At 37.7% G+C, this 72,089-nt stretch overlaps 6 protein-coding genes and 1 pseudogene across 6 annotated transcripts in view; 5 read left to right on the forward strand and 2 right to left on the reverse strand.

The window, feature by feature from the left end:
• Positions 1 to 373: 373 nt before the first annotated feature.
• LOC135713386 (uncharacterized) lies at positions 374 to 1,061 on the forward strand. The gene is made up of 3 exons (XM_065236492.1): positions 374 to 503; positions 674 to 843; positions 911 to 1,061. The coding sequence occupies exons 1-3, from the start codon at positions 461 to 463 to the stop codon at positions 965 to 967; spliced, it is 270 nt and encodes an 89-aa protein (XP_065092564.1). The 5' UTR covers positions 374 to 460; the 3' UTR covers positions 968 to 1,061.
• A 14,287-nt stretch (positions 1,062 to 15,348) lies between these two features.
• Positions 15,349 to 16,369, forward strand: Polr3G (RNA polymerase III subunit G). The gene is made up of 3 exons (XM_065236486.1): positions 15,349 to 15,623; positions 15,699 to 15,827; positions 15,885 to 16,369. The coding sequence occupies exons 1-3, from the start codon at positions 15,471 to 15,473 to the stop codon at positions 16,269 to 16,271; spliced, it is 669 nt and encodes a 222-aa protein (XP_065092558.1). The 5' UTR covers positions 15,349 to 15,470; the 3' UTR covers positions 16,272 to 16,369.
• Positions 16,370 to 16,423: 54 nt separating this feature from the next.
• Positions 16,424 to 19,759, reverse strand: Sec3 (exocyst complex component Sec3). Its single transcript, XM_065236485.1, has 3 exons — positions 17,748 to 19,759; positions 17,176 to 17,686; positions 16,424 to 17,104 (listed from the first exon to the last, which is right to left on the reverse strand). The coding sequence occupies exons 1-3, from the start codon at positions 19,568 to 19,570 to the stop codon at positions 16,757 to 16,759; spliced, it is 2,682 nt and encodes an 893-aa protein (XP_065092557.1). The 5' UTR covers positions 19,571 to 19,759; the 3' UTR covers positions 16,424 to 16,756.
• Positions 19,760 to 30,665: 10,906 nt separating this feature from the next.
• Positions 30,666 to 42,094, forward strand: LOC135713392 (uncharacterized). The gene is made up of 4 exons (XM_065236496.1): positions 30,666 to 31,128; positions 31,191 to 31,795; positions 31,858 to 32,010; positions 42,038 to 42,094. Exons 1-4 carry the CDS (start codon positions 30,666 to 30,668, stop codon positions 42,092 to 42,094), a joined length of 1,278 nt encoding a protein of 425 aa, XP_065092568.1.
• A 542-nt stretch (positions 42,095 to 42,636) lies between these two features.
• LOC135713385 (glucose dehydrogenase [FAD, quinone]-like) lies at positions 42,637 to 54,332 on the forward strand (annotated as a pseudogene).
• A 9,790-nt stretch (positions 54,333 to 64,122) lies between these two features.
• Positions 64,123 to 66,551, forward strand: LOC135713393 (glucose dehydrogenase [FAD, quinone]-like). Its single transcript, XM_065236497.1, has 3 exons — positions 64,123 to 64,855; positions 65,563 to 66,293; positions 66,354 to 66,551. The coding sequence occupies exons 1-3, from the start codon at positions 64,123 to 64,125 to the stop codon at positions 66,549 to 66,551; spliced, it is 1,662 nt and encodes a 553-aa protein (XP_065092569.1).
• A 2,106-nt stretch (positions 66,552 to 68,657) lies between these two features.
• The window catches only part of LOC135713394 (glucose dehydrogenase [FAD, quinone]-like), an 8,901-nt gene continuing 5,469 nt past the window's right edge, over positions 68,658 to 72,089 (reverse strand). The window contains exons 2-4 of the mRNA XM_065236498.1: positions 69,891 to 70,405; positions 68,922 to 69,650; positions 68,658 to 68,858 (exon numbers count right to left, since the gene is read on the reverse strand). Of these exons, the coding sequence (XP_065092570.1) occupies positions 68,658 to 68,858; positions 68,922 to 69,650; positions 69,891 to 70,405 (1,445 nt within the window). The remainder of the gene's footprint in view (positions 68,859 to 68,921; positions 69,651 to 69,890; positions 70,406 to 72,089) is intronic.

The following is a 72,089-nucleotide window of genomic DNA, read 5'->3' on the forward strand; positions in this document are numbered from 1 at the left end:
CGATTTCACAAAACTGGACAAACTAATTTATATTTTTTTATTCTCGTGGTTCTACAAGAAAAAATCTCAAAATAATGTTTTATTTCAAAGTTCGAGTGGTAGTAAACGTAATTTTAAACTGCTCGAATGAAATGGTTAATTCAATACAATAGGGTTAATGATCAACAAAATAATGTATCGTATTTTATTGATGTTTTATTATTATTTCAGGGATATTTTTAAGCACGGGTTTTAATTTATCTCTAATCCTCCTTTTTACTCCGCCTCTGCATAAAATAATCTGATTCGAGCTCTTTTCGAGCAGTCTACTCGATCTGTCATCCAGTTCGCAGCAACCGCTGTCAAATTTTGGTGCAATCTGTCAGAAGTTTTTTTTTATCCCATCTGTGCGACTCGTTTTGTCTCCGCAGGATAACTCGTTGTTCTTTGGTGCTTTTCCCGAATTTCCTCCAAATAGAAAATGCAAGCCATCCGCCCATTGTCCAGCGTGGCTGTCCGCAACGGTAAGTAACCGCAGCGTATCGGAATGCCGTCGCTTGTATGCACGGAAACACCGGAGGATTCGGTTTTTCATGTCACCATTACATAACCCTTGGCGAATGCGATCAATGGCTGCAAGTAGCCACCCATCAGGTGATTGTCCCACAATAACTTTTGTTTCTATTTATTTTAGCGGCCTTCTTCGCCCGCGGCTACCATGGCCCGAGCAACTTCCGTGTGTTCACCATGAACGACTTGCCCGTGCCGGAGGGTGACTTCTTCGAGGAACACCGCCGCAAGAACCGCACCTACAACGCCGTGCTTGCAACTGGAATCGTTGTCTTCGGCATCGTCGTGACGATCGTAAGTCGACATCCTTTGGTGATCCTCAGCTGGCCAGTGGCGTTGATTGTTTCTTTCTTATTTTCAGGCCAAGGAATCCGGACTGATCTACTTCAACTTCAACCCCCCAAAGAGCTTTGACTAAGCTCTGGTTAGGGACGTATTGGAGTGATAGATTTGCCAGCAGCAAGCAAGTATAATTCAACATGTATGTGTAAAATAAATTAAATCTAAAAGAATTAATGTCGTTCAAAGTTTCATTTGTTTCAAGAGGAAATCCAAAGTGTCCACAATAAGGTGTGCTAAGTTTGTATGGTAGGGCACGACCCCTCAAGATTCAAACAAATAATTGAACTGGATTTCGTTGCTATATTGATTCGCAGCTAAAATTTAGTATGTTTGGGAAACGGAATGAAATTATTCTTTTGCTTATTAAAAATTCAGAGGTTTGGATTTGGCAAACCATGCCGACAGATTTTCATGAATGAGAACGACCCAAATTTGAGTTTAGTTCACTCATAATCGCCAAAAGTGCAGGAACTCAGCGATGAGTTAATTTGCCACGTTTTCCCAGGTTTTTCCAGGGAAAAATTCCCGAATTTGAGAAAAGTAAAGATTGGATTCACTCAGTCTATTGGTACTACTCCGAGACTGAATAAAATTTTCGTCAATTTCCTCATTTTCCGGCAGATTTTTTTAGGTTTTCCACAGGAAACCATGAGACAAATTTTACTCATCGCTGAGTTCTTGCACTTTTGGCGATTATGAGTGAACTAAACTCAAATTTGGGTCGTTCTCATTCGCCGTGTACACGGTATGGGAAAGTAGGGTAAGATGGCCCTATGGAGCATCGTCTCTAAACCACAACTTTTGACTGTCTAGTAGGTAAAAATGTGTGTAAACCACTTCGCTAGTAACTAATAAATATTTTTTTTTATTCCTTCGTTGGTTACCTAGACAATAGCATAATGTTATTGAAAATTGCTTTAATAAATTAATTTATGATGATTAAAAAATCTCAATTAATAAATAGAATGGGGCAAGATGAGCACCATAAATTTATAAGGGTAGCAATGCCTACACGGCGAATGAGAACGACTCAAATTTGAGTTTAGTTCACTCATAATCGCCAAAAGTGCAGGAACTCAGCGATGAGTTAATTTACCTCATGTTTTCCCAGGTTTTTCCAGGATTTTCCAGGGAAAAATTCCCGAATTTGAGAAAAGTAAAGATTGGATTCACTCAGTCTATTGGTACTACTCCGAGACTGAATAAAATTTTCGTCAATTTCCCCATTTTCCGGCAAATTTTTTAGGTTTTCCACAGAAAACCATGGGACAAATTTTACTCATCGCTGAGTTCCTGCACTTTTGGCGATTATGAGTGAACTAAACTCAAATTTGAATCGTTCTCATTCGCCGTGTATAATTTGTTCCATACCATCAACGAAATTGATCAAGTTGGTCATGATAGTTTTAACATAAAGTACAGTTAATCCTAATAAACGCACACCATACACAAATCATATCATAGATGATGCAACCATACCGCCTAGCGTTGGGATGATATCACTAATTGGTGGTTAGGCGCTTTTTATGGTTATTGTTTATGCACAGACAAAAATAATGTGTGATAAAAGTTAACTATCTACATTCTAGCTGTAAGTAAATTTAATGAGCCTTGAAAAAAGTAAATCTACCAATAGGGTAAGTTTGCCAGTAGTTGGTCCAAGTGGTTCTCTAATTGGCCCTATCTTAAATTTCACATTTTTTTGAACAAATTTATTTCCATGCAAGGTTTGAACATATATGTTGCTAAAAGGCTATTAATGCCTACGATTATACTGGTGCTCTATTTGCTCTATAAAACATTTTACCCAATAAATAGACAATAGACGAGTGCACGGATGGATTTGAGTTCACTCACTCGACAAAAAGTGACACAACAGCGGGGCCCTGTTTACTAAAAATGAACACATATGTGTTCATTTTTAGTAAACAGGGCCCCGCTGTTGTGTCACTTTTTGTCGAGTGAGTGAACTCAAATCCATCCGTGCACTCGTCAATGGTGCCTGTAAAATCAAAATCTTCTGTTATACTTTTATCAAATTTAAAGCCGAACAATGGAATCACAACTTGTACCGACAAAACTAGCTGATGCAGCTCTAAATTGGATTAAATTCGACAGTGAGCATACAAAAGGGCGCAAACGCGATGATCTATTCTCTTCGTCGATTTTCTCTTGATTCGCTAGATTTAACGTTTCTCGATGCATTTGCTGTTGCTTTTGATAGCCAATACAACCTGTTACAACTCTGTATTGAACAAATTCTAGAAAATTGTTTCAATTAGCTGTAGCAATGCAAAGAGAAAATCGATGATTGATGCACACAAAAAATAATCGTTAATAGAATTGAAAAAACCATTGGTAGAATTAAAAGTTTGCATTGGTTCTTTTTGGTAGAAAGTCTTGAGCTTTCAATATAAAAATGTGTTACCTTTCAAATCAAATGTTTCCCTTCTTGTTAATTTTAAAGGCCGGTGCACAATAGATACGTTTTCAGGTTTTTTGACAGTTAGCCCATGCATTATCTGTCAAAAAACCCGAAAACGTATATATTGTGCGCCGGCCTTAAAAGTTGCAAAATTGAAATCAAATTGTAGAACTGTCAAAATAAAAACCAAGGTTTTTAAACTGACGTATGAATTGTTGCACACCAAAAGATGCTGGTTTCAAAGAACGGCTTCGGTCCCAAGCTAATCGATTCACCCCTCGAAACATAGGAAAATCCACTAACCCCTCATTTTATCTGTCAATGATTATAGCAAAAACAATAAAATTTCTGACCAAAGCACACTAATGACATCTGGCTCCGGGTTCACGGGAAATATTTAGCTAAGCCATGAGCCCGCATGCAAAAGTTATGAATTGGTTCGTGTCTGATCTATTCTGGACAAATTATTTTTATCTAGATCAAAAAATCCTATAGTTTAAACAATTCGGATCACTGCACATTTAAATCGACCGTTTACGATTTTCGGGCATAAGTCAGAATTAAGTGTCATGTTGGTTTGTCGGTGATTAAAGTACATTAATTACACTTTCAATACTTTTAATTACATAAAGTAAGGATAGTTAATTTTAAATAAAGTCAGTACTACTTCAAAACGCATTAAGTACTTTTGATTGCATTTTAACTTCAACGCACCGGTTCTTTATATTGCGTGCCCCTCGTTTTAAATCAAGATTATTATTTTTTAAATAATTATTTTTTAGTAGGTATATACTATAAAATAACCTCAACGTCACAATTTTCCCTCACTTATCACAGTTGCGTAAAATCAGTTTACTCACACAGTGCGTTCCTGCACTTTTGCAAAATCTGAGTGAATGAAACTCAAATTCGGGTTACTGTCATTGGCCGTGTAACACAAATTTATTAGTTTGACAGTGAGCATGCATAAGGGCCTATACGCGATGATCGATTCTCTTCGTCGATTTTCTCTTTTGTTAATAACTCGCTAGATTAAACGTTTCTCGGAGCGTTTGCTGTTGCTTTTGATAGCCAATACAACCTGTTACTACTCTGCATTGAACAAATTCTTGAAAATTGTTTCGCTTAGCTGTAGCAATGCAAAGAGAAAATCGATGAAGAGAATCGATCATCGCGTATTCGCCCTTACCCAGAAGGAAAAATGTTAGCGTTAGACCAACGTTAGACGTTACCATGATGATCGATCTGCATGACTCGGGTCGAAATTATGCTCGGGCTGCATGACTCGAGTCGGCTTAAGCTCGACTCGAGTGTGTTCGCAGCTCTGTAACTCTTTACTAGAAATCCATCTGGATATTTTTCTACTCTTTACTCCTATGGTTTAATCCCATAAGAAAACGTCTGTGCGAAATCGCGGACATCGTACTATCCTTGTACTCAAGCGAAAATTCTCATAAGAATCTGTCAATCTCTGACGGTATAAGATGATTTTCTACGGTGCCGTCAACACCAATTCGCTTACTGTTTAGTTCGCTTCGTAGTTTCCCGTGAGTGCATCCTTTTTCCCTCGGTTGTTTTCCGTAGAATTTAAACTTTAAATGTTAGGGTGAGACAATGTCACTGAGATATGGTTAGTTGGGTATTCAGATGAAACTATTACATTAAAAAACTAATCCTGGTTGTATCTCTTTTCCGTTTGCATGTAGCACTATTTGATATTACGAACCGCACCGAGCGTTCATTCCGGGTGGTAAGCGATCCTGAAGAAGAAAAAGATGACTATACAGGATGAGTGGTACCATGAGCCCCTTCTCGGAACGAGTGTATTGTTAATGGAGCTGGTCTACGATTCAAGGTTGGATTCTGTGATGATAGGTATCACATAAAAGGTAAAATAGGTAGCATCATCTTTCTCGAAATGTAAGTATTATTGGCAATAATAACAACTATATGATATGCAAATTTGTACGATAGGTACCTGGATCAACGTTATTTAAACATGCGTATTCAATCTCGACGACATCTAATTCTTCATTTCAACACCTTTGCCTTTTCTTTCCCTCATCCTTCACCTATGCATCTACGCTTCTATGTTAAGGATCAACCTAACCCTTATTTAATATTTGGCTGATTTCAATCGACTCGCATAAGTCATTATCTAAGAGCCATCTCATCTTTATCTGTTTGATTGCTGCATGGAAGGTGTATAATTGGTCGTCAACATTACACTGACGAGCAGGCTCAATGCCCCCTCCAAAAAACATAATTAACAATAAAAATAACAATTATTTCGGCAGCCTTTTTCTCTGGCTGAAGACATAAGATCATACTAGCTGAGCGAGAAGCGCTTCATTCTACATGATGGAGTTTTAGTGAACAAATAGCAGCTGTTCAGTCTTGGGATTATTCTGGATTCGCAAAATGAAGATCCCATTTGTAAATGATTAATTAAGATGCTTAAGGTTCCAGATGGAATTAAGAAGAAAATTACTGGTTAGACAAATAAAATGCATTTCAGTTAGTGAATGCAGCTGCTATGTGTAAACATTAATCTGTTACCGAACGTCGAGTGTACTTTATGAACCACTATTAATCGATGATGAAGCACTTATTTATTTATCAAGAGAGTCGAGGTAGACATTATGCTTGGTCATAAGTACCGTAAAACTATATCTTTGATAATGCGGGTTACTTTGATAGTAGAATATAATGATTAAATTTACGTTCTGCACTATTTACGAATTGGAAACATTGGTTCCATTTTGTAGCACAGGGTATTACTTTTGATACCGTATAGAGTTTTTTATAGTATGTTCTATATATTTTCCAAATACCTGCAAAACAATTTTTTCTTGTATTTCCCCGGGCACTCAAAAAATCACTTATTATTTGTATTTTCTATAAAGTCATGACAAATTTAATATTGTTTTTTTTTTTTATTGCTTATGATGTTTCTGATTATATATGATTATTTGAGATTCTCGCATGGTTTTCTACATTCATCGAGTAATAATACGATAATAATAAGTAACCCCAAAACAAAACAAAAACTGATGTTCAGTCACAAGACAATAACAATGGTGCAAATTCAATAATTCCTGGTAAACATGTTACCAAAGAATTGAATCTAGGATCCCTTGCCTTAAAAAATAAAATTTGAAAAATATTCATTGTTGTTAAAATTATTTAGAATGAACTCCAAAAAACTATCAAAGGTACCCCGTTTTACGGTACCACTAATAAAAAATACCATGCACGAATGATAACCCGAATGATTGAACTATTCCACACATGGTTTGGATGACACCCCGAATAAGTTTTTTTTTTTTCCTTTGGTTTGTTTTTTTTTTTGTCGATCTTGTTTTCCGTGCTGAGCACCAATTGAATGCTACCGACGTGCCAGGAAAGCAGCTCCCACACCTGGACCCTACCTATCGACCCATCAACTCATGAACCGGGGACCAACGGCTTTACTTCCCATCCGAAGGAAGGCGTGATCAGAGAATGTTATGCCTCAGAACATCCCGGCGGCACCGACTGGTATTGAACCCAGGCCTGCTGGGGTGAGAGGTAATCACGCTTACCACTACACCACAGGCGCCGTTACCCCGAACAAGTCGTTAAGCAAAATAACCATTCAAATTTTATTAGGGACACGATGCTGCTAAAGGCGTTCAAACGGTCAGTTAGTGGTAGGTCGGGGAAAATTGGGAACTCTTAATACGCCGATTGCGCTATGAGATTACTCAGATTGGACGTTAAGCGAAAAAAGTGAAATATGAGTAAATATTAAACCCAGTTTTTTGAATATGAACCATATACCAATATTTTGGTTTTTTCTGCGTTACGTCCAATCTGGGTAAACTTAATTTATATATGCACGCAAACCAAAAATGTATTACATTGAATGTTAGTTGCATTTCCTATCAATCTGGCATCCAATATCATCGTCATCCTCACGCCACACGTCTTCAGCATGATATTTGTTGTATGATGCCATACCATACCACCGCCACACCAGTACACCGTTCGAAAATTTCATGTAAATTTCTACGAGTTATAGCACACATAAAATTAACGCTAGATTTGGCATACATTTACGCGATATTTCGTGTAAATTTAAGCGCAATATCGCATAAATAAGAAATATTGTATGCAAGCTAGTAAACGATTCCGCTGTTTATGCCAAGTATAGCTCAAAATTAACCGAAGGGAGAGTTTACGCGATAATTAAAATTCAGAATTTTTTGCTGTGTAATGGGTGCATGGTCTTGAGGGAAAAACTATCTAGATTAAAGTACTATACATTTTCTAAATTTGTTCAGGGAATCCTTAAAATATGGGCTTTGGACTTTCACATGTAGGTGGTCTACCGGGTTATCATTACTAATCTGGACATTAAACGTTTTGCATAATTAACACTACCGACAAAGTTTTGAAATTAAAAGGTTATGCAGAATTAAAGATGGGGTCAGCCCCGACTTGTTGGTTAACCCTTTCCTTCCCAGAATGTTTTTCGTTGTTTAGAGATATGCAAATGTGCTAAAACAAAAGATATTCCATTCAATTTGAAATGATTGAATCTGTCAAACAATTTTTTGCTTAAAATAAATAGTAATTTAATTGTTCCCTCCCTCTAAACATTGGTGTAATAAAACCAAAATAATAAAACCATGGCATGATAAATAAATAATAATAAAACCAATAGATGGCATGATGACATGTCTTACTTGTAACTTACAAGAAGAGGTTACACAGTATGCGTTTGAAACATAAAACCTGTAAATTTTGCTTTCTATTAGGCAAAATCAGCGATTTGCTGATCGCTGAGTGAGTGAGTGAGTGAGTGTGTGAAAAATCGCTGATGGTGACTCTCATGAAGTGAAATAAACAGGTTTAATATGTCTAACACATTCTTTGCAACCTCTTCTTGTATCTTACCAATTCAAAATATGATCATAGTATCTAATTATGTCATAATTTAAAAAAAAAAACATTGTTTTAGCTGAAATGAGTATGTGCAACCTTTATTATAGGTTTTATAATATTTTCTTCAATACATATTATAATCATCCTTAGTGGAACACCTGTACAATATTCAGTAAGCCTCAAACGATTAATTCTTGGTTTTTAACTCCGAACCCGATGCCTCCGGTAAAATGTGTAACGGAAAACTTGCAATGTTTGAAAAATCATAACTCATTTATTGACGTATTTCAAATATATAAGCGTCATTTGAAACTACATAATTTAAAAATTTTCATTCAAATATATTTCAATAACCATTATTTTATTGATACTGTTTTTCTTTTTCAACATTTTGTAGCGGATTGTTTCATTATTTAATTATTTCATTCTAAAGCTCCTGCTAATAAAAAAGACTATTAATTGATCAACTTATTATATTTGATGATTTAATAATTAAAATTGTTGTTAAAATAAACGCAATTTCTACTAAAAAAACAATTAGGAAAATCGAAATGAAAAAGGTCATCGAGAGAAATTTATTGTGTCAAAGCGGCACGATGATTTTTCTCAATCAGTAATAGTTTTATTTTATAAAATTGTGGCTAGTATTATATATTTTCATAATAAAAATAATGCATCTTATAGTTAATAATATAATAATTTTTTATGCTAAAATTATTTAGTCCTTGTGATTGGTAGTCACATATACAAGTATATACTTTATAAATTAACTACCTAATCAGTAAATTGAAATATATAAGAATAATCAAAATACATTAGCAAAATGTCAATTTCTAGACTACTTGAAAAATTGTAATTTAGATGTTGTAGGCCAATAATAAAAATTAAGTTCCAATTAAAACATGAAGTCCGTGGAATGCAGCTGCTACAAATAATGTTGACCATAAATAATTATAAATGTGAAGCTCCATAGCTTCATATGCTTGTAAGATAGAATAGAATAGTAAAAGATAAACTTTGTATAGTTTGAGTATGATTATTTTCTATTAAACTAAGATGAGTTCAAGGTTACTCCCAAGTCTAATGAAATAGCTGTATAGCTCACCGCTCCGAAAAAATAATTACGTTTTGATTTTTATAAAAAATATTGGATAAAGGTATCAATGTAATTTTTGACAAAAATCTAAGGAAGAAACTGATTTTCTTGGATTTTTGATAATTGTTCCAAAACCGTACCGATTTTTTTTTTAATTTTCGGGCCGGTAACTCTTCCCTTAATAGAGGAATTCGAAAAGGATTGAAAGTAAAAATTCCTACTGGTGGTTAAATTATTCCGAATTCAATTGTTGGTAAAAAAAAACTTCTATGGAAAAAAGTAAAAAAAAAAAATCTTCTGAAATAGTATGAAGTCCTTGAAATGTTCCTTCTCGAGAAATATCTCGTCATCATTGATATATTGTCAGTATAGTAATAGAAGCACCGACAAACCGACATGACACTTAATTCTGACTTATGCCCGAAAATCGTAAACAGCTGATTTAAATGTGCAGTGATCCGAACTTTCAAAACCATAGGATTTTTTTTTATCTAGATAAAAATAATTTGCCCAGAATAGAACAGACACGAACCAATTCATAACTTTTGCATGCGGAGTCATGGCTTAGCTAAATATTTCCCGCGAACACGGAGCAAGATGTCAGTAGTGTGCTTTGGTCAGAAATTTTATTGTTTTTACTATGGTCATTCATGTCGGTTTGTCGGTGATAGAAGATCCAATTAAAATAAAGAAATATCATACTGATGGAATCAAGTTCCAATAGCTCCTGTTAAAGTTCATGGGCTGTAATCTACTAAATGAAATGGGTGATTTACATGTGTTGACATGAATTAATTTACTTCACCAGAATATATAGTACTATTTGTTTTTTTTCCTTGATTTGTTTTCCGTCGATCTTGTTTTCCGTGCTGAGCACCAATGCTACCGACGCCAGGAAGGCAGCTCCCACACCTGGACCCTACATATCGACCCATCAACTTATGAACCGGGGACCAACGCTTAAGGCGTGATCAGAGATGTTATGCCTCAGAACATTCCAGCGGCGCCGACTGGGATTGAACCCAGGCCTGCTGGGGTGAGAGGTAATCACGCTTACCACTACACCACCGGCGCCGCTATATATAGTACTTGATACAGCAATTAAATATGATTGAATAATAGCAACTGCAGATTATAATACCGTGGATCCTGGTAATCTGACAGTCCTTAATTTGAACACTTTTAAACTCCACTCATCTGCACGCCGTACAAACTAAAAATTGCTCAAACGTCATTTAGCCCATAGTGAAATCGAACTATGCGAAACGGAACGCAGCATCAAAACAAAACAGCAAATAAGGCTACAAGAAACTTGTTTTTCTGCTGGAAATAGGGTTGCTAGAAGTTCAAATGAAAAATGAACCCCGTTTATTTGCACGAAGCGTGGTTCAGATTAACGGGGGTCTACGGTACTAATAAAACAATTTAAGTAATAAAAAATAATAATAAAATAATATATGAAGTGATATACTGCCCATAATCGCATATCAGTCCCATATGGATAAGAAATCAAGCAAAGATAGGACTGCTATGCGATTATGGGTAGTATAGATCCTGTCGTGTAGGGTATTACCACAAACGAAGTTACAGACGACTAACTGGCGAAGAAATCCATTAAAATAATGTGGTTCACTGTAATAGAATTTTCTTGGAAGCTTGTGCCATCATCCACCAGATGGGTTAGTTTTTTTTGTTTTGATTTGAACAAAGTTGATTTTGTGTACAATGATTCTTTGACAGTGTGCAAAGAGTGCGTATCATTTTGTAATTTTTTAATGTATTTCAGTTTTGAGTAGAGTGAATGAGATAGAACCAAAACATTCTAGTACATTTGGTGAAAATGCTAGTTCAATCTAATAGTAGTGTTGCCATGTGGTACAATCCAGTAGTAGTGGTGTTGCCATGTGGTACACTGAAAAATTGCAATAGCAGGTTAGTCACCAAAGTTTTCGAGCCGCTCCGTCTGTCACTTCGTTTGTGGTATTACTAACAATCAATACGAAACTAACGATTTTAAATTAGCTCACTACTTGACTAGCCAATTGGTCCCAAGCAAACGATTAACGTACCCCAATCTAGTCGAAATTCTAGTACTGCACTATGTTTGTTTTGATTCGCAATGAAAGTTTGGCAGATAAAATGAGGGGTTAGTGGATTTTCCTATGTTTCGAGGGTTGAATCGATTAGCTTGGGACCGAAGAGAGTACCAGAGCTGAGCCAAAAAGTTGAGCACGTTATTTCGAGACCTTCTAGTCTTAGAGTTACCTCTATGGTATTACGATGTCGATTTATTTTGTCCATTTTATTATCACCATCAGATGAAAGTTTATACACGGATAGAAATCTTCTTATACCTTTTGGCAAATTTGTATTGCTGATTATTCATAAAATGTATAAGTCAACTAATAAGCAGACGCCTTGCAAAAAGTTAATGAAGATCATGCGTCAAATGAAATGTACACATACCATTTTTGCATTATTATAGGACCTATGTGGTTTGTCTTATGGAATGTATAAGGCTGATGTTTTGGCAAAAATGTATAAGTGAAACACATGAATAAAATAATTGATTTTCGTTTCATGTACCGTGTTCAAAGTAGCCCGTCTATTCACATTTCCGACTGTTGTGATGATTATACATGATGAACATTTTCTGCATTAAATTTTGGTCGTTCATATTCTTCTCATTATACACCATAAAGGTATCCCCATTGAATGTACACCAAATCCTATTATCAACTACTTTATTGATTTCATACGAACATGTTTAAGTTCAGTTTAAGTCAGCACAACAAAAATTGCAAGTAAAAATTTAATTTTTCATTGTATTCGTATTGTTTTTTTTTTGGACATATTTAAATTATGGTCAAAACAAAGTTATGCGATTCCTTAAATTAATGATAATCAAACGCATAACTTCAGAAATAACAATCAAAGCAAGGCTTTCAAAAAAATTGATTTACAAAATTGGCAAATCAAAGTTGGCACTTGTGGAGAATAGAAGAACTATGAAAGTGATGATGGTTTCAAAAATTTCCTCGGGGAGGTATACGAGTGCAATCTTAAAATGCTTTTATTTTGCAAATGGAGCATTTTATTTAAATCTGGTTTCTGCTACAGTGGTAGAAAAGCTGAAATCTATGTCTACACATAAAAATCTGAAAAGAAATTATTTTTTCTATATTATATGCATTTTGAGTAGTCCTTAAGTTTTCTACTAACGTAACATTAACCAGATTTAAATAAAATGCTCAATTTGCAAAATAATAGCATTTTAAGATTGCACTCGTATACCTCACCGTGTAAAATTTAGAAACCATCATCACTCTCATAGTTCTTCTATTCTCCACGAGTGCCAACTTTGATTTGCCAATACGCTAAAACTATATTTTGTTGTTCCATCTTTTCGTTTTCCGCGTAAATAAAAAAGTTTTTTTCTTCAATGTATAGGATCCTCTTTATACACTTACGTAGAACACTTTAGATAAAAAAAATATCATCATTTACACTTGTCATATCACTTAATAAGAACACACTGTGATAAAAAGTGGATTGACAGAGTTAATAGTCAGAACTAAATTTTACTTGAAGTGTTTCAACTGTGCAAATTCATTTAAAATTTAAATAAAACTGTCACTGAATAGCTTATATTTACAGCATTAGAAAATATTAGAATGTTTGAGACATTATTGTTAATTTTCTGAAGTTGTAAACGTTGAAAAAAAAATGACACTGAAAATTGAGCAAAATCGTACATACACTACAAAATACTTATTTGTTCAAATGAGTGTTTACCATCTTTTAGAAGAGATGAAATAAAAAAATAATTGGGTTGAGACAATTGCAAAATTCATCTTGGTGGTCAAGTTATTTTAAAACGAGTATAAAAAATGCATTTTAGATTACATGTGATATAAATTTTCGTAAAAATTATATGCTGCCTCAAGTACATAGCTTATTATCTTTTTTTGTTGCTTATAATTAGAGCTTAAAACTTGCCGAAGAAAGTATTAAGCTAAGTTTTCAAATAATAATGCTATGACTGAAAGTTTGTGTGTCCGTTTTATAAACTGAATAGTCCTTACATCAGAAAAGTGTCCAAAGAAGCCCACCACCACGGTACAGATCTGTATAAAAAGCATGCAGACTTTGTAATGATTCACCGCATCAATAAATCATGTAATGTGATCCATTATGAGAATTGGCATTACATTTGTTGTAAGAAAACATGCAGAGGATGTAATAAACCCACCCTTACATTTGAAGTACATGCCATTAATTTTTCGGAAATCCTAACCGATTAGTTCAATCGCCTTAGAGTCTAAAGTAGCGTTTCCAAAATATTTTAAACTTTGACTGGGAAACGGAGTTCTTTGATGCATATAGGTATTTCAAAAATCCTCCCAAAAAGTGTATTAAATAAATTACGGTGTAGATACCTGCGCAGTAATTTCACTGTCGCGGCAAACGCGATTTATTCACTACCGCTGCCGCCACGAATAAATAGCGCCAGTGTGAGTGACCCTTAAAGCTCGCCTTTGAAACCCTTATCGTTATGGTGTGTAACTTAAATATTGCTAATTGTATCTGAAATTGGACTGCCCAAAAAATAAAAAAAAAAGTGATAAAAGTGCACGTTTCCATCAAATCGTTTTAGTGTCTTCGGCGCACTTATTGCTTGCATTATAAGGAATAATTGCACCGAAGACACCCGGAAACTCGCCCTTTTTATCAAACTTTTAATAATGCTCAGTTTGGTGTATAATACGTAGTATGTTAGCTCGGAATATTTTAAACCTCTATGTGCTAATCTAATAGTCCTTAACTAACTATTATCGGTACAGCTCAAAACCGGAATAACCCACTAGCGACAATCGAATTTACTCTCGTTCTATTCATTATACATAGTATCGGAAGTTATAGCACATCATTATGCGATTACAGTGCCCTACTTCCGACACTTTGTAAAGTACAAAACTAGTTCCGGTTTTCAGCTGTACCGATAATATTGTAAATTTTCTTCACCGTCGTCTGTTACCCAGCAAAACAAACACGCCGGTTAAAAATCCTCAATAATATTAATACCGCATAACCGACAGATTCCCACTCCCAGGATCCACAAAATAGATACGCTAATCAGCAGTATCGCCACCACGATGCACCAGTATTGGTTATCAGTATTATCTGACACCGCAATCCGCCCTGGATAGCTAATGCCCTGGGAGGCCAACTCCATGAAAGAGGCTATAATTTCCTCTTAATACTTACCTTTCCCAACTCCGGTTACTGTGCCATACAATCCTCCGGTCCACTTCGCGATTCTCATGTTGATGTGGATGTGTTTTGATTATCGGGGAATTTACGTTTAAAGCCATTGTTTAAGTTTGCTTGTTCCGCCTATGTCAATTGTTGGTCTAGAAATGCTCGTTTGTATACACTCTGCGATCGGAGCGCGAAGTTTGACACTTGATGCTCTAGCAGAGTGTAAGCGAACAAGCATACAATTTTTATGCTTGTTCGCTTACTCTGCTAGAACCCGAGCGTCAAGTGTCAAACTTCGTGCTCCGATCGCAGAGTGTAAATAAACGAGCATAAATTCCACCACAGAGATGGTCTAACGACGTCTAACCAGCCATACAAAAAAATGTCTAACGTTAGTCTCACGTTAGACTAACATGTTAGATCGAAACGAGCTGTAACGTCTAACAGACTGTGTCATATCAGTCTAATATTAGACGAACATTAGACTAACGTTAGACCAAATGTTAGTCTAATGGTCTAACGTGTTAGACTAACGTTAGACTCATGTTAGACTAACCTTCCGTGCTGGGTATGAATGCTCACTGTCGAGTTGACGACTCGGTTGACGACTCGCTCCCATCGTTGAAAACGACCAGGTATAGATTGTTTACCCCCCACTCGAAGACGTAACAAACTGTCAAAATGTGCTGTCAGTTTGTGTTTATATTTACATCCCATTGCAATTTGGCTAATCGCTAGTATAGTTTTCTCACCAACGTTACTATCACGCATCCACTTGCAATGCGGTCAATTAGCTGACTTTTCGTAATTTTCCATACTTTAGCTCATTTTCTGAACTAACTGTGGTGAGACACATCAGTTTGCAAAATGGCAGGACGTGGTCGCGGAAAATCTACCGGTTCCCTAACCCAGGAGCAGCTGCAATCCATGGGTGTAACGAGAAATGAAATGCAAACAGTTTCTTCGGCTGCACCGCCTCCCCTCTATCCAATACTGCAGTCAAAACCGGTTCCGCTAGAGGTTTGTCTTCCTGTTTTCAGTACAATCAGATGAAGGTAAATTGAGTGACTACATATTTCGATTACTTGCTTAAAGGCGAATGCTGATCGCGACTATAAGATCCTTTGGAAGGAGGACTTCATTTCCTTCCTCCGGGAATCACCGTACTACACAATGGTAAAGAGTTGTAAGGGTCCCGTGCAACGGTACTCGGATAAGGTCATTGTAAGTAGATCGATTGAAGTATCTAGGGACGAATTGTAAGTGGGTTAATTGTTTTAGAACGTGATCGAAAACGACCCGAAACGAAAGCAGGATGGAGATTTCATTTGGAGCATGATGCCAGCGGAGTTGAAACCGACCTTCAAGCGGACCAAGGTTAGTAGTGGAACGGCTAATGGAAGATCGAAGGGTGCCAAGAAGGCTAAGGTGGTAGACATCGATGCCAAGCTGAGCGAGCTGGAGAAGAAGGAATCGTTTCAGGACGATACGGACGTCAAGAAGGAGAAGCACAATGATTCCGACGAGGAGAAAGATGATGACGAGCAGGAAGAGGAAATGGCCGACGAGGAGATGGACGATGAAAACGATTATGGCAACAACTATTTTGATAACGGGGAGGGGTACAATGAAGAGGATGACAATTTGGACGATGGTCCAGTCTATTAAACGAATTTGTTGCATCAATACTTTTCTTTATTTAGCAGTTTATAACTTCTATACATAGTGTTCATCTAATGGATACCGTTAGTAAGCGATGTAATTGATATTGTTTTGCGCCATTCCCGGCCTAAACTGGGAAGGTCTTTTATTTTTGTTCGATTACTTACAACGACTTCGTTTGCACTAGGTCCTAAAAGAACGTGTAAATATAACTATGAGAGTACTGTCTAATAGTAGGGTGCAACAAAGGAAATAGATTTTGCTTATAACTTAGTTGTTAACTTAGCCTGATAAGTCATATGTAAATTTGGAATAGAATTTTCTTTATACCATACAAGTTCGTTGCAGACACATTCGTTTTCATTAACTGCAAAACATAAATTACCAAAACGTAAAATCCGAAACCAAGGGTAGAGCTTTGCTAAACAACGACAACAAAGTTCATTTTTGGTATTGGTATCGGAAGATGTGCCTCGATCTTAGGCCCGACTCTAATGCGATCTTGCAATCTCGGAGAAAAAGTCCAGAATGTCTTTGATGGTGAACTCTAGGGTTATCATCGCCCCGGCATAGCAGCGCTGAATCCATAGTTCCAGCGAGTTGTACTGAGTAATGAATTCCTCCTGCATTGCACGCCAAACGACCTGCAGGAGGTTCTCTTCCTCGCAGAGGTGTTTCTCCACCTTCTTGTACAGTTGCTCTAAGCCCTTCTTCACTTCCCGTGCCGGATATTGGGAGATCACTTTTCGCAGTTCCTGCTTCGAGTAGGCCATCTGGTAACTGATTTCGGTTTCCTTGACCCCCTGTTGAACCTTCTGCTGAACTCCCTCGAAGAATTGCTGGAAATGAAAGAAAAAGAAGGTAACCAATTCGACATCTGATGTGACCCGTTTCCAATGCAAAAACTTACGTTCAGTTTCTCCAGTGGTCGACCAAAGTACTTTGTTACGTACGCCTTCAGGGCATCATTGTACCGCACCTTTGCATCCTTCTTAAGCTGTTCTAACACCCCAACCTTCAACTGCGACAGTAACGAGTGCATCCGGTGATAGTTTTCCATCTTCACCACCTGGTGCGGTGTCTTGGGATGGTCGATCGCGTTCACCGGGATGTATTCAAAGATCGCTTCCACCAGCTTGAGATACCACTTGTCCAGGTCGTTCCTTCGCTCGGTTTTTTTGAAAATGGCCTCAGCCGTCACGGCAAATTCCTCAAAATTATCCACATACGGAAGCAGCCCGCATTTGGATCGCTTCGGAACTTTGGCCTCCTGAATGGACTGCAACTGTAGGTTCATGAATTTGTCAAAATTTCGCTTGACGTGAATCAGCGCCGAAGCAAACGTCATGCTGAGGAACGACTGCGCATCCTGGGCAGACATAACGTGCTGCGTCAAACGAACCAGGACGTAGAGAGAATAGCTGGAAATATGAATCAGCGACTTAAAGTATGAAATTTTAATCGTAACTTTCAACTACTCACTAGCTATCCAACTTCTCAAAACTCAGGATAAAACTGTTGAGTTCGTGTTCCAAATTGCTGAATAACTCCCCCATCATCCGCCGTACGTCTTCGTTAATCTGCCTGTCTAACCGCTTCTGGGGAATGAGGACCGCCGTGTCTCGCTCATCTCGCTCTTTGTCATGCAAAGCAGCCGTCATATCCAGCGTCGTCTGAGTGTTCTTACCGGTGGGACTTATCACGTCCAGTTGGAAGAACGCTATACAAAAATGCTGCTCACTGAGCGCAACCGGTTCCAGCTCGGCTAGCACCTTCTCCAGAATCGAATCAAACTTCTGCCTCTCTGCCGGCTCGGCTCCAGCACTCCAAAGCTCCCTATTCACGCCCAGAATCCCGTACGGTTGAGTCGGTTGTTTGCTACTCTGCTGACCTAGTTTCAGCTTATTGCTCATGGAACTAGAGTTCAAATCTTCCCGCGATCCGAATCTTCGCCCCGAAATTGACTGCTTAGCCGCCTCGAAGAACAATCTTATATCTCGATCGTACACTTTACTTAACGAACTAGTGTACACTTTGATCAGCCCATCATAAGCCTTGCGATCCATAGCTTTCATCCAATGCATCAGCTCCGCGTACGCCGACAGCTCCTTATGTACGGAATTGTGTTTCGGCAGCGTTAGATCACTCGAGTGCTGACCTTGCGAATCGCCTAAATTACCCAAATGTATAAATAAATTGTTCAGATGCCGACTAACTGTTTGTGAGAATTTAGCTTTCCACTTTTCAAACCGTTTTCGTTGATCTTGAACCGCCGTCAATCGCAGCAAGGCCGGATCGATATCACTGTTCATTGCAGTTTGCAACGCTTTACCGGCTGCGATGGCCGCCGGTAGTCCCTTCGGCGTCAGATCCGTATCCGATAGCGCCAATTGATGCACGTGCGGGAGATCTAACTGGAAGACAACCTTCTCCAGCTCCTGTAGCAATTTCACATTGTTCGTGTTGGCAATTTCGATCATCTGGTTCTTCTCCCCCATCTTTTCCATGGTATCTCGAATGTGGCACAGGATCTCATCGTAGTCGTCCAACCGTTTCTCCACTTTCTCCGCCTCCGAGATGGCTGCTTCGATTTGATCCATCAGGGCATCTACCTGTTTCTCCGACGCCAGCACACTCTGAATATTCGCCCCATCCAACTCTTGCAGATTCTTGCCTAGCTGTTCCATAAACTGTTCCGCATTACTAATTGCATAATCGCACTCCCCGATCAGTTTGCTTAAATTGGTCTCCTCCTTCTCGGTCAACGCGTGAAAATCCTCACTCTCCACCATATCGTCCAGCTCATCATCGTCTTCATCTGCTGCTCCCTGGGTACCCATCGTTGCAAACTTTCCATCCGCCACAGCCTTTTCCGGCGAACGCTCCGTCAGCCATGCTCTCGGAACATTCTTGAACACCGGCCGCTCCTCGGCCAGGACATGTTTCTGCAGCTGCTTCCACAGCACCGTGATAAAGTTCTGTCGCTCGTGCAGGTTCGCCGCAAACCAACGGTACACCTTCTCCAGGCACAGATCGAATTCATGCGTCTCGGGTGACTCATTGCGTCCATCCACTCCCTTCACCTCCTCCAGTGCCCACGTTCGTTTCTTCTTCCATATTCCCTTGTCGTACTGTTTGACCTGGCAGACCGAAATCACCATCCGCGGTTTGGTGCTTGAGATCACGCACAGATAGGACGTCTTTTTTTTCTTCAGCAGCTTGCTCACATTGCACACCGATAGAATCCGTTCTTCGAGGGCATCGAAAATTTCCTTCTGGATGATGTACTTGATACCGGCTGCCATTTCCGAGGATTCTTACGGAGCCGGGCGACAATAAAATCTCCAACCAGCACTAGCTTCGGATGCTACTGGAACTGCGATATTCTTATAGGCCACATAAAAGCACTTTTAAAATGATTTACCTAGCGAAAATTGCAAAAAATTGCTCAAAATGTAGGTGGATCTTCTGTGAATGTTTTTGTTGACATATTTTTTCTCTCCCGTTTGACAAGTCAGCAAAATTACGATAGACGTCACAGTGATGATTAGGGATGTTCAGATTTAGCTTGTATAATGAGTGTTAAGTTTTTATCGGGTCTTTAAAATTTAGACTCTATTCAGGCTGTGAACCATTTGCCAAGTAAATTTAACTCGTGGTTAAAAGTGACATTTTGAAAGTTATTTTCTATGTTCGAAAATCCCCGTGCTGTCGATCGACCGGTTTTCAAGCCATGGTTGTCAAAATGTAACTTCTTGTCTGTCAGAAATAACCATGCTCGGATACCCTAATAAAAAATAACCATAAACGAACGATAACCCAAATCATTGAACTATTCCACAAATTGTTTGGATGATACCCAGAACACGTCGTTAAGCAAATTAACCATACAATTTTTATTAGGGTAGCAGGGTTAATCGATAACTTTTCATCTGTTAAATTTTAACCAAAAGTTAAAATAATCCACCAAATGGTTCAGAGTCTCCGATATAGATTGTGCCTAAATCAATCACGCTAAGCATACATTTAACTATCATTTGAGTTAATTGAGTTTTACCTCTACATTTAGGGTGACGGATTTTGGGTAAATATTAGGCAAATTTGCATTAAACTTTCTTATATATGGATTAAATTTTCCAATAGGCTAAAACTTGACCTTCCTAATAAAAATATAATGGTTATTTTGCTTAACGACATATTCGGGGTATCATCCAAACCATTTGTGGAAAAGTTTGACTATTTGGGTTATTGTTCGTTTATGGTATTTGTTTATTAGGGCTCTCACGGCCATCTTGAAAAAGGCTTGATGATGCAGATTTCCAAATTTTGCACGGCGAGGTATGGGAGTAGCATTTCCAGCCCAAAACGCAAACCGGTTGGACATGAGTGTTTCCGATTTGAATGAAACATTTCTCACGTGTTCGCTGCTACTAATGGTTGCATTTTTCATTTAAATATGATTTTTTCCTCCAGAGTAACTTTTGAAAAGGGCGTATAAAAAATGGATTATTTTTTTTCAAAAAATCATAACTTGAAAACTTTTGATCTGATCAAAATGGCATATGAGAAGAAGTTTTAGGTAGTTAAATTATCTTTGCGGAAAAAATACATTGAAAGAAAAACTTAGTAAATAAGTATATAAAAAACGTAAAACGATGATTATCTCAAAACATCCCACCTTCGATCTCTATAATTTTTTTTTCAAGAAAACTGAAAAAATGCCCTAATATTTGGTGAAGAGTGTATACTGATAACTTTCTTAAAAAAAATCTATAATTTTTGAAATTTTTGTTGGTTTTTACAAGTTGGTGAAATTGCATATTTTTTAGTAAAATAATAATTTATTTGGATTCTACGCATAATTTTCAAAAACTTTGCTTATATAAACTTTTTTCCTTAGTCTAGCCGTTCTCAAGTTAATGCAATTTAAAAAAAATAATTATAATAATTTTCTACATTTTGGGCCATTTTCAAATGTTAGTCGTGATGTCCAGCAACGGGATGTTTTTCCATGAATATATATTAAATAACAAACAATTCATTCTCAAATATGGTAGCTGTCAGACTTACCCGTTTCTATTTAGACGCAGCGGAAAAGAAACAAGTTTATAAGTAAATACTCTCAAATATACCCAAATAATCAACAAACCCACTCATGTGCCTTTTTTCTGTCCTCTATTAGTTGTATACCTGGATATAATTGTGTATGTCATAACAGAGGCTCAAAACATAAACAGGTAAACAAATATGTTATTAAACCTGTAATTGAGATAAATTCTCTAGGTACTTCTCTGACGTATACCATATTGTGCCTTAAGAGCTCATCCCGCGATATCACAACTACATAAAAAGGCACCCCGCGGAGGCTTCTTACACTCACACTTAAAAAAGTTTGCTATAATGTACCTAATGAAGATAGGTATAATTTTTTTTTCCTTTGGTTTGTTTTTTCCGTCGATCTTCACTGAAACAAATCGACATGTACCGTTTACTGGATCCATCTTATAACATAGCAATGTCAGCTGATGATTGATAGATTCCATTGTATTATCACTTTAAAACTATTACTGCGATATGGAATGATTTCTATCGTAATTTCACATACTTTGTACTTGATAATACTTTGCTTCGAACGTGGTTAGCGATAGGTAAAAAGTATATGAATATTGTCTGATATATTTCATGGTGAAAAATTGTTGATATGTCATGTTGATATATGTGGGAACAGACATCTAGAAAGTAATGGAAAATCATATAAGTTTGCATTATTAGAAATTGACGTTTGTTGATATGTCGCGTGTAAACAGACATGTAGAAACTATTGGACTGTCATTTAACTTTGCAGTATAGGAAAACATGTATATCTCATATCTCATTGGAATAGCTTCCTTTGATTTTTGAGGTTTAAAGATTGTAAACAGATTTATCCCAATCATTATATAGTCATATAGATTTGCCTTTTAAGAAATCCAACAGCAAACATTTGTTTTGGCATGTTTTTCTGGGATGAATATCGCTCAAAATAAAATACATCTTACATGATTGCTCTTCATAAATTATTGAAACAATTTTGACGTAGGACTACGTCTTTGATTTCTATATGGGGGTACACTTTGTGAAAACCGAAAATGGAACATGTAACAAATTAAGAAAGATTTTGAACGTTAATAACTCAGCTGCCCCTGCTCCACTTTCAATAATTTTATCACCAATCGATCCGAAATATGGCTACGCATCGATAACAATGCTTCCGAATGTTGATTTTCAACAAGAAACTATTGAAAAACTGGTAAATGACTGGTAATTGTCCAAAAGCGTCGAATTAACTAACAAATCCACCAATTACCTACATGCATATGCTGCTTCTCCAACACAGTCGTCAGAGAGTAGTAAGTAGACGAAACAAGTCGAAGTGGCATTCGCCTCCGATCCTCGGGCGCGTGCAAATAGGGAGGATGGAATTGCACAAATATTTTGCACACTCATCGCCATATTCAGAACCAAACGCAAATTCTTCAAGATAACCACCATCCGTCGTCTGGCTCGCCATGGCGGTGTCTGACGTATCTCTGGTCTGATTTAAGAGGTGTGCGGAAAGTGTTCCTGAAAAATGAGATCCGTGATGCTGTCACCTACACTAAACACGCCAAGCGTAAGCGGCCATGGATGTCATCTACGTTTTGAAGACGCACTCTGTTTGGTTTCGGAGTTTAAATCATCATCAACTTTGGCAGCAAAACGGCTCTTTTCAGGGCCATCAAGCTTATTACAGTAAAGAGTAGGAATAGAATTCATCTGCCTGTTTGTCCATATTCAGAACCAACGACCACACAAAATGCTCATGCAATCAAACTGGCCGCAGTGGTACAAATTATTTTGATCAACCTTGATTAACTTTGAATCGCCACGGCCGGATATTTTCGATGGAAGAAGCAACAATCTAGCATCTAATTCGACGAAGACGGCAGGAAACATTTGTGAAGGCGAGTTATTTACGAAAGAGAGTGTCGATGAAGAGAATCGATCAATGTAGATAGGACCTATTGAAAAGTGACGCGAGATTTGTTTTCCGTACTGAGCTCCAATGCTACCGACGTGCCAGGAAGGCAGCTCCCACACCTGGACCCTACCTATCGACCCATCAACTCATGAACCGGGGACCAACGGCTTTACTTCCCGAAGGAAGGCGTGATCAGAGATGTTATGCCTTAGAACATGCCGGTGGCGCCGACTGAGATTGGACCCAGGCCTGCTGTGGTGACAGGTAATCACGCTAACCACCGGCACCGATATCTTTCAGGGTGATATCACGGCGAATGAGAACGACCCAAATTTGAGTTTAGTTATCTCAGATATAAGAAATAAAGTGCAGGATCTCAGCGATGAGTAAATTTGCCTCATGTTTTCCCAGGTTTTTCAACGATTTTCCAGGGAAAAATTCCCGAATTTGAGAAAAGTAAAGATTGGATTCACTCAGTCTATTGGTACTACTCCGAGACTGAATAAAGTTTGCGTCAATTTCCTCATTTTCTGGCAGATTTTTTATGAAACCATGAGACAAATTTACTCATCGCTGAGTTCCTGCACTTTTGGCAATTATGAGTGAACTAAACTCAAATTTGGGTCGTTCTCATTCGCCGTGTATGCAAAAGGAAAAAAAGCCAGTGTCGCTACTTGATAGCAAACTACTCATAATGGGAGGAGTCTTTGTAGCTTTTATACCACTTGGTTGCACATCATTCTGCTTTAACCTGAAAAGATATAAAAGAGCACTGCTGTGTGGAATTAGCTCATTTTCGCTTCGGATGGCGTGGTGAACAGCAATGCGCCAAGCGTCATCGCAAAGTTCTTCGAGATAACCGCCATCGGTCGTCTGGCTCGCCGTGGTGGTGTTAAACGTATCTTCGATCTGATCTACGAGGTGTACTGAAGGTGTTCCTGGAAAATGAGGTCTGTGATGCTGTCACCTACACTATAAACACGCCAAGCGTAAGTGGCCATGGATGTCCTCTTCAATAAAACGGCCCTTTTCAGGGCCATCAAGCTTACATCAGTAAAAAGTTGAAATAGAATTTATCTGAGCTTGTTTGTCCAGAATCACAACCCCCAACGACTACATAAAATGCTCTCCAGAGTTGTAATCTTGTAACCAAATTTGGAATCAGGGGTGCAGTGCAAGTGATTTTGATTGATTCTCTTAATCTTAAATTTCTTTTTGAAAAAGATTACTACAAATTTGGTACGCCTACAATTCAAAAACGGAAAGAGTTGAGATAATAGATAATTGATTAATTGAAAGAACGAAATGCTCTTCACATTTGTTCCGTCCACTAGCGGTCCTACGTCAAGCTTCCGTTCGTGCCCCTAGGCACAGACCCTTCTACTTTTCAACGATGTTATCGTACACTCATTAAATTGATTAGTTGATATTGTTGATATTGTAAATATTGCTAACAACAATGATACTGTATTGAATAATCTTTGTTTGTTATTGTTTCATAAGATAAGGGGTTCCGGAAAAGAATGTATTGAGATTGAAAAAAAAATGATTCTACTGCAATATTTACTTTGCTGTGATTCTAATTGTAAGCCTTCTACACAGCTAATTCAGATTCCAGCCCTAGTACTCGAACTTCATGAACCAGTTCCATCAACTCATATAATTTAGTCGTTGTTTTATTGCACACAGGCGCATTAAGAAAGATTTGAACAAACGACACCACCGAAACGGAACATAAACTTGTCAGTGCTATTTGTCTTCACCCTAGCAAAACGAGCATAAAGTTGCACTACATTCCATGTCGGAAGAGCTGTTCTTACTTTTGCTAATTGAACGAGCTCAATCTTGAAGTCAGCCGTAGCCCAGTGGAATCGAGCGCAGAAACCGAAAGCATCACACCTCAACAGTTCTTGATCGAATCCCAAATCAGCTACAATAAAAAAAAGACACAACTGTGAAAGCTCCCACTGCCTGATGTTTATTTTTCGATTTATTTTTAGAAATCGATTAAATATATGTGTCAAAAGAAGAAGTAAATTTCATGTGATTTTCACATAAACTTTACTTCGATTGATTTATGACACATATATTATATTGTGGTGAAACGTAAAGCTTATGCTTATGGGTTTCAAATCCATTCAGTTAATTATTATAATTTGACTGATTTTCATTTATCATATGACGATCACATAAAAGTTACCAAATTATCAGCATTGTAAATGTATCAGATATTCATATAGAATTTACCTGACACATTTTCAATCATATCATTTTCAATGGATTATCTTATAGCGCAAATTTATTAGATTTCCACATAACAGGAATATGTCAAATTGGTTCAGTGTTGTTTTCCGTGCTGAGCACCAATGCTACCGACGTGCCAGGAAGGCAGCTCCCACACCTGGACCCTACCTATTGATCAGTTCACGAAGATTTGCCGCACTCTTCTCTCACCCGTAAGTTTTGACAGTTTTGGGTGGTTTGTTTTGGCTCCCATTCGTTGCTATTTCTTTTACTCAGAAGCAAAATGATAGGGAGCAAAAAGTGAGGTTAGGGACCGTGCACTGATCTATTGACCCATCAACTCATGAACCGGGGACCAACGGCTTTACTTCCCATCCGAAGGAAGGCGTGATCAGAGATGTTATGCCCCGGCGGCGCCGACTGGGATTGTACTTCGTTTGTGCTGGAACCGAACCATGGACGTTGAGATTACGAGTCCTGTGTCTGGACCACTCGTTTGTCAACGCTTGGGAAAATGGAATGATTAATGGCGTAGAAGAGCTACCTCATGTGAGACGGTAATTTTTCATAAGTCGTGCTTATGAAATTCATATGTGTCGTTCATAATTCGAGCCTTATGAAATTCTTAAGTCTATTTGCCTCAGTGTTGGTGCTCAGCACGGAAAACAAGATCGACGGAAAAAACAAACCAAAGGAACAGATTCGAGAGAGAATGGCAGAGAATGGGAGCGTAGTACGATGCGCGAATGAGTCGTTCTAATTTCCCGCGCCTCGCCTAAGAACTAGGTTAACAGTGTTGTAATTGACCACTTTGTCAAGCAGTTTTGGCGTGACTTTCTACCAGCGATTCCATAAAAATGGACCAACTAATTTCTATTTTTTTATCAAACGCACAAATGATGGCTGCTTTTCTCGTGATTCTAGAAAAAAATCTCAAAATAATGTTTTATTACAAAGTTTGAGTGGTAGTAAACGTCATTTTAACTGCTCGAATGAAGTGGTTAATTGGATTCCTTTTTGCTTATGCTACGTTCTTGGACTCGACCAATGTTACCACTTAAAGTGTATTGATCACCGTGCGGAGTGATGGGAAACAGGTCTGTGGTATGGTTGAAATGTTGCAATGATTTCAAGTGTAATGAATTTTTGTTTTGTCAAACGTAGGATCGGAAATGTGAACTAAACGTTCTACACTCTGAAAAAATTTTCAAGTCCGAATTACGTGAAAACATAGGTGGTTTTCGTCCACCCAATTTTTCACGTAACTTTTGCCGGAATTCCGCGTAGTCGATCAAAATCCAGTTTCGATTATCTACGTGATTAGTCAGGTAAATAAGACCTGATTTCCACATACTGCTTACGTGAAATCGGGGTGAAAACTACTGAACAACTGGTAACTTTTACGTGACATACCGTTTTGTTTAAAATGCTTTTCACGTAATTTGTACGTGAATTTTGAATGATAATAATGGAATAATATAGAAGCAGTCAATATTATGCAATTTTATCGGGCAGATATAAAATCCACGTGTTAAACTTAATACTTATATCTACTCATAAAATTGTATATTATTGACTAATTGATTATTATGAGGTAGAAACGTGTATGAGTTTTTTTTTTTTCTGAAAAGCAGCAAGGTTTGCAGACCCAAAATGCTGATGCTACCGTATGAAATTATAAAACTAGAAAAATATAAAAGAATCAAATTACCGTCCAATATTTGCAGCAAACTGCTGGAAAATTTTGAATCTTTGAGGTGTTCTTGCACCACGCTCGGTGACGCCATATTGATTTTGTTTGCGTACCTTAAAGTCACGTAAATCCCGTTTTGCGGAAATATTGAAGTCCCAAACACACAAACACAAATACACTAAATCTGTTTACGTGAATATGCGGTCGATTTCACCAACATTTTTAGTGACATGACGTGCAATGCAGGTCAAAGTTACTAACGTCACGTAACATTTGAAATTTTCTAAATACAGATCAGTTACATTTACAGGATTTATTGATCTAGATAAAAATAATTTGTCCATAATAGATCAGACACGAACCAATTCATAACTTTTGCATGCGGGTTCATGCTAAATATTTCCCGCGAACAAGGAGCCAGATGTCAGTAGTGTGCTTTGGTCAGAAATGTTATTGTTTTTGCTATGGTCATTCATGTCGGTTTGTCGGTGTCTAAACTACCCATAAATGAAAATATGGCTAGGGTACCGAATATCAAATTCTGAGCAATGAGATATTTGAATGTTTTGAGCGATAAATCAATGAAATCTCGAAAATATCGTGTATAAAGCTATAATAAATGATAAATTTGATTAAAAAATAATGAATCTCAGACAATTCTAGGCCATTCATGTCGGTTTGTCGGTGATTTTATCGCAATTACGTATTTTGATGACTCGGTTTTCATTTCCAATAAAACATACTCTTGTGGAACAAGAATATAAGCAAACTTTATTAAATAAGGAGCACTCCTCGATTAATTCCCTTTATACTTAGATAAGATTTAGTTTTAGATTTTAGTTTAAGATTTTAATTGTTATACTGACATGCAGGTTTAAAAAAAATCTGTTTAAAATACTGAATTGCCAAGGCAGGAACAATGTAAAAACACTTAGATATATATCATAACAATTAAGGCTGGTAAGTTACTGTAGATGTGGGCCAAAATTAAATGTTTTGCTGATTTGGGCCAGATGTCATGCATGATTATTATTATCGTTATTATTATTTTTATGATGTTACCTAGTATGCTGTAATTTAAAACGGTCGTCGCACAAAGTATTAATAGAATCGAGTAAGCCGGGATCAAAAAGCCCGCGTGTCGTTTGGCTTCAAATGCCGCGTGAAATTTCGGGGAAATACAATAATAAGAATTATAGAAATGATGAAGCATTCAAAATTTTGAACGTTATGGGAGAGAAAGTTTAAAATTCTTTTGATTATTTGATCTTTGACAAATTTTAATCATTGTCCAATAAATTTGTGAATTTTAATCTCTGACAAATAAATTTGTGAATTTTAATCTTTGACAAATAAATTTGTGAATTTTAATCTTTGAAAAATAAAGTCTAAAAGCATTGCTTCGATAAAACAACCGTTCTTACACTATTAGATTAAAAATGATAACTTTCATCTCACAAATCAAATGAAAAGTCCGTAAAAATCATGAACCATTATGTAACCACTGTTTTAGTTTTCTTTTCTTTTAATAAAATGATCGAAAATAGTGGTCAAATCTTCCGAAAAATTAAAATAAAACAACTTGTTTAACGTTTTTTAAGTATTGAGAGTGACATCCAAACAAACATTGAAAACCGAATGATAGTTTATTCTATTAGTTGTGCGCAAACGCTTATAAAACTACTGTTTTAGGTAAATCTTTTTGGTGACTGCGCAGAAGACACCAAAAAGATTAAACGAAAAAATGAAACCGAGCGTACACATAAAAAAATTCTAAATTTTAACTATCGCGTGAAATATTCCTTCGTTTTACAAAGAGGCGAAATGCCGAAATTGAAACAATTGATTATCTGTCAAAGTCATTGAAAGGTCCTTTGTCTTTTGTCTCTCTTTATTAGTTTTTGTTTGTCTTGTCCCCTTCGTCTCGATGAGTCTCATCGTCGCCCACTGGTCACCCACCATAGCCGGTCGAACTCCAGACGAAACTAGAACCGCACTACCATTCATACTGGCGACAACGCTCTGACGAGACAACGAAACCTTATCCCCAAGCTCCTCCCCTGATCCTATCCTTCGACAATGTACCTCTCTAACCTCGAGTAAGCCGCGAGTATTCGGCCCAACTCCTACTAGACATAGAATTAAGTGAATTTTGTTACAAACAAAGAACAATGAACTATCGGCCCCGTAAAGCTAACGCGATTGAGCCTTCCAAATAAACAAACTAGTTAAAAAAAAGTCGTTGAAAAAGTTAATCCAATCGAGCAGAAGAACTGTCAAATGTTTGTGCGTTTCATAAAAAATAGAAATTAGTTGGTCCAGTTTTGTGAAATTTCTGGTAGAAAGTCACACCAAAACTGCTTGACAAAGTGGTCAATTCAGTCTCTTTAGTTGGCATAAACATCGAAATCGTTTACATTGCAAGTTTATGCGATATTGCGCATAAATTTACACGAAATATCGTGTAAGTTTTCGCCAAATCTAGCGTTAACTTCATGTGCGCTATATAGCGCAGAAATTAACATAAATTTTTCAAACTGTGTAGTGGTTAGCATTCATACCTCTTACGCCAAAGTCACGAGTTCAAAGCTCACCCTAGAACAAGCGACGAATGACTCAAGAGTGGTAAAGTGACTTTAATAATAATAATAATAATAATAATAATAATAATTATAAAAAAAAATAAACAAAAAAAAATTAAATAAACTAAAAACCCTAAAATTAAGGTTTTTTTGTTAAAAGCGTTTGCGCACAACTTATAGCATAAATAATACGCGCAATACGCAATATGCTTCATAAGCTTGAAATTTACATATTCAACTATCAATTAGCTTGGATTGTTTGTTTTTTTTTCCCCTCCATAAGTATTTCTGGTGTAATTAAATAGTCAATAAAGTGCAACTACTTATGCAGTAGCATGTGAAAATGGTCAAAAAATGACACAATATGGACAAGGCTGAATCTTTCGAAAAACATCATTCTTAAGTTGAAGATTTTTTAGCGAAATTTTTTTATAACTTTTCAATTAAAAAAGATCGATAATCTTCTGAACAACTTATTCAAACGTTGTGCCAGTCTAACTGAAACAAAATAAAATAAAACTTAAATGTATTTTCAATTAAAGATTTGATTAAAATTCATGGAAAAACTTTCCGGAAGACACTATTTATCTGAAATAAATTGTCTAGGCGCAAACCATATATTGCTCCCCATGCTTAAGGCATAAAGACAAATTCAAATCCTTAAAATACATTTTGAATGTTACAAATGACTATGTACCATCAAAAATGTCATGGAATCCATTCATATTGTTGTCCTGAATTATTTTCAAACACTGTCTAAATGGTTAGTCTGCCTTTTACGCAAAACATAAACAAAGTGCATGCAACGAGTTACTTATAACCGTTGTGTAGCAGTGGCGTATCTCTAGTAGCATTCCATAAGCAATTACCTTACCTCTAGAATGACACAATGCGTGCACTTCGTTCTGTACCTTCTTACCATACGCGCGTGTCTAGCGGCACCGTCAGCTAACAGTATACGGAAAAGAATCGTTCTCGAAGACCGTTACCATTACATCATCGTCGGAAGTGACCACGTGGCGCAAAGCATTGGCTTGTACCTGGCTAGCAGTTGCAAATCTAAAACGATCCTAGTGCTACAATCTAATCAATGTGATCAGATTCTCGAACCAGCTCACGCTCCAAATGGGCTGGGATTGCAAATTTCCAATACGGTCGCCGAATGCGCTCATCGAATGGGATACAAGTTTACGGATCCACTTCGCCATGGACAACGGGTCGGCATTTGTTTCAAGAACCGGACCCGTGGTTTGGATACTACGGGACAGCACACACTGTGGGCCGTCGATCCCAATCTGCAACTGTTGAGCGGGGCGGCAGTTGCTCGTCTATTGTATAATCATGGTATGAATAGCACGTTGATGCAGTTTCCTACAAATAGCTGTTTACCATCAAAATTTTTTCAGCTTCGTCTTCGGTGTTGGGTGTCGAGCTGGAGCTGGATGGCTCGAAGCAGTGCATTTTTGCCGAGGAAGAAGTGCTTATCGCCGGTAGATGTATGAATGATTACAAACACTTGAGCAGAGGGTCGATAGTACCCGAAGGGCCTTTGGAGAATTGTTTGCGAGAGCTGTCGTTGGATGTTAGCTTGGGTAGTCCAGTTATGGTGCCAATTTTTCACACGAAAGTAAACGTGACTCTGAAGCAAAGCCCAATGTTGCTTGGAACGGAACTATACTTGAGAACACCGGAATGCGAAGAGGCAGACGGTGCGAAGCCAAACGCAAGGCTGCGGATGGTCATGGGAAACGCCAATATGGATCATCACGTTTGGGTTGGATTTGTTCCGTCGCTTATTTGGGACGATCCCAACTACAATCCGGACCACGAGGAAACGGTTAGGATGTTGGCTTATGTTTTGAAAACAGCCAGTGCCGTTACGGAGAGTGAGGCTTTCAAACATTTGAATCTTACGGCGCTTGATTATCGGATTCCCGAGTGTATGAAGTACGTGGGCAGTGGGCAGTATTGGACTTGTTTCCTGGATGTCAAGCTGAAGCGGTTCCACTCGGTTGGTCCATTGTGATGTATGGTTTGACTCAAATTATAATCATGATTATTTTATTCAAATAGTTGACAACCACCGGAAGTCACAAAATAAGTTTGTTGGATAGAGAGTTTCGACTGAAAGGAGTGAAATCTTTGCGAGTTCTGCCGTTTGGACTGACGGCACCATTTCTGGATCGTCAATGGAGAAATGTTTTCCCTATGGCGGGGGAGAAATCGGTTGAATCATCATCGACGACCGATCATCCTTTGACGGCAAATAGTTTAGCAAGAAGACTAGATTCTTTGACACATTTAATGGGTTTAGTGAATGTTCTGGTAAAAACTGTGTAGAGTTTCAAACTGTACAGGCTTTCATCATGTTGCTTAAAATAAACCTTCAATATTTTACCATTTCTCTTGTTTTCTAATCTCAATTTCGACTGAAGGTGACTTACAAATTATGGTTCATTCTAACGATAAAAACATAATAATTCTCCATAATGAGGGTGCGAAGTTGCGTTTTTGGAGTGTCGAAATTCGTTTGTTATAAATCACAAGTTGCTGCTATAATATCATTTCGCATCTATCAAACACCTGCAAGAGCGGGAGACCCCCGTTGAGGTCACACCGCGAACGAAAACTTCAATCTTTGCAGCTACCTTCACGGGTTAATGAAGGTGATACTTGGGAAACGAATTTCTCACCATTATATGCAAACAAATCATACGGTTGACGCAAAGCTGCGTTGACTCGATGTTTAAAAACAAAACACGCCAACCGGCTCGGAGTGTAGCCGAAAAAAGAAACTGAATTTAAGCCAAACAAAACAAAACATAACTAACAACCAGGGCATGCATAGTCGCCGCATAAAACATGCATTCATAATTGGTTGTGCCAAGGTGTGAAATGTTGGCCCAATATATTTTTTTTTCGTTTATGTCCATCTAAATGATGTCCATGTTCCATGCCGTGTTTAATGGGCGAACGTGACGGACGCCAAAAAAAAAATCATAGCAAATAATGCGTGAGGGTGCCGCGAATGCATTCATGCGTCCCAAAACGGGTGGGTAAGTGTAGCAAAGAAAAGCCCACCCGCAATCATGATAGGGTGGTTCAAATTATGGATTTGGCAAAATTGGCATAAACACCGGAATTGTTAAAAATTGTGTATGGAATATCGTCGATTTACATACGACATGTAGTGGTGTGTTGAGGACAACTTTGTCAAATCTACTGCACACTACTTGTGCGCTAGAAACGGCGTGAGATTGCAACCAAATGAGCTCACGTTTTTGAAGAATGATCAGGACCTAATTTGAAATTGACTGAGCCGTGTGCAGCAAAATCGAAAATTTAAACCACCCTAATATGTTGCGGCGATCCACAACTGCAATCCAAGCAAGTGCTCAACTATTGAATTAACAAGAAAGGCTTGGTGGGCAAGGTTGCACCTATGTTTTTGTTGGCTTACAATCTCAGTTTACTACATTACCAGCTAAAATAAGCCTAGTGGTGTGGCCTGCAAATAGATCATATATCGAAGGCACGTAATGGAACAGTTGCATTCTGATGCGATGCCAGCTTTGGTAGTTTATTGGTACTCACGACAATGACTACAAGGGTACTTGACAAGAACCCTTCGTGCGGGCGAGAAATAATGATGAAATCATTAGATTACATCATATGACGTTGATTAGAATACATGTGGACGTTAGGTTAAAATTGATTTATTGCAGAATCTTGAACACTGTTTGCAGGTACCTAATGTGATGTTTACACGCTGATTCACTTGCGTTAGTGTACTAGAACTGTAGCATAATGTAAACAGGGCGGCAGCATCTACCAGCATGAGATTTCAGTAACAGTGGTTGAGCTGGTTGAGCTAGTGAACTAGCATAAATGTAAACAGCGCATAACTGATCATCTTGGATTCATGTGTTAGATATGCAGACACTTGCGTGTCATCTGGGAGCTAACGAGGCTGCCCAATAAGTTTTGTTCACAAATTACGTTTTGCAAGAAGGAGAGAGGGAAATGTAGAAAAGTCTTACATTTTGCTACACATTATTAATGTGCGGGTGCGGAAAAGGGTGTGTTCAGTAGAGTTACACGTAACATACAGATTTCACATTTCATTTTTAACAATCAACTCAAAAAGCTTCAGATCATTGCTTCAAATGTAAAATAAAAAAAAAACATCAATAATAAACTGATAAAAAAAAACATATTAAGACTACCAAAAGTGACAACAAGAACTTTAGAAAGATGAAAAAGAGCTATTTTCAAACATAACAAAACCATTTTCCCAAAACCACACTATCGTTAAACCTCTACTGCCCAAGTCGAATGTCAGATTGTTTACAAACTTAGTTTTCTCGACCGAGCTCGGCTGTGCAAATCTTGGCAAAACAAAAGTTTCACTGAGGTCTCTGCAAAAGTGACATTTGATTGCTGAGTCTCGGATAATGCTTAGCTGAATCTCAGCAAACAAATGAAATGTTTGCTGAGATCTCAGTAACACTTCTTTTGCCGTGCTAAGTGTGTAACAAATGTTGCGCCAATAGACTTCTCTGACGTTTGTGAAATGCACAAGTATTAGTGCAGAACTCGTCAAAACGTCAGAGAAGTCTATGGTTGGAAAGACACAAATTACATGAACATTTGGATTAAATCGGATACAACATCATATATAGCTATATATTGTGTATAGCTGGAACATGTTCCGGTGAGCATGGGTTACGAGAGTGGAGGCTACCTGTAACTTATCAAGTCCATCATGTGGCACCTCGAATCACAGGAAAGTTCATCAAAACTCAATTGATGGTCATACCGAGTGCCAAAGAACACAATGTTCACTTCCGGACATGTTACGGGTACCCCCGGGGAAGTAGCCAATATCTGGCTTGACCAAAGCCCACCATGCGACATCGCAAATCACATTAGAATTCAAAAACAAGTTCATTGAAAGTCATACTTAGTGACCTCATCCAGTAGACTGATGCAAAATCTGAGATGTTCGCTCCACAGTGCTCAAGTGGTTCCAAATCGGGTTTAGATTAGCCTCCCAAGGTTTGAACTGATTTGGTAAGAAACTGACTGGGCACAAACCATTTGAAGTTTATATGGGAATTACTATGGGGAAACTAAACTTTTTCTTCGTAGTCTTCTAACCTTCTTCCATATTGTACCGTTAAAAATTTCTATAGCTATTCTTATGGAAAATTTTCTCAGCTAAAACTTTGCGCAATATTGTTTTTCAGCCAAACATTGATAATCTTATGGCATGATCAAGCAACTGTTTTGTGGGCAACACTGAATTTCCAAGTAACAATTCAAGCTGAACAGTGAGAACAAAATCTGATTATTGGTTGATTTAAGGTGTACAAAGCTGATTAACATCAGGCTGAATATATAGTAAGCTGATCTAAAGATTGAATTTAAAGCATTCCGCTAACAACCCATTTTCATTACTTCATTATGATGGCTACCAAGCCTTTGGGATATTCCTTATTAAAGAGTTTTATGGATTTTTCTCCTTTACTTAAATCTTTGGTTTTTATTAGTTAGGTAGGTTCCGATGCAACACATTGTAGTTTAATTGTTATACCTGTGATCTTGACTTTTATACCTAGGGGATGAGTACTTAAGGGGGTTAGATTTTGATAAGTTCTTTAGTGGGAATGACACTGATGAAGACTGCACATTGTAGTCGAAATCCGTATTTGTCATGGATACCAAAATGAATTAAGTGGAATTAAATGGAACATAACCTTTTTTTGCTGTTTTATGTAAATCCAATTAGCCAGCAAGAAAAATTTAAAGCAGTTCCATATAAATGCATGAGATTTGAAGCGGTCTTCCATTATTATTTTTGAAATAAAACTAAAAAGCTGAACAAGGGTTGAAAACACTGTTAACTGTAAACTGTAAACCTATCATTATCTTCCCTAGCTGGTTGAGTTCGGGGTTTATAAGGCACGATCATGAAGCGATCGGATCTAAAGGAGATAATCCCAGTCGGCGCCGCCGGGATGTTCTGAGGCATAACATCTCTGATCACGCCTTCCTTCGGATGGGAAGTAAAGCCGTTGGTCCCCGGTTCATGAGTTGATGGGTCGATAGGTAGGGTCCAGGTGTGGGAGCTGCCTCTCTGTGGCGTCGGTAGCATTGGTGCTCAGCACGGAAAACAAGATCGACGGAAAACAAATAAAAAGGAAAAAAAAAAACAAGTAAATATGATCATACATTTAACTATCTTATTTTATTTTATTGAAATTATTCAGACATTGCAGTTAACTCCACAAGCTCGGGTAAGGGACTTGTGGTAACGGTATGCTTACACTTTTTCTCATACTCAAATTCAGAACCAGATTCTATAAACTCTATCCAAAGCCACGATTTGACAGAAAATGTGGAAACTTTAATTGAATCTAGTTCAGATTCAAAGGATCCATTGAAGTCTGCACGGCGAATGAGAACGACTCAAATTTGAGTTTAGTTCACTCATAATCGCCAAAAGTGCAGGAACTCAGCGATGAGTAAATTTGCCTCATGTTTTCCCAGGTTTTTCCAGGATTTTCCAGGGAAAAAATCCCGAATTTGAGAAAAGTAAAGATTGGATTCACTCAGTCTATTGGTACTACTCCGAAACTGAATAAAATTTTCGTCACTTTCCTCATTTTCCGGCAGATTTTTTAGGTTTTCCACAGGAAACCATGAGACAAATTTAACTCATCGCTGAGTTCCTGCACTTTTGGCGATTATGAGTGAACTAAACTCAAATTTGAGTCGTTCTCATTCGCCGTGTGGATTACCGAGATGAAGCAATCGGTTAAGTTGTGTGAGTAAAATCCTTGTACGATACAAGCAATTAGTGACGTCACTACTTGCTTCTTCTTTTTTTCTTTCTTATTTCCTTTATTTAACGTCGGTCTCTGTTCCGCAATCTAGTGCCAATCACCGACGGACATCGATTGCCATCCATTGACGGCAATCGAATGTGCAGGAAGGCAGCTTCCACACCTGCGTAGGATATCGCATCCATTCACAACACACATGGGCCAGGACCAACGGCTTTTCTTCCCTTCCGAAGGAAGACGTCACCAGAGATATTTATGCCTCAGAAAAATCCCACCGACCTCGGCTGGGATTGAACCCAGACCCATTGGGGTGTTAGAAAGCAGTCACGCTTACCACTACACCATCGGCGCCGGCTTCGTCACTACTTGCGATTACGTTGATTTTTTGGTTTACTATATTACTATTATTACAACAATATTTCACGATCTGCTTCACCTCACTCTGTACCACATTGGGTTTCAACCACTGATTTTTTGCATGTGAGTAAGGTCAATGAAAAACTACACGGCGAATGAGAACAACCCAAATTTGAGTTTAATTCACTCATAATCGCCAAAAGTGCAGGAACTCAGCGATGAGTAAATTTGCCTCATGTTTTCCCAGGTTTTTCCAGGATTTTTAAGGGAAAAATTCCCGAATTCGAGAAAAGTACAGATTGGATTCACTCAGTCTATTAGTACTACTCTGAGACTGAATGAAATTTTCGTTAATTTTCTCATTTTCCGGCAGATTTTTTAGGTTTTCCACAGGAAACCATGAGACAAATTTTACTCATCGCTGAGTTCCTGCACTTTTGGCGATTATGAGTGAACTAAACTCAAATTTGGGTCGTTCTCATTCGCCGTGTTGTCACTCGCAGAAAATCAGAGCGCTTGGTTTAAAACCCACCGAGACAAAGCGGTGGGTGCAACTCAGTGGGTAACGCGTTCTTCGGGGGAAAGCTGTATTCAGTAACATGTGCCATGTTTGGCTACCAGTGATAGGTGGCTACAATGGTATAAAAAAATGATTTGAAGAAGGAGCTAGAAAACCCAAGGCCAATAAATGAAAAGTGAGACAAGTTTTTTTTTTTAAATCTAATAATTTGAATGAGGTCTGTTGAATAAATCAGTTGAGAAAATTAATTTTTATTTATTGATCCATAAATTGAGACCTCTCCCAAAAGTGATCCATAATTGTGTATTTAATGAATAATGAAAAAAAAACACATTTCTGGCAAGAAAAATGTAAATAATTCCCAACAAACAATCGTCTATTAAAGAAACGACTTGTTGGCCATTTTATTCAACTGCTTGCTTAATAGTACTTGTACTATTTTTAATAATAACTTCTGTTCAGGCTTTGTCCACACAAATCTGGAGAATTTATTCAACCACAACATTGAACCACTTGGTGTTGTATAAGGTATGTCGAGAAGCTTTTAATCGACTTATATGAGTTTTACAGAGTTTATACGATAATTTTTTTGATTATTCAGCGTTTATTAGACATCACATGCTTCCTTAAAACAGTGATGCTCTGTATACGCTTGATTCTCATGTGAAGTAACGTTTAATTAGACATTATTATACATTTATCAAACGATTATTCAACTGTGGGAAAATTAACCCCAAAATAAGAGGGACGGGGGACAGGGAAGGGTGTGTTTCTTAAGTGTATTGTATTTCATTATTTCTGACTTGGCTCGCACCACACAGATATTAGAAAATTTATTACTACTATAAACAATGTACCTTCCGATCACCAGCCGCTTGCCTTGTCATCTGAGCTATCCTAGAATTCATCATATGGGCAACTCAATAATCAATAAAAGCTTGCATGAAAGTAAATACCTATCAGCACTCCCGATCGCAACTCTAGCTCCTTCAAGGCCCTATGGGAATGATTAATTCATTCATCGTGAGTCATCTGATCGATGATTGCTATTTAAATTATTTATGTTCTACACAAATAAAAAAAAAGGGTTGAGCTTGGGATTAAACTCACGAACTTCTAATTGGAAAGTGGAAACAATAACCATTACTCTACTGATTTTGCCTTGTCTGAGACTGAATCAGTGTTGTCGAATAATGAATCTAATACGTCGTTTATAAAGCATTTACAAAGCATTTACAAAGCATGCAATTAAAACATGGACGCATAGTGGTATAAGAGCTATTATGCTGACTGTATTCACCTTTATTCAGCAATATTGTAAAGTAATGCAATGAAATCTAATAAAGGAGCTGGAGAAAATTTATCAGGCATGTTATTAAATCAATTGGAAACAGTCGAATTAAAGTGTCAATGTATGTAAAAATTACACTCCTTCAGTTTGTTGTTAGATCGAACTTCTGGCGTTGAATTGGGAAGACATTTAACACTTTTACAGCTTTAAATAAGTAAATTAATCAGATCAGAGCAAACAGTGGAATACATGTGCATCTATCGATCTCAATGAGCTTTTTCAGCAGATAATTCGACAACTCTTTTTATTCAGCATAATACCATATAGTACACTGTTATACAGCATTTATTTAATATATATGCTTATTTGTCACTCTGAATTGTTTGTTGGGTGGTATAAGAGCTATTTTGCTGAGTGTATTCACCTTTATACAGCAATATGGTAAAGCAATGCAGTGAAATCTAATAATGGGGCTAGAAAACATTTATAAGACGTTTAATAAAGCATTTTATTCAATCAATTGAAAACAGTCGAATTTAAGCGACAATGTATGTGCAAATTCAGTTTGTTATTAGATCAAACTTCTGGTTCTGAATAAGAAAGACAGTCAACGTTTATAAAGCTTTTAATAAGGAAATTAATCATATCAGAGCAAACGGCGGAATAAAGGCGCATCTATCGATCTCAATGAACTTTATTCAGCACATTATTCAACATCCTGTTTTATTCAGCATTGTACACTGTTATACAGCATTTATTCAATGTGTATGCTTATTTGTGACTTTGAATTGTTTGTTGGGTTACTAAACCATCTGAAAGATTGAACATTCATGTACGGAAAAGTGTTTTTTGCGTTGCAAAGAAACAGTAAAATACCTTAATTTTGATTTTTTGAAGACATGCATTCCTCTTGTGTAATCCACAATTGTGGAGGAATTACATCAAGAAAAATAAATAAAAACTGATAGGGTTAACTACCCCATTTCCGGCCTATTACGCTAAACCCACACTTAGAATTTCTTAATATAGCGCAGTTTAGCACCAAACGGAATGTTATTATTATTGATGGCTTCCAAATTTGTTCACCTTTCCGTATGTACCGTAAGATTTGATAAAGAGAAACCAATCGTTGAGATATTGTAAAAAAAAAACTAACACTGCTTCTTGACGCCAAACTCGGCCTACGGATTCTAAACTCGGCCTAACGCATTGAAACGTCAATGAATTCACTTTGGCCTACCGGATGAAGATTAACAATTGTTAACTCTGAAAACATGGATTTATTTGAAGTTTTCTGCTCGAAAGGCCCAAAATGGGCGATTAGGTCGAAGTAGTTCTCAAGCCTATACGGTTGTTAATAAAAGTATCGAAAAAAAAAAATCAGTTTTTTCATCAAATCATTTCTGTTATGCTGTCAGTCTGTTCTCAGTGAGAACAAACAGACCAAACTGCTATCAGTGAGACCAAACTGAAAACTTCATTTGATATACATTTTTCCTGTTGATAACAAAATTATTCAATATGATGTTCTGCTAAGGCAATGAGAACAAAACTGCAACAACATATTTTTGAATATTGAATGTACAGCAAAATGAGAACAAAATTTGTTATCAAATTTGTCAATTGTGTAAACTGAAATCAAATTATGATTTCAGTTTGATGTTGATATCAAAATTTGATTTAGATTTGCTGTCATCTTGATGCTGGACTTTGCTCGGGTAGGTTGTGAGATATTGAGAATAGCTGTTTTTGTATTTGTATTTAAAATAATTCGTCTGACAATTTAGTCTTAATGAATAAAATTAGAGATAATTTAACATAACGACAGCCGTTAAAGCACGAATGCACGCTGAGATTGGTTCGTTGTTCCCAAACATGGTTCGGTGAAGACTTGGTTTCATTAGCGTTGTATTCCGTTGTATTCGAATGCTCGGCACACGAAAGTTCAACATCTCAAGCAGGTCGGGGGCATCAGTTTCACCATTCAACAGCTTAGCAATAAGCAACGATTGCTGTACTTTCCGTCGTTGTTCCAGTGTGTCTAAGTCCAACAGTAGGCATCTATCAGGATACGGCGGCAAATTGTCAGGATCACTCCACGGCAAGTTTCTCAGTGCCAGACGAATGAACCGTTTCTGGACATGGTGAGGATGCCAAACGACGGACACATTTTCTAAAATTGGACGGACAAGTGCACAGTACAATGACTTCCAACAATGTGGATCCGAAAAATCCTTCGCAACTTTGGAAATAAAGCCCAACTGTCGCGTTGCTTTCGATATGATCACTGAACGGTGCAAATCAAAAGTAATTTTTGTGTCTAGTTGAACCCCTAGATCAGTCACACTGGTATGTTTCAAAGAAGACAACTTTGTTGAAAACTTCAAATCTCCAGAATGTCACTGAAAAGATTGATGTTGGCGCCATCTATTTTTAACTTCTCAGAACGGCTTCGATTTTGAGTTATTAATTATGTTCAGCTGGATTGAATTTCTGGCCCACTGTGCAATGGTTAGGTATTCAATATGTTCACAAATGTTGATGTTCCATACTATTCATCGGGGGCACCGAAAACATATCTGGATTTTTACAATTTGGTTCTGAACAAGATCTCTCAATATAGCTAATGTTCTTTGAATATAAATGTAATTTGGTGTCTCACATGACAGGTTTTTGAAATAAAATAAGGTTTTTTTAGCTACATCCGGATCATGCTCAGATACTATCAGTGTATCCAAGTTATTCATTTGAATTGATCATTTTAGAGCATGCTTTTGGCGCTACTGTATATGGACGATCAAATGTAAAATACTGTGGTAGCCACAGCACAGAGTCAAAACCTCTGCATTTTCATTGATCCATTGATTTTATCACCTGAATCGCAAATTGATAAATCATATCATAAACAAATCGTGATATCGATACCGAAAAATAAAGGTACCGCTAAACCCATCAACCTATAGAATCAACTGAGGTTGATGATGGAACTTTTTTAAAATAATAAATATGTCTGACAATGAGCGAGAACGAACATTCGACAATTGAAGAGAGACCAGAGTCGAAAATGAACATATGATGCGATTTTTGTTTCTAACATACAGCCTGCGTTAAATCAGATTGGGTGCCATTCATCAAGCAATGAAATTTTGCACACACCACATGAATCGCAATCGTAATTGAACAATAATTCTCCAATCTACAGAAACATGACCTGACCACGCGTTGATTCTCCACCAGCATAATTTCGTCAACATTGCCGACCGACTATCGCCGATGATGCGGTACAATGCCTAAGGCTACGATCGGTCTGTCCGCCCGAGTGGAATACGGCGTGCGCGAGGTTGGCATGCGGCATGCTTGATCCACAGTGCTTCAGACTGTTGGTAGACACGATCGCGAGAGGTGTGACCATCCTTGTACTGGAAGAAGGTACCGTGGGTCCGTTGTTTGAGTAACGAAATATTGGCACGTTCGAAAAAAATCTGACCACTTAAGTGACTGTTCAAGTGTGTATCTATATAGTTTAAGCTGAAGAGTTTATTTTTGACCCGGCGAGGAATTTTAGCTCGTGGATATAGAAAGAAAGAAAAAAATAAGAAGATAAAACGGTGGAACGGGATTTTTCTGGGTCTATCTTAAATGTGCCAATTCATCACCGATCCAGGCTGGATTCTATGATATTAATCCGGCAGTGAGAGTAGACTGAGTGAAGTGCCACGATACCAGGTTGTCTTTCAGTGAAATCGGTTAGACTGGAGATTTTGGTGATTGCAAAATGCGTCGAATTAGAAAATTCCATCCTCTTTTGATATGTCTGCTGTTAATTTGTAAATTGAGATCATTTTCGGCGGGCTTTCTCAATGTTTCGATGTTGGAACCAGTGCTTCAGACGGTGTTCGGTTTTACGGGAGAACTGTTTGAAATGAATTATGGTAATCCGCGCCTGAAATCGTCGTATGACTATGTGATTGTTGGTGCCGGGCCAGCAGGTTGTGTATTGGCTAACCGTTTGACGGAAGATACCCGCAGGACTGTGCTTCTGCTGGAAATCGGAAAAGGAGAAATTCCTGTATTTTCCGATCCCCCACTACTGGGCCCAACGTTGGCATCCACGGGATATAATTTTGGATATCAGACTGAGGAGCAGAAGTACGGATGTCAGGGGTTGCGAAACAAAAAGTGCAGTTGGGCTCACGGGCGAGGCGTTGGGGGTTCTTCGATTATCAACAATGTAATTTTTACCAGAGGCAGCAGACTGGACTACGACAGTTGGGCTAAGGCTGGCAATCCCGGTTGGAGCTGGGACGAAATGCTGCCTTACTTTAAAAAGCTGGAACGAGCCAACATTCGAGACTTTGGCAACAACGGGTTTCACGGACGAAGCGGTAGGCTGTCGGTGGAGGACTGTCCGTTTAGGTGAGTGTTTCATGATAACAGATGAGCATAAGAAAAAAAAAATGCGAAATAGCGCTGACACACTTACCATACAATATCTAGATAGAGCTGGAGTTAGGGCGTAACAGCCTTTGTAAACAATGACTCGATGATTTCTAGGAATTCAAGGAACGCCTACATAAAGCAACATATCCATCGAAGTATTCCCCTACTTGATGGTGATGTCGATTTGCCAATGAGAGCCATGGCTTTCAAGAAATCATCGAGATAAAGCATTGTTAACAAAAGCTGTTTCACCCTAATTCCAGCTCTATCTAGATATAGCGAGTCCAGCAATTATGTGATTATGGGATGATATCGTGCGAAGCCAGTGGGTATCTGCTTAATATTCAGACGATGTCCTACATCTTGTTGCTTTGTAGATGAAAAGTTGGATCGACAAATAGTGGACGTGAATGGTTCGGCGCAATGGATAAAGGCAAAACAATAATAATTGTGCAACCGGTATGAAACTTTGTAAAGGTCAATGAGTTTTTTGTTTTCAAACCAGTAGTGTCATAGAAACTGAATTCCTCGATAAAACATGTTTTGTCATTAAATTAACGAAATATAATGTCAAAGCTTCAATCAAATTATTGATCTTTGCTTTGTACTGCTCATTGATCTTTTGCTTTGTACTGCTGAATTTGTAGTCAATCGCTTAGCATGTATCGACTTTTTATTTTCCGTCTGGCCTTCTTCAAGCGTATTGTTAAGTAAATTGTTTCTCTCATACACAAGCATGGCAAATCATTTACATTTAATTCGTGCTTTCATTTTCATTCATTTGCCTCTAACTTTTTTCATCAAAACAATTCCGTAAAATGATGCATGGATTTTTTGTCGATATTGTTATTAGTTAAATCTTTTGTTAACAACTCAAATCTGTACCTCTTATGCATGATGAACTAGAACAGGCAGAACTTGTTATTATTTTTCTGTGAATGCAATTTACATTCACTGAAAAACAATGGTGGGTTCTGTTTGCTCGAGTTCATCATGCATAAGAGATACAGATTTGAGTTATTGACAATATCAAAACCAACTAAAGCTTCATACACGGAATTCCGTTGATGAAAAAAAAAAAAAAATAGAAATCAATGTAAATTAGGGCACGAAATGAATGTAAATGGTTGGCCATGTCAACTAATACATTATTAATACCTAATGTCATACCGCATATTGAAGTCATGCACCATTGTCACGGTCACTGAAATTTTGGATGCGGTCGACAGGTTCACATCATGTATGAGCTTTGATACCATCAAGTTAAGTTCATTTTTGAAACGCTTGTTTAAATCCATTGCCAACCAATTCCTAATCTATTTATCGATGAACCTGCTGCTGGGTAGATTGCATCAATAGATTAATTACCGTTATGAACTAATTTCAATCCTACTACCCGCGCTTTACCTCTGTGTACAACAAAACATGAAACGTAATGTTTTCTTAATATTGTAAAAAAAATATTACCATTTCAGGGAAAAAAAATTCAACGCAAATGATAGCCGCATGGACATGAGCATTATCTGTATAATAAATTATGAGAACATCCAATAAATACTGGGACGGGAGGGAGCATCAGGGCATCATTGAAGTTGTAATTGGACAATGGAGTGGAGTGCAAACCGGAGTCTAGGAGAGAATGTGTACTGTCATTTTAGATAGTTACATTTCACTCCAACAGTTGCAATGAATTTGACGCGCTCTTCTTAAACAAGCCATCCCGTGGGAAGCTTAACATGTATTGCGAATTTCGTTATTTGTTTTGTTGGATCTTATTGTTGGAAGGAGATTCTCTTATTCCCGCGGGTTTCGCGTAATTGCCTCTGCTTACGGGCCCGTCCAACCTTTTTTGGCCCTTCATACAGCAATATTTTGAATTCAAAATGATGACGGAATTTGATCTTGCTGTTGAGTGGAGCCGCATGCAGAGCAAGACCCAAGCTAGGATGGTGGCTACTTACATACATACATACAATAAATTATGAGAACATCCATGGTCGCACTTGTTTAGTTTTTGCATAGTTTTTGTATAGTGCTCATAATTATTTTACAAATAATGCTCATGCTCATAATTTGTCATCCAAGAGTATCCGTGGCATAAAGCTGATAATCTGACGCCATATGCTAATTTTTCTTTGGATTGGCATAATTTGTTCATAATAAAAAAAACCAGTGCAGAGTTATACTTTTTAAGTCCAAAGTCATCCAACGAGTTTAAAGTTCATAGAAATGCATTGTAATGCTATTGTATTTATTTCATCATACAAATACAGGTAGGAAAAGTTGATTTTCATAAGAGTGCTTCATTTAATAAAATATAATGGGTGTAAATATACCTTCCATAAATAGTTATAGGCTTATTTAGTAGGTGTAGTGTATTTTGAGCTATAGTCTAGGAATAAATTTAAAATTTGATGTTTTTTTTATGTTTTCGACTAGGTAGGTCGAAAATAAGCACTTAAGCTGAAAAAGATCTCTATGATACTATCTTTATAAGTATACTAGCTGAGTGTGCCCGGCCTTGCTCGGGATTCAACATTAGCTTGAGTTTATGTGCCGATTCAAAAATGTATGCTATATTTTTCTGTTCATTTGTATGGGAGCCCCCCCCCCCCCTTACAGACGGGGAGGGGTCTCGAACCGTCATAAGAACCTTTCCCGGCCCCAAAAAACCACTGCATACAAATTTTCACGTTAATCGGTTCAATACCTTCCGGTGCTGGTGGTGTAGTGGTAAGCGTGATTACCTCTCACCCCAGCAGACCTGGGTTCAATGCCAGTCGGCGCCGCTGGGATGTTCTGAGACATAACATCTCTGAAAAGGAAGTAAAGCCGTTGGTCTCTGGTTCATGAGTTGGTTTGTCGATAGGTAGGGTCCAGGTGTGGGAGCTGCCTCCTTGACGTCGGGTGCATTGGTACTCAGTACGGAAAATAAGATCAACGGAAAACAATGAAAAAAAATGTATTATTTATATGTCCCTTACTCGAATAGCTGTATTTATTAAACAAAATAATGAAATTAAAACAATAATACTTGGACATATACCCATTTTACCCATTAACAACTGCATATTTGTGAAATCGGTGACAGTTTTTCTGAATCACCCTGGGTAAATTTACCTTTTATGAAGCCTCTTTTTAAGAAGTAGATAACAAATGAAGCGATTTATTTTCATCGGAAGGCACTATTTCAAATCATCTGTATCGGAGTTATAATGTATATTGGTTAAATTTTTTGTTTTTTATTAAAGAGACCGTATTGGTCAAATACTATTTAAAATCATTTTAATGCAAAGAACACCAGATGCTAACAAATAACCCTTAGGCCACCCATTTTGAATGTTTCTTTTGGTTGTAATTCAACCCCACCTATTGTTTCTACCAATTATATTAGCTGAATGTTTATGTTAAATATGATTGTGTTTCCTAAACGGTCCATGATGGATGTAAACAATTCAATAATAATGGACTTAATATAGTCCATAACAGCGAAATTATTACTTTTATTGTAGGTTTTCGAGGGTAGAATCAAGTCATACTCTTATTTAGCTTATCTGTTAAAGGATAAACGTGTATATCATTGAAAACAAAAAATCTGTAACAATAATTAAAAGGGTTTCGATAATAGGCAAATTTACCCATAATGATAGGGATCAGTATCGTAATCCGACGTAAAATTGATCAACGGGGTGGAACTGACGTTTTTAGTTGTCATTTTCGATGATAAATACCAAGGGAAATATTGATAGAATTTCATCGTGAGACTCCAATGATTGCTTTGACGAGGTAATAATAACAAAAAAAGAGGTTTTACTGCATAATTTTCAATTTTATTAAACTGACGTTCAATATCAACAATGCAATAAACGGTCATAGGGTTGCAACGATTATTGTTATTGCCTTGGTAGGGTTTATTTTTCATGCTAATAAGTGTCAATGAATCTGAATTATTTAAAAAATACGGCAAATTTTTTTCAATACTGAAAAATTAATGAATTCCTTTATTTATCGTTGCACTCTGTTCCACAATCGAGTGCTGATCAGTGGGCTACCATACCTGGTAGATATCGCATCCATCATCACATGAGCCAGGACCAACTGCTTTACTTACGTGACCAGAGATTTTTTTGCCTTATAAAAATCCCAACGGCATCACTGGAATTGGTCCCAAGCACTCACGTTTATCACTATACCACCAGCGCCGCCTGAGAAAATAATGGTTTTCTGTGTAACGTTGAGGAACTATTAAATAAATTGTCTACATTTTGGCTCAATTATGCATTTAAGGAACCTTTTTCTGTAATTTTTGCTGAAAATACACTTCGCACAATGATTTTAGCATCTGATTCGGATTTAGCGATCCCATATTTAATGAGAACAGTTTCTATAAATTAACTCGAAAGCAATTTGAGGGGATGATCAATTTTACCCCATATCGATATTTACAAATTTGAGATTTCAAAAATGTCTTAAAAATAAGCAAAACACTTTGAATGATAAGTAATTCCCTTACTTCTTTTTAAATTAAAACGTTTAGGTATGACAAGTACACTTTTAAAATGGATTGGATCATACTTGACAGAAAGAACACAGATGGTCCGCTTTAAAGGAAAAATATCTTCGGCAGTTAATGTTACCTCGGGAGTTTCACAGGGATCTCATTTAGGTCCTTTATTATTTATTTTATTTGTGGATGACGTGAAGTTTGTGTTAAATCGTTTAAATGTGCTCATATATGCTGACGATATGAAATTGTACATGGAAATCTTTGACAATTCTGATTTGGTACATTTAAAAAATGAAATTGATGTTTTCTACAACTGGTGCGTTAAAAGTCTGCTGGATATTAATGTTAAAAAATGCAATATTATATCATATTCCAGCAAAAACACTACTCTAGATTTTACATGTACTCTAGGAAACCAGCTGGTTGTAAGGTGCGATAAAATTAGGGACTTAGGAGTAATTCTTGACTCGAAGTTGACATTTGTAGATCATGTGAATACCACAATTCACAAAGCAAATAATATGTTGGCATTCATAAAAAGATTAAGTTATCATTTTAAAGACCCATATACCATCAAAACACTTTACATAGCTTACGTGTGATCAATTTTCGAATATTGCAGTGTGGTTTGGGCTCCATACCATGAAACTTATATAAATCGTATGGAATCAGTTCAAAAACAGTTTTTGTTATTTGCTCTTAGAAAACTAGGCTGGACCTCTTTTCCCCTTCCTTCTTATGAGTCCCGTTGCATGTTGATAAACATTGAAATACTTAAGAAACGAAGAGAAATTTCCATGATTTCCTTTGTCAATGATATTATCTCACAACGCGTAAATTCAGAAAAAAATATTAGCAAGATTAAATTTTTACGTACCATCACGCATGTTAAGAACTCGAAATGTATTTCAACTGTCACCTCACAGAACGAATTATGGTAAAAATGGACCAATTAATAGAATGATGAGAGTGTATTATAATTATTGTGAGCATATAGATCTAATGATGTCTAAAGATACAGTAAGGAGAACACTAACTGCTAGGATTTCATCTCGTTAAGTTTATAACAATTTTTATTTTTTAGATATTTGTATATACAGTCTACATTTACTGACAATTTCAAATAAAACGTATGTTTTAAAATAGCATGCAAGGCAACAGCATTCGGTCTACACTGATTGACGACAAATAAATAAGAAAGATAAAACTGCATAACTACTGATTTTAATACCATTAGTATGTCAATTTCGTTTAATGTAGACATTTATGACTATATTTACAGTATTGAGTGATTAACTTACGGGGCCGTAGTTTATGAAGAATCGAACAATAAATAAAATTCTTTATATGTACATGCTCTGATTGAAACACTCCAAGTTCATTTCAAGCTTGTTGCTTCTTTACATGGCCACTAGGGTGGTCAACTTTACAACCATCTGTTAACCACTACTATTTCAATGCGTATTGCGGTCTCCAACAACTGCGTAAAATTTCAACAGATGTATAGAAAACGGAACGATCCTATTAATTTGCTTACCAACAATCCAAATATTACTCAAATATCATCAAATATCGGGCTTAGATTAAGAATGCTATACAAAACAACTTTGTCTAAATGGGACGGTCCCGGCCTACTGGCCTACATACCTCTCACGCCAAAGTCATGAATTCAATTCTCATCTCCGGACAAGTCATGAATGACCCAAGAGTGATGACCCACGCAAGGGGTTGGACACTCCGCAAAGTGTGCCAAAAACAGATGTAAGCACACTTGGGCACACTCATTGACACAGTTTGGCACCCATGGTTCATGATATTTAAAGTTACTAGCGAAACTGAACATTCTCTGCGCCTGCACAGCACAAATGATCAAATCATTGTTGTTGACAAATCAAATGTTTGCATTTTAAAACTCAACCTAGAATTTTCGCTTCATTCCCCAACAGCGCAAATCCTGTGGTCTGTCCGAAGCAGTTATTCATTCTGCGCAATGCAGACCAAAGCCAGGGTAATTGCTGATGATTAACATCGTTTCTTGTGGGGGCAAAGAAACGGCCAAGAAAGGAATAAGGAAGAGAAATGACCCTTTACTGAACAGTTCTAAATCGGATAAAGCTGAATTTTATTTTACTGTGGCTGCGGGATTCTTTCTTTCGCTGACCGTTGCTCCACGGGAACATGATCATTCCAGTCGCTTTCGTTCGGATTCCACTGCTTGTTGTGTTGTTTTTTTCAAAATAAAACATTCAAACTGGCAAACTAACCGGATTGCCAAACTTGATATTTTTCACAAGCAATCAAAAGTTACTTAGATGACGCACTCTCGGCACAGCTGCGGCACACTGAGAAATAAGTGGCACAAAATAAGTGTGTAGAGTGGCCACCCCTTGGACCCAAACTAATGGCCACTGACTGGCCACTCTTGTAGGCTTGAAGGTCGTGCAGCTAGCAGCATCAGGTCTATTGGGAGTGCCACGAAGAGAGGGTTCAATTCCCGGGGTTTTCCAAATCTAATGCTGGTGTCCAGCATTCTGATTTGGAAAACCCTTTTCTCTAAGACAGAATAGAGATATTGGACACATCAGTTCAGGCTAAATTTCAAAAACGACGATGGAAGAGCAGCGATCCGATTGACTATCAGAGGGGACTCAGATAGCCTAGTCAGTAACGGCACTGTTGCGTCACAATAAACGAATTCATGGATTGCCAATGCTTAAAGAAAAATAGGTAGGGTAGATAACTACTTCAGCCTAATCGCCCATTTCGGGCCTATCGAGCAGAAAACATCAAATAAATTCTTGATTTCAGAGTTAACTAGTCAATTGCGCTTTTGGTACGATACATTATTGCCATAAACAAAAGAAGCGCTCCGACCGAATCATTTTTTATCTTCATCCGATAGGCCGAAGTGAATTCATTGGCGTTTCAATAGCGTTTCAATGCGTTAGGCCGAGTTTAGAATCCGTAGGCGGAGTTTGGCGTCAAGAAGCAGTGTTAGACTTTTGACAATATCTCAACGATTGGTTTCTTTTTATCAAATCTTACGGTACATACGGAAAGGTAAATAAATTTGAAAGCCATAAGTAATAATAACATTCCGTTTGGTGCTAAACTGCGCTAGATTAAGAAAGAATAATCCGGGTTGAGCTTAATGGGTCGGAAATGGTCATATGGGGAAAATGGATCACACCATTCGAGCAGTTTAAAAATGATGTTTCCTACTGCTCGGACTTTTCGATGGAACAATATTTTGAAAAAAAAAAGAAATCTTTTAGAACATGGAGAAAATGTGATCTTATTTGTGCTAAGCTAAAAATGCAGGAATATATTGCTTCATTTCCCTAAAAGCACTGGCTTCAAAACTGCTCTACAATATGATTAATCGATCATCGGAGTGAAATTCATCCAAATGACTTTTTTTTTAGGGCTGCAACATCTTGTAAGCGAATGTTTATCTTAACTTAGTGACACTGAAGTTGAAGTATTTTAAATATTATAAAAATTGCCTGTATTCATAGTCGTAACTATGATTTGTTTTAAATCATTTGCTTAATCGTTATTTGCTCGATGGAGTTCGCAGGTATACCCAGCCCCCCATTAGATAAAAGCAAAACATTCCTGAGATTTTTAAAAAAATTCCTAAAAATAAGCAAATCATCCAACATGGCATCCTATTGAGATTTTTTTAGATTACTTTTTTGGATTCAGTACACGATTTTGCATTAGGATCATAAGTCAATGTTCAAACTTACTCCTACGTTGTGTCTCACTTTTCTAATTGTGGCCCAGCACGGCCCTAGTGTGCGCACAGGGAAGTAAGTGCATACGATGCACTTGAGAATAGCAGAGATGACAAGACGACTAGAACGATACACATACTTGCAGTTTTTGGGATGCACAAAATTGAAAAATTTGTTTATTCACTTCGAGCTACTGATAATGACCGACTGATCTAAACAAATGATGATGATGACGAAAAAACCCGAATACAAGCAACCGAAGACATAAGGTTGCCAGTTTACCTATATGCGGTGCTGTATGGGCTCGCTACCATAAACTTCACATTATGTTTCATCAGTCAAACATTGATGTTATTTTTATTTTTATTTTTATTTGTAAACTAGTGTTATTTTTGCCATGTACATTTAAAATTTAAAATGAAAAACATAAAAAAAAACATGATTTAAGGGACTGGTATCATCTTCGATTTAGTTCCTCTTATGAAAGTTCGGATAGTGTATTTTCGTGTTTACTTAACGGATTGTTCCAGTATATTTTTGAATATTTCTAGGTTTGAGAAATCTTACGTTTTCTTCACAACCTTTTATTCATAGATGTTAAGGCTACTAAGATTATGAAAAGCTTAAAAAAATATTGTAGGATGGGCACAAAAAATAAGAAAACCCCGTTTTGTCACAGCGTCCAAAATTTATAAGAGAAGCGAATTCTAAGATCCCAAAAATATGTAATAGTATATTTTAATATTTGTTTTTGTTGAGTTAACTTCATAAAAAGGATATGACATAAATAATTGAAGAACCTTTTATCATTTTAAAACATGTTTTACGGATTTAGATAGGCAAATTAAATCATTTTCGACACAGTCCGAATACTACGCAATACACAAGGTTAAACTTGTGAAACGAAATTTTGGATATTTTAAACGTTACATTACAAAAGATTCTTTTAAAAATAATTTGCACTAAAGGGCAATAGTATCAGCTACCGAGAAACAGTGCTGCCAAGTTTAATGTGGTACTACTGGATTTAGTTGATTCGGGGAAGTAAATGTGCTTTTTGATGTAAAACAAACATGCATTAAAGATAATAATTAAATGTGTTTAGCTTACGCTGAAGATAAGCCAATTATCGAAATATTACAATCTATGCCTGAATTTGACCTATTTTAGGAATACTGCGTTCACGTTTATTAGTCAAAAATGCGTTCACGTTTATTAGTCAAAAAATCAGTCATTTACCGCATCGAAAAAAAAATGTCATAGCTGCTGCTATTTTTTGAATAAGTTTATTGTAAATTGAATGCCATGGTACAAAAGCTCGCTGATGTGCAACAATAAACACCGCCATTCATAATAAACAATGCATAATTAACATTATGCCGCTCGCTAGACGACCGTTTGGAAATAATTCATTCATTTTAGTTTTTAATTTTGCAGATCTGAAATTGCCACCGCCGTTGTGAAGGGCGCCCAACAAGCCGGTTACCGCTATTTGGATTACAATGCCGGGGACCTCATTGGAGTATCGTACTTACAAGCGCACACCTACAAGGGGCATCGTGCCACCGGCGGTAATTCCTACCTGAAGGACATCATCAACCGACCGAATCTGCACGTCATGACCCGTTCGTGGGTCACTAAGGTTCTCATAGATCCCGGTAGGTTTGTGTGTCAGTTATGAAAGAGAGTCGTGGTACCGATGGTTTGGGTGATTGTTCTTTCAGGAACCAAGGAAGCTATGGGAGTTCGGTTTGTAAACGGGAAGCGAAGCTACACCGTTTGGGCGACACGGGAGGTGATTCTTGCGGCTGGGGCGTTCGAGAGTGCGAAGCTCTTGATGCTGTCCGGTGTTGGCCCGGCTAAGCATTTGAAGAAGCATGGCATTGAGGTATTGAAAGATTTGCCGGTGGGAAAACAGGTGACGGAACATGGAGGGGTATACGGACCGGTGTTTATTATGCATAATGACCCGGATGGACTGAAAAGTTTGGAGCAATTGACATCGGTCAATGAAATAATGAAATTTAATAACGGCAAAGGACCAATGACGTCTAATTCAGTGGAGACTTTGATGTACGTGAAGTCACCTGTTGCTGAGGACCCGGATCCTGGACTTCCGGACGTGGAGATAATGCAGGCTTTTATTACGTTCGGATTTGATTCGTCTCCATCTACCAAGTTTGCCTATCAATTGAGCGATGAAATTGACGAAGAATATTTCCGTCCACTCAACAGCCAAAGAGCGTTCATGTATCTTCCCATGCTGTTGAAGGCCCGTGCCCGTGGTCAAGTTCGCCTAAAATCTACCAATCCTTTCCGTCATCCGGAATTTAAGTATCAGTATTTCGAGGACGATCGAGATGTGGAAGCATTGGTTTATGGAATTTTGCATGCAATAAACGTCACTTCGCAACCGGCCTTTAAGCATTTGGGTGTAGAATTGTACGCGAATAAAGTTCCAGGGTGTGAGTACTTAAAGTTCAATACGTTGGACTACTGGCGTTGCCATGTTCGAACCTTGACTGCGACCTTCCAACATCAGGTGAAACTTTTATAGGTAACTGAGGCGAAAGATTCAATTCTGATAGTTGATTTTGGTTTTAGGTGGCCACATGCAAAATGGGGCCAGCAAGTGATCCAAAAGCAGTAGTTGATCCCCGCCTGAGGGTCTACGGCATCAAACGACTACGAGTGGCTGACGTGGGAATAATTCCCGATTCCCCTACCGGCCACACGAGTGCGCACAGTTTTGTGATAGGCGAGAAGGCAGCCGATATGATTAAAAAAGATAACGGAGACCTTGCATATAAGTCGTTGTAGGCTTTTTGTTTGGTATAGATTAGCAGCGTAATGCTTTATTTTTGTCAATAAATGTTAGTACCGAAAATAGGTATGCTCTTTTTTCAGTTTGCTTGTGAAATGGCCCATGACATGAGTGACATTGGCTGGGACGGCGGCGAATGTGTTTTACGAGCGTGTAGTGGTCATTATTGGCGGTTGCAGCACCGGCAGGTTGTGGTTAATGAGCAAAAGAAAAGCCGTAAACTTGCTCTACAACTTGCACCGACGTGGGGTTTGGTAATTTTGTGTTGTAGTGTAGTGTGTACAAATGTGGCTTGATTTTTTTTGTATAATGCGTTAGTTGTTATTATTGATTGTAACATGGCTCTGCCTTATGATTATAGTTTGGTGAGCCTTATAATTCGATGCATAAAAGTGTGAGTTGTAAATGCTTCTATAAGGTACTTTTTATGCTTCATTACAGAAGCCAGTCAGGAGTTGTAGGTAGCTGTAATGAGAGCTAATTTTGTTATACGGCAGTGTTTGGATGTAGATCATTGATTCACGATGTCTTCTGTTGAGTTGCTTGAGTGAACATAATAAAACTATAGTGAAATTTTATTCAATCATCTTCGGGTAGAAGTGGTAGTTGGCGTTCTTTTGATACCGGCACAAGCAGGTATTTTGATTCTAACCCCCAACATGTGTAATTATAGAAATTTTTAAACGACCATTTACATTTTATATGTGTTAATATTATTTTTTTAAATGTAGAACGAAACTGAAGAACCACGCAGTGCGTAAGGTGGATCAACCAGATGGAAGGTGACCAGCGGATACTCAACATACAGTGTGGTTGACGACAGGCAGCAATGGATCGAGTGAAATGGAGACGACTTCTGTGTACAGCTAAGGACAACCAGGCCTTAGCCTGAATAGTAAGTTTAGTAACTAATCTATTGTCCCACATATCAATTTGGAACTTGTTATCTTATGGAAAGAGATTCCCGAATACAAGTGCCAAAATTTTCATAAATAATTGTGCAAATAAATATTTTATATTTTGGCATTTTTACGTCCCCACAAGGACTTTACATCAGCTCTCAACTTAGTGTTGTTTGAGCACTTCGACAGCGGTTAATTAAGAGCTAGCCTGTACCATTTTGCATTTTTATTATTGTGTGGCAAGTACAACGGTACTCTTTGCACAAGGAAGTCGAGAAATTTCCCAGCGAGATGCATTCCTAGGCCGAGAATCTAAACAGTCATGGTGACTGAGCAAATATTTTTCGTAATTTTTAACTCATCATACAATTCAACAATACAAATTCAATACCGTAATTCGGTGCATCAACGTTAATATGGAAATTATTTTTTACATGAAATAAATGTGTAGAACTTATGGTATTAAAATCGATAGACTATGATGACGCTGTCGTTCAGCACAATTCAAGCACAACATGTTGAAAAGGCATACAAGCTTTTTGTAAACAAACTGTCTTATGCCCTTTTTTCGCCACCCATATGACACCAACGCAAACCTTTAATATCACCGGGTAGGGTGAAATTGCTGGTTTGCGTGGGCGACCCTCGGTTGGTGAGAAAAGTGCCTACAAAGGTTTGTTTACAAAAAGCTTGTATGCCCTTTTCACATGTGGCTCTTGAATTACTTATTACATTGAGTGTTTTGTTTAGTTTTTGGACATTTTTAAAATCATTAATTGGGAAATATAGATATTGGAAGAAATTGCTTAAAAGTAACTTTCTTTATTAAATTTGGAATCAATAAATCCTTGTACGAAATAAATTTTCAGCAGATGTTATGGAAAATATTTGTATATATTTTCAAATGCACTTGCGCCTAAATGTAGGTATTTTTATATCACTGGTAATTTCACAGAAAATCGGCAAATGAAAAACTTCGAATGTGATTCAAAATGTCGTGTTGGGTTGTAAAAACAACGCGGAAGATTTTTTCAATTACCGCGAGTGAACAAACCGGTCCTTTTTCAGAGACAGAATTTGAATATAGGAATATATTTCCATATACGCGCCAGATTTCGAAACATCACATTTCGAAATCTGGAAGTGTGTTTGCAGTACCATTATTCATAGGATAACGGTAGTGTTTACATGCGGGGCTTATTGTATGTGAAAGTAACCTCGGAATGGACGTGAATTACCAGGCATTCTGAAATGGGTTGCTGAATCTGCAGTAGAGCTATCGCTTTCTAACTCCCGGACTAAACTTGCTTTAAATGATTACATCAAGGACTGTTGTAAGCAAATTTCTTCCATAATACCACTACCGGCCAGTGGGGGTTAGATTGAGTACACACACATACACACACACACACACACACACTGGTAATTTCACAGATAATGATCAATTTCTAACATTGTAAACAAATTAAAATAGATTGATTGACACTTAGTTCAATGAAAAATTCTACACAGGATAACAATCGTTTCAACCCTATGATTCTATTTTTGAAAACTGACATTGAATGATCGTATCGTCAATCGTCAATCAGTGTGGACGCGTTTTTTAGTCGCTCCTAGCCGCGTGCGCTTTAATTTCGTTTTCATTTTATTTTATTTTTTTTTGCGTGCGGGTGCCGTTTTGCGTGTGTGTTTTTTTTTTTTAACTTTTGTTGTTGTACGCCGTTAAAATGAGCTGTGAAATTTGTGCTGTGGATTCTTCCACTGACTCCGGCATGTGGAAATGTGCTGGATGCCCGCGTCAATTCCACGCAGCCTGTCTAGGATTATCTGTACCTGTGCCTGTTCAGAGGAGCTCAATTCGCAAGAGAGACAAGACAATCAACATTTTGTCTTATGTATTACCATGCTGTAGCTCATGCCAAACTATGATAACGGCTAGTTTTGAGTTCAACGCGCTTGTGGAGCAACAAGCGCGGCTGGTCGACCAAGTCAACAAAAACACGGAGGTGACTCATCGCTCCACGGTTCACCCAAATAATGCTGACATTGTCCATGAAGCGATCGACCGACTCGATGCTTTACTCGTCGATATAAAAAAACATTGAATTTTGCAAATTCAATGCCAACAATGACAGCAGGAATTTCCAAAGACCTTAACTTTCTCAAGGACGAGCTGAAAAATATCAGCAATATAACTTCTGACCTGTGCTCTACTGTTGCAATGCAACAAAACCCTATACTAGGGTTAGGTATTGTATTAGATGAGCTGAAATCGTTATCGGCTGGTATTGGCAACATCGAAACCCAAATTAACTGTGTCACACTTAATATGCCAGACTCCCCATACGAAGTGATATCACCATCACCTGACTCTCTCCCCAGTTTGCTGGAAGAGTTAAACAATGAGCAAAACGTTGATGACTCAGGGTGGCGTCTTTTGGGCATGAGGAGGGTCTGGAAGGCAGACTGGTCAGATTACGACGCGCGCAAATCACGACGGCTAAATCAACAAAAACATGCTGAAAAAGCTAGAAGGAAAAGGAAACAAAATACAGCACGAAATTATTCTAACGTAAGGAACAACATACACAGCAACAGTTTAAAGCATCGTAATCATCGAAACATGAATTCCGACAACGGTTACAGTACCAATCACAGCAATATTTTCGGTCACCGGAGCATCATTCGACATAACGAACAGGATAACATTAATAGCAATAACAAAAACAACAGTTCCTACCAGTCCCACATCAGAAATCATGGCAACCCCCGTTTTCTTCCACCTGATCGAGAGCTGCTTTCAGCAGCAAAAAATGTCTTCAACAAACCACCGGTTAATTATCAACCTACGATGCAGTTTGAAAAAAGGGAAACTATAAACCCGTACCCAGTAAGCGGTCTTCAGAATTCACATGGTATGGCTCCGGGGAATTCTTCCTCTACATCGTGTCAGCCGTGCACATGTAGACATGCGTGTTTTCGGCACCACTGACGCACTCACCTGAGGTAGAATATGACAACATAGCTGAGCCCGAGGATCATGGCATCTCACATAACTTGAGGGATTTCGGACAGGATGCAGCCACTTCACCCCCTGACCAGCACGACGTGAGTGACCATGTCGCTAGTTTATCAAGTAGCTCTTTTTTAAGTGAAACTACAGTCTATTGCCAAAATTTTAACCGTATGCGTAGTGCGTATAAAATAAATGAAATTCATAATAAAATAAGCGGATGCACATATGATATAATAATTGGAACAGAAACTAGTTGGTCTGATAGCATTAATAGCGAAGAGGTCTTTGGTAGTAAATATTGTGTTTTTCGATGTGACCGCGATTTATCATTATCAGGTAAAAAATCAGGTGGTGGTGTACTTATTGCTGTGAATGCTACATTTCTAGCTGAACAAATTGTTAGTGAAAGCCAAAAAGAATTTGAAGATGTGTGGGTTAAAATTTTAATAAACGGCGAAGAACATCTTTTCGCTTCTGTCTACTTTCCTCCACACTTTTCCAAAAAACCAGCTTACGAAAAGTTTTTCACTGCTGCAGAACTGAAAATTCAAAGAGAAGATCCAAGAACCAAATTCATATTTATGGTGATTTTAACCAGAATACTGTTAATTTTATACAGGATAGTGATAATGATTCTCTGTTGTTACCAATTGTAGGAGAAAACGATACTTTGCAATTCATCTTTGATAAAAGCAGCCACTTGGGACTTCATCAAATTAACCATGTTCGTAACCAGCTCAATTCCTATTTGGATCTTATGTTTACTAATTGTACAGAAGATTTTTGTATTGTAGAAGCAGCAGTTCCATTATGGAAGAATGAAAAATTTCATACGGCTATTGAATACTCAGTGTTCACAGACTCGCATCGGTCACGCCCAAGCGTTGTTGATTTTGAATTAGTTTATGATTTTAAAAATGCAAATGTTCCTGAATTTAACAACAGACTGAATAACATAAGTTGGCAAAACCTTTTAAAAGATGAAAACAACATGGACAAGGCTGTTGACATATTTTATACTAACTTATACAATATTATTGAAGAATTCGTTCCTAAAAGACAAAAGAGAATAGTGAACAGCACCAAATATCCTGTGTGGTATACACAAGAAATCAGAAATATTAAAAACAGGAAGCAAAAAGCACACAAGGCGTATAAAAAGTTTAAAACGTCACAAAATTTAGAAAAATACGTTGAAATTTGCGGAGCACTTGAGGCAGAAATATCGTCAGCATATGAGAATTACAATTCAAGAGTAGAGAACAATATAAAATCAGATCCCAAAACGTTCTTTAACTTCGCGAACGAAAAAATGAAGTCATGTACATTCCCATCACGCATGCAGTTTGAAGAGTGTGATAGCACTGATAGTGAGAATATTTGTAACCTATTTGCTCGTTTTTTCCAAAACACATATAAGAAATCCAGTAATGCTCTCGATTTGAACTATTTTTCTTACCTACATGAAGGGGAAAATGACGTATCAGTTAAAAATATCACTGTTAAAGAAATTTTTATGACTTTTGAAAGTCTCGGTGGAGTTCAAAGGACCTGGTCCTGATGAAATACCTCCATTTTTATTGAAAAAAATAGCAACAAGTTTTGTTAAACCATTGTTTTGGCTTTACAATTTATCTCTCAAAACAGGTGATTTTCCAAAAAATTGGAAGAAATCATTTTTAGTTCCAATATTTAAATCTGGCAAACGGTCAGATATTAAAAACTATAGAGGTATTGCAATTATGTCATGCATTCCTAAAATGTTTGAAGCAATTGTTAACCAGAAAATATTTAACCAGGTTAAGCATCGCATTTCAAATAATCAACATGGTTTTTTTAAAGGTCGGTCAACGTCTACTAATCTGTTGGAATTTGTAAACTTTTCTATTGAAGCAATGGATAGAGGTAATACCGTTGAAACCTTATACACTGACTTTAGTAAGGCCTTTGACAGAGTAGACATTCCCTTACTTCTTTTTAAATTAAAACGTTTAGGTATGTCAAGTACACTTTTAAAATGGATTGGATCATACTTGACAGAAAGAACACAGATGGTCCGCTTTAAAGGAAAAATATCTTCGTCAGTTAATGTTACCTCGGGAGTTCCACAGGGATCTCATTTAGGTCCTTTATTATTTATTTTATTTGTGGATGACGTGAAGTTTGTGTTAAATCGTTTAAATGTGCTCATATATGCTGACGATATGAAACTGTACATGGAAATCTTTGACAATTCTGATTTGCTACATTTTAAAAATGAAATTGATGTTTTCTACAACTGGTGCGTTAAAAGTCTGCTGGATATTAATGTTAAAAAATGCAATATTATATCATATTCCAGAAAAAACACTACTCTAAATTTTACATGTACTCTAGGAAACCAGCTGGTTGTAAGGTGCGATAAAATTAGGGACTTAGGAGTAATTCTTGACTCGAAGTTGACATTTGTAGATCATGTGAATACCACAATTCACAAAGCAAATAATATGTTGGGATTCATAAAAAGATTTAGTTATCATTTTAAAGACCCATATACCATCAAAACACTTTATATAGCTTACGTGAGATCAATTCTCGAATACTGCAGTGTGGTTTGGGCTCCATACCATGAAACTTATATAAATCGTATGGAATCAGTTCAAAAACAGTTTTTGTTATTTGCTCTTAGGAAACTAGGCTGGACCTCTTTTCCCCTTCCTTCTTATGAGTCCCGTTGCATGTTGATAAACATTGAAACACTTAAGAAACGAAGAGAAATTTCCATGATTTCCTTTGTCAATGATATTATCTCACAACGCGTAAATTCAGAAAAAAATATTAGCAAGATTAAATTTTTACGTACCATCACGCATGTTAAGAACTCGAAATGTATTTCAACTGTCACTTCACAGAACGAATTATGGTAAAAATGGACCAATTAATAGAATGATGAGAGTGTATAATAATTATTGTGAGCATATAGATCTAACGATGTCTAAAGATACAGTAAGGAGAACACTAACTGCTAGGATTTCATCTCGTTAAGTTTAAAACAATTTTTATTTTTTTGATATTTGTATATGCAGTCTACATTTACTGACAATTTCAAATAAAATGTATGTTTTAAAATAGCATGTAAGGCAACAGCACTATTGTAAAACGGTCTACACTGATTGACGACAATTAAATAAATAAATAAATAAATGATATTGAACGTCAATTGAATAAAATTGAAAATTATTTAGAAAAATCTATCTTTTTATAATGAGAATCTCGCCAAAGAATAGCAGACTCGGGCCCCACAGATCCTAAATTCGGCACTACCCAGCATCGTCTTAGTCTTAGTTTTCGTTTTTTTTTCCTTGATTTGTTTTTCGTCTATCTTTGTTTTCCGAGCTGAGCAGCAATGCTACCGACGCCAGGGAGGCAGCTCCCACACCTGGACCCTACCTCTCGACCCATCAACTCATGAACCGGGGATCAACGGCTTTACTTCCCTTCCGTGATCAGAGATGTTATGCCTCAGAACATCCCGACTGGGATTGAACCCAGGCCTGCTGGGGTGAGAGGTAACCGCTTACCACTACACCACCGGCGCCGCTTACAAATAAGTTGTATACCTTTTTATTTATTTATTTATTTTTTATCCCCATAGGATTGCAATGATCGTGGTTGATGGGAAAATTTTACAAGTGACCACGATGCCGGACGGATTAGTCTATGGTGACCAATTAAACACCGGATTCACGATCTTGATTAATCATAATCTTCTTGAAAATCTTTATGGTTCGGTAATCGCTGGTCTGTCTTTGTCTATGTCTTCTTCTCATTCGTACGTCAGTTTTAATGTCTGGATGTTTTCTTGTCTAATGTCATGATGTGTTTATGTATCTGTGTGTATGTGTGTGTTTGTGTGTTTACACCAAATGATATTATATTTCTTCCTCATCTCCTAGTTTTAACTGCGTTCAAGAATAATTATTTAAAAAAATATAAAAAAAAAACGTTGCAAAAGTTCATACTATAATATATCTAACTTACTATCCACATTTGTTGACTTATACCTAAATGTATTTTTTTAATTATATGACGATAAGTTGCTCAAAATAGCAGCCAGTAATTCCGTACCAGAATCCGCCTCCAGTTCAATGTCTTTCGATATTTTCGAAGGCGAACACTCCGCAACCTATTCTTGCTAGTGATTCTGTCCAATTGTAAGGTATACAAATAATAGTCATTCGTAAATTTATTATTGAATATATGGACGAATCATCTATTATTGAATAACTATTATTTACGATAATTACATGAAATAAATAAAATATAAACTACAAACAAAACGTGACAACTAAAATCTCAAACAGGTATTCTCACAAATTTATTTCACGCAACCAGGAATCTGAAACCCATTAGACGCTATAATGATACTCTGCACATGCTAGACACAAGAAGAGGCCAAAAGGCAAGCGTCCGACACACAAAACCCGCCAAATCCACTCGCAGCCACAATCAACGATTCTACGAATCGCGAGCGCTCACGAATCATAAAACCGCTGACTGCGACACTCTGAAAGCGAAACTGACAGGCCCTATGCGTCAAACACCCGCCCTCCAATCTCCTCCCACATCCAACAAACACAAATCCCCACTAAAACATCTAACGAATTCAAAATTTCGAAAATCACTCATCTATAGCAAGTGAGTGGAAGCAACCCTGCATGCAACCATTCTTCATGATACACTTTTTCTGCCTATCTTTCTATTAGGCCTGTGGACATGCGCTAGCTTCGAAACTTCTAACTAAACTGGGAAATCTATCAGATCACAAAAACTTGAAAAAACTTTCAAAGGTATTATTGATTATTTTACGCAAAAACGAGCAAGTAATATTATATATTTTGTATCGTATGCAAATGTCAATTGACTGTAACAAAAATAATATGCTAAAATAAAATAAAATTTTAATAACATGATATGCAAAATTTACTAGCAGATCATTACTTTATTGGTGAGAAGTTTCGAATAGGCCCTCCCAGTTCCTCTGTATACAGAACAAATCTGATACTATAATCAGAATTGCTCAGTCTGCATGAAGCAGCCGATTTCAACAAGGAAGTTCTATTAACAATCAAGAATTAATCGTTAAAGGCATACTAAAGCATTAAGAAGGTGATATGTGTCACTATAGGAAATCATCATATATAAAGAAATTAAACATAACCCTTTGCTTCAGTACCGTCAACCACCATGTCCATCGGGAGGAAAGTTTTGTGCCTTTTTATTTTATATCGCAAAACAACAGATTTCTCTCACTCCATCTCAAACCCCTTCCTGCTGAAAGAGCTACGTTACAATGCTTCTACTGAAATCCATGAGTCCAATTAACAGCTTGAAAACACGATCACTCTGGAATCACCTGTGCGAAAAAAAAGCTCTTAAGCAAACCCCACACGCATCAATATATTGACGCGAAGGGGAATTATTGACAATAATATTGATAATGTGAATTCAGAAATATTGTCAATCTTGATATATTGACGTCAATATAGAATGTATTGACAATAAGTGGACCCTACACGACTGTGTGTATTGACAATAATCGTATTGTCAATATATTCTATATTGACGTCAATACATCGGTATTGACAATATTTCTGTATTCACATCATCAATATTATTGTCAATACTTGTAAGTATTGACAATATTTCTTACGGTGTGGGGTTTGCTATACGATTATTGTCAATAAAAGCAACCGTGTAGGGTCCACTTTAGTCTGCGTCCGTATTCTTCTGGGAATCAAAAATTCATCACGTACGCACTATCGCATAGGCTTAAAACGATTCGTGCACGTTCGCTATAACTAGCAACGAACAAGTAAGTTACATCCCAGTTCTCACTATTGTACCAGCCATAATGCATCGAAACAAGTGGATAAACGTGCTGCTACTTGTCTGCATTCTGGATCAAGCAGTAACAGCAAAACGCTACAAACGAAACATAGTGAAAGCTCTTACCCATCTCGGACCAGATGGAAACAAAACTCTCGGTAATTATGTGGACTTCAGCACAGTTTTGGGTCTAGATTATGGTAACCCAAAGCCTAAAATTCGAAAATCGTACGATTTCATCGTGGTAGGAGCAGGACCAGCAGGATGTTCCGTCGCAAATCACCTGTCAGAAAATCCTTCGATAACGGTTTTGCTGTTGGAGCTCGGCAAATCGGAAATTTCAATCGCTCAGGATGTTCCCGCAACAAACTTCTTTCAAATTTCAACGGATTACAATTTTGGTTATGTGACCGAGCCCCAAACAGGAGCATGTTTGGGAATGAAAGATAGGCGGTGTGCCTGGCACCATGGTAGAGGACTCGGCGGTTCGACTTTGATCAACAACATGATTTATACTAGAGGCAATTGGCGAGACTACGATTCTTGGAATGCATCAGGTAACATTGGTTGGAGCTACGACGATGTGCTGCCATATTTCATCCGGGCAGAGAGAGCAAATTTGCGTGACTTTGAGGATGATGGCTTCCATGGAAAGGATGGATATTTGTCGGTCGAGGACATAGCGTTTAGGACTCGCCTGGCTTCCACTTTTGTGAAAAGTGCTCAGGAAAGTGGAATGCGCTACATTGACTTCAACAGTAGAGATCAGTTGGGGGTATCGTACGTGCAGTCCTTGACCAAGAAAGGTGTGCGATGGTCAGCTTTTTTTTTTTTTTTTTTTTTTTTTTTTTTTTATTAATTTATTTGATAAGGCTCAACCGACTTAACTTTACAGAGCCGAGGATTCTTGGTTACTTTACAATACATCTTAAAACTATAGTCAAAAGGTACAACACAATAAACACTTTATCTTCCGCTATCCAAAAAGCCTCCTCCATCAGAACTGGAGCCGCTTCCAGTAGTTTCATTGTATGGCAAATTGTTGTACGCCAACGAAGGTCAGAGCGCGTCCATTGCAACAATGGACGCAAAACGTGGTCAGCACTCACACACTCATCACGAAACAGTTGCTTTCCAAAGTCGACGACGCATCGACCGAAAGAACTGCTGATGAAGAACAATGAGGAGGACCACACAATGGTTGCTGCCGAGAAAACAGACGATTGCGTAGCACACATCGAGAGTGGCCTGCTTTTGTCGACAGCCGAGTGAACACTGCGATGGTCAGCTGCTAGAGCTCTTTTGCATCCCATAAGACAACGGGAAAATTTGCACATTCTGACGGAAGCATGGACCACAAGAGTCCTCATTGACAAAGAAACGAAAACTGCTTTTGGAGTGGAATATACATGGCATAGGAAAACATTTTCGGTAAGAGCTAAACGGGAAGTGATTCTATCAGCAGGAGCATTTGGCAGCGCTAAGCTGCTGATGCTTTCTGGGATTGGTCCAGAGGGTCATTTGAAAGATCTCGGAATTGAAGTGATCCATACATTGCCGGTAGGTGAAACATTGTACGATCACCCTGGAGCAATAGGGCCAGTTTTCACTGTTAGCACACCGATTGATAACCTCTACAATTTTGACTCAGTGATTACCGTTCCAAACTTTATACAATACCTCTTCGGCAGAGGAGTGTTCACTAGTAGTTTTACAGAATCATTAGCCTACGTGAAGAGCCCTGTTTCACAGTATCCTGATCCTGATTGGCCCGATGTTGAATTGATTCAGGCAGCTGGAGAAGTTGGAGATGATGCGTCTCCAGGTTTGCAAAATTATTTCAGAATTACGGATGAAATTATGAACGCGTACTTCAGACCGTTATACGAGAAACGAGCTTTCATGTATCTTCCACTGTTGATGCACCCTAGGACAAAAGGATCATTGAGATTGCGTTCGACGAACCCGTACGATCACCCGATTTTCGATTACAACTACTTTGAAGATGATCGTGATCTGCAATCACTGGTATATGGAATAAAAGAAGCAATCAAGATAACTAGTCAGAAGCCATTTACCGACATAGGAGTGGAACTGTATTCCGCGAAAGTTCCCGGCTGTGAAGAATTCGAGTTCAACAGTGACGGCTATTGGCGATGTCATGTACAGGTTTTAACTACTACCTACTACCACTACGTGAGTGTAATTGTACAATTTTAAAATGTTGACAATCTGAAAACCAAGTTCTCGTTTTAGGTTGCTACATGTAAAATGGGCCCCGCCACAGACCCAAGCTCCGTGGTTGATCCCCGGTTACGGGTGCATGGAATTAGGCAGCTCCGAGTGGTAGACATAGGAATAATTCCGAAGCCTCCATCGGCTCACACAGCGGCTATTGCGTACATGATTGGCGATAAGGGAGCTGATATGATCAAAGAAGATAACAATCTATGATGTTTCAGAGTTGGTTGGAAATGCTATCCAACATGAAGTTTTTTTTTCGTGTTGGGTATATTCATCACTGCGACCATTACTTTGGTCTAATGTAATATATTCCCCGTTTTTATATTTCTTTATAAGTATGCCGTATCACTATTTTGTGAAGCAACCGAAATAGACTGACCAAAAGCATTTTCCCAATCAGGTATTACATTTCGGATGAAATCAAAGGGTTCTGCCAGCCCCTTATCCAGAAAAATACGCCTTTTATTGAACATTGCTGCACAAGAGCATACACAGCAAAAATAATTTTGATATCACATCAAAGTGGATGCATTACAATCATGTCGAAAATTTTATGTAATTTTTATGACCACATAAATAAAAAAATGCAATAAAAGCAGCGTAATGTCAGTTCATGCATTGTATTAATGATAATTTTGTCCTTTTTAGCAAGTAATATTACACCATATTTTCGACATGATTGTCGTGCATCCACTTTGACGTGATATCAAAATTATTTTTTTGCTGTGTAGCATGTGTTCAAAGTCTTCCTTTTCTATGCCATAGAATCGACACGTATCCTCTTGAAGTTTTTCTATTAACTTCAAGTGACATTTACATGGACAATGTCCTGTTATCAACCTTTCTTTGATAATTCAACAATTTCGCTAGCTTAAGCGTGATAATTTATTAGCTAGAGAAAGGTCTGAAGAGGGCAGGTTGATAGTTCCACTAGAGTACGGTAGGATGAAAATTGATATATAATAGCCGTTTCAGTGACGATCGCGGAAGACTGTACTAAATTGTTTAGTCGATATCAAGTCTTAAAAATAAATAGGCCTGTGATATTTATTTTTCAGCTGTTTTTCATTCTTACACATCGAAATATGCTCGCGGTTTTAAGGGTGTTTAATGGGTCGTAGCTTTTAATCGTGATAATCTTCGTAAATAAGGCATAGATCGTGATTTTAGGGCTGTTAGGGTATTGACAATTATTAATCCGTTTACCTTCGTAAATATAGCCTAAATCACGATAGGGGTGTTTAGATGCTCGAAATCGTGAATCGCGTTTATTTATTAGGCCAACAAAACTGATTTTAATGGTCTTTGTTAATAATTAATGATTGTTAATCGTATTCATCTCCGTAAATAAAGCCTAAATCGTGGTTTTGGGGTGTTTGGATGTTCTAAATTTTTAATCGAGTTTATTTCCGAAAGTAAGGCCTAAATTTCGAGGGTTATTAGGATGTTCGAAATTTTTTTACACGTTTATATTCTCAATGGGGTCTCAATTGAGGCTCTTGGGGTGTTTAGGAGTTAAAATCTTTAATCACCTTTATCTCCTTTACCGCCCCTTGCCTCTATTGTTCTAACGGATTGTTTCACAAAATGGAATGTTTTCACTGCAGATTTTGTTCATTGATTTGTTTTATAAGGCTCAATCGAATTCACGTTACAGAACCGAAGATTTTTGTTCACTACACAAAACATCGTAAAACTAGAGTCAAAAGGTGCAACACAATAAACACGTTATCTTCCGCTATATCAGAATAGGATCCGATTCCAGTGGTTTCATTGTATGGCAGTATCGCCAACGAGGGCAGAGCGCTTCCATTGTAGCAATGGACGCAAAACGTGGGTATCACTCACACAATCCACACGAAATGGTTGCTTTTCAAATTCGACGACGCATCGACCGAAAGAGCTGCTGATTAAGAACAATGAGGGGACCACACAATCGTTGCTGCCGAGTAAACAGACGATCGCGTGACACACATCGACAGTGACCTGCTTCTGTCGACAGCCGAGTGAACATTCATCACTGAAGATGCCTTTTAAATTTATTTACCTTTCCGTACGTACCATAATATTTGATATATAGTCACAAATTTTAGGGATATTGTTTAAAATAAAACACTCCTTCTTGACCCCAAACTTGGCCTACGGATGCCGGCCTAACGCATTGAAACGTCATTGAATTGAGAATTTTTTTTAAATACTTTAGTGTTTTTTTTGTTTTTTCAGGTTCTCAACTTGACTATGCCAATCCAAAAACCTATCTTACATTTTAATTAGTAAAACTAATTTCATGTGTGCAACACTTTTTCCCTGCGTGTATTACTGGAGATCATTGTCTTCTTTGATCATATCTGCCCCTTTATCACCAATCATGTAAGCCACAGCTGCCGTGTGAGCCGAGGGAGCTCTTGGAACTATCCCAATGTCAACCACCCGCAACTTATGAACTCCGTGCACTCTCAGCCGAGCATCCACAACAGTCGTGGGATCAGATTCTGGTCCCATCTTGCATGTTCCGACCTAAAATAAAAATTTAGTTTATCCACTCAGCTCAAAATCAACGCAATCAATTACCACACTTACATAATGATAGAAGTTTACGGTCAAAGTCTGCGCATAGCACCGCCAATACTCATCACTGTTGAACTCGAACTGCTCACACCCCGGCAGCTTACGAGTGTATTGTTCCACTCCAATGTCAATAAATGGCTTTTGTCCAGTAATTCTAATCGCCTCCTTGATTCCATACACCAGCGCTTGCAGATCACGATCATCGTCGAAAAACGTGTAGTTGAATAGTGGATGATCAAACGGGTTGGTAGACTTCAGTTTGATCGAACCTTTTGTTCTGGAGTGCATCAGCAGAGGTACGTACATGAAGGCACGCGTATTAAACAGCGGACGAAAGTATGAATTCAAAATTTCGTCGTTTACCCGGAAGTAGTTCTGTCCTGCAGGTGTTATATCATCTCCCAATTGAAGGCCGGTTTGAATCAGCTCCACATCAGGCCAATCAGAATCGGGGTACGGTGAAACTGGAGTCTTTATGTATCCTACTGCCTCCGAGAAAGCTGATGTGAAGGGACCTTGACCGAAGAGATACTTAATCATGTTGGGAAGCGTAAGGGTGCTTTCAAAATTAATGTTATTATCGATGGGTTGGGTGACGAGAAAAACAGGACCTATGACACCTGGATGCTCGTATAGAGTCTCTCCAACCGGAAGGTCTTTAATCAGTTTTATTCCAAGATCTCTTAAATGCTTCTTAGGCCCAACCCCGGAAAGCATGAGCAGTTTTGCACTGCCGAATGCTCCCGCAGAGAGAATCACTTCCCGTTTGGCTTTTACGATAAAAGTCTTCTTATTTCTAGTGTACTCTACACCGATCGCTGATTTTGAATTATCATCGATGAGCACTTTTGTGACCCAGGCCTTTGTTAAAACATGTAGATTCTTTCGATTTCTAATAGGGTTCAAGAGCGCCCTAGCAGCTGTCCATCTCAATCCTCTTCGGGTATTGGATTGAATATAGGAAATCCCTAGTTGGTCCCTGCTATTGTAATCAATATAAGGTAACCCAGCCCTCAATCCACTTTGGACAAAGGTAGATGCCAGAGGGGTTCTATAAGGTATATCCTCAACAGAAAGGTATCCATTCTTGCCGTGGTAGCCATTATTTTGAAAGTCGCGCAAGTTGGCATTTTCAGCACTTATAAAATATGGAAGCACGTCACGATAGCTCCACCCAGGATTACCGGAAGCATTCCAGGCATCGAAATCTCGCCAGTTGCCTCTAGTGTAGATCATATTATTGATGATGGTGGAACCACCAAGACCTCGTCCATGATGAAAAGCACACTGCTGATTGATTAGACCCAAACAACCTTTTGACTGAGGCTCACTCAAATATGCATAGTTATAATCTGTAGCAGTTTGGAACAGAAATCCTCCTGGAATATCCTGAGCAGGGACGATTTCCGCTTTCCCAACTTCCAAGAGAAGAACCTTCACTGCGGGATTTTCGGATAAATGGTTTGCCACGGAACAGCCAGCTGGACCTGCTCCAACTACGATAAAATCATAAGATTTTCGAATTTTCGGATTCGGATTCCCGTAATCCAGGCCCAAAGCACTACTGAAATCAACATAGTCACCAAGAGTGTTATTTCCATTTGGACCGAGACGAGTCAGCAAGCGCACAACCGTAGCTTCAGACAGAAATATGACCAGTGTAAAACTTGTTAGTATTCTAAACTTCATTACGTTCAGCTAGGAGATCCAACTGTAACTGACCAGTGAACGGTTGTAAGGCACCACAGGTAGACTAGAACCCTCCAATTTACGTTGCCTATAATTGTGAGGCCACGTGCACAGGTTCTGTGCATATTCGTAGACGCCAGTGCTTTGTATTAAGGCCTTCTTGATTATATCCGCGTTCGAACAAGCCGGTGCAGTTTGTTTGCAATCAAGAGTACGGTGTATGGTTCACTGGTTAGTTAAGCTTAAAGGTTCGACTAGTAATCGATTGTGTTCTGTGATGTTGTTTCTGCAGATGGTATCAATTAAAATATACATATCTTACGTGATTGGATCAATAACAAATCTGCACCAAAAGTAACATACTCAGATAATGTAAATGTAACTCCTAAGCGGAACATACATAAAAAACTAATCAATCTTAGCTGAGTTTGGATAAATTATATCAAACTATGCTAATCGACATTAGTGCCTAGCTGTGGTTGCCTAGTGCTAAGTCGCAGTTTTCAGTATGTACAACCTGAAGTTGATGCCAAGTTTTTCAAACTTAATTAAATTGAACTGATCTGAACTAAACGAAACTGAACGCATTAAAATGAAATTTTAGGAAACAAAATCGGATAGGATCGTCAACTAGTGACCACTGCTGCCGATTTTTGTCTCAGTAAATAAAGCAATATCAAATCTTCATGTATCAAAATACATATTGTATTATTAAATTATCCGAAATTTAATCTTATTTATAACCTACTAGGAATATTATTTGTAAAAATGTTGTTTAATTTTAAAAATCAAATAAAAATGCAATGTTGTAGACAAAAAGATATTTTTTTCAACATCAGCTAGCTTCGGATCGAGAACCGGTCAATTGACAATACAGAAATTTTCTAAGATCATGAATTACATTCGAACTGCCACTTTTAACTCGGTAATTGGGACGCAGCCAAGATATATTGTATTAGTAATCGGTTTGTGTCACTTGTATAAATTTACCCTTAAATGAATTATAAGCCTAATTTTGAACAAAACAGAAAATTCTTTTTTTATTTATTTAGGTCGCTAACACATGGTATTTTTTTATTATTAATATGTATGCCATGAAATTCCATTTGTTATATGAAATGTAAATCAAGTATGAGTGAAGCAACATTCATTAAGTTATAAGCTAAACAAGAACATTTAAAACACAGTTTAAGTCAGTGAAATGATACGAGATTTTTAAAAATAACATTTAATAAACTGTGTCTAATTTAAATATAAATCTACTGGTTTTGAATGTATGTTTCGATAGTTATATTTTAAAGTAGAGAAAATAATGACCTTGGCAATTATTTACCTTTTATCGTCGAGGGGTAAATGATGATCTAGAGCAGCGCTGCCCAACGTGTGGCCTGCGGGCCGGACGTGGCATTTAGATCTCGCCAATGGCATCATTCTAGTCCAATTTTTTTTTCATCATTATTAATTTTAGCCCAGCATGAATGAGAAAGAAAC

The sequence above is a fragment of the Ochlerotatus camptorhynchus genome, unplaced genomic scaffold (assembly GCF_037179485.1).
Source record: "Ochlerotatus camptorhynchus isolate MF236.1 unplaced genomic scaffold, CSIRO-AGI_Acam_v1.1 ptg000551l, whole genome shotgun sequence".
Classification (NCBI taxonomy): domain Eukaryota; kingdom Metazoa; phylum Arthropoda; class Insecta; order Diptera; family Culicidae; genus Ochlerotatus; species Ochlerotatus camptorhynchus.

Bases quoted from the DNA above. Each gene is read 5' to 3' on its own strand.
- Polr3G (XM_065236486.1), top strand. From the start codon at position 15,471: ATGGCAGGACGTGGTCGCGGAAAATCTACCGGTTCCCTAACCCAGGAG. The intron at 15,624-15,698 runs GTTTGTCTTCCT...ACTTGCTTAAAG, and splicing joins CAAAACCGGTTCCGCTAGAG to GCGAATGCTGATCGCGACTA. The intron at 15,828-15,884 runs GTAAGTAGATCG...TAATTGTTTTAG, and splicing joins GGTACTCGGATAAGGTCATT to AACGTGATCGAAAACGACCC.
- LOC135713392 (XM_065236496.1), top strand. From the start codon at position 30,666: ATGACACAATGCGTGCACTTCGTTCTGTACCTTCTTACCATACGCGCG. The intron at 31,129-31,190 runs GTATGAATAGCA...AAATTTTTTCAG, and splicing joins TCGTCTATTGTATAATCATG to CTTCGTCTTCGGTGTTGGGT. The intron at 32,011-42,037 runs GTTGAATCATCA...ATTCTCCACCAG, and splicing joins CTATGGCGGGGGAGAAATCG to CATAATTTCGTCAACATTGC.
- Sec3 (XM_065236485.1), bottom strand. From the start codon at position 19,570: ATGGCAGCCGGTATCAAGTACATCATCCAGAAGGAAATTTTCGATGCC. The intron at 17,687-17,747 runs GTGAGTAGTTGA...TCATATTTCCAG, and splicing joins TTTGAGAAGTTGGATAGCTA to CTATTCTCTCTACGTCCTGG. The intron at 17,105-17,175 runs GTAAGTTTTTGC...TTTCATTTCCAG, and splicing joins GACCACTGGAGAAACTGAAC to CAATTCTTCGAGGGAGTTCA.
- LOC135713393 (XM_065236497.1), top strand. From the start codon at position 64,123: ATGCATCGAAACAAGTGGATAAACGTGCTGCTACTTGTCTGCATTCTG. The intron at 64,856-65,562 runs GTAGAGATCAGT...TTCTATCAGCAG, and splicing joins GCGCTACATTGACTTCAACA to GAGCATTTGGCAGCGCTAAG. The intron at 66,294-66,353 runs GTGAGTGTAATT...TTCTCGTTTTAG, and splicing joins CTACTACCTACTACCACTAC to GTTGCTACATGTAAAATGGG.
- LOC135713386 (XM_065236492.1), top strand. From the start codon at position 461: ATGCAAGCCATCCGCCCATTGTCCAGCGTGGCTGTCCGCAACG. The intron at 504-673 runs GTAAGTAACCGC...TATTTATTTTAG, and splicing joins CAGCGTGGCTGTCCGCAACG to CGGCCTTCTTCGCCCGCGGC. The intron at 844-910 runs GTAAGTCGACAT...TCTTATTTTCAG, and splicing joins TCGGCATCGTCGTGACGATC to GCCAAGGAATCCGGACTGAT.